The sequence below is a fragment of the Epinephelus lanceolatus genome, chromosome 21, assembly GCF_041903045.1.
Source record: "Epinephelus lanceolatus isolate andai-2023 chromosome 21, ASM4190304v1, whole genome shotgun sequence".
NCBI lineage: Eukaryota > Metazoa > Chordata > Actinopteri > Perciformes > Serranidae > Epinephelus > Epinephelus lanceolatus.
Window position 1 is genome coordinate 28,575,969 of NC_135754.1, and position 71,875 is coordinate 28,647,843.

Below are 71,875 nucleotides of genomic sequence, written 5' to 3' on the forward strand. Positions count from 1 at the left end.
GAGAGAGAGAGAGAGCGAGACAATCATTTAAAAAAAGGCAACTTGGAATTTGGCTTTGGAATAAAAATGGAGAATGAGGTAATAAAAGTAGAAACACACGATGGGTAACGAATGATCGTCCGTAGATCGGGGGTTGATTGGTGGAGTCGGAGAGCAGAGCTGTTAAAGCGCTTTGTGGGGCAGGAAGTGCTCTGTCTCACCGAGAATTTATATCCTCCTGACGCCAGCCTCAGGAGGAAGTTACATCATCACTTGACCAGTCTATGTCTCATGATGCTATTTTGTTTTTACAGAGACGCTGCATCTGAGAACAACCTCTGAGCCTCTTCAGTTAAAGGTGAGCAATGCTGAGGCTGAAAGCGGCCTCGTGTTGCTCTCGCTGACTGAAATGCTAACGGACAACAACAAAGAGAGGCTGAAGGTTGTTTTCAGACCAGCAGGTAATTTCAGTCACATTAGCTTTGCCTTTTTTTTTATCAAAAAAAAAAAAAAAAAAATCACTTTGATCTTAAATTTCAATGGAATCGTTTACATTTATTTTCCAGCCAGGCTGTGCAGTAGGCAGTCAGGCGTGCCACGTGACTAAGGGTCGTCGGCGTCCAGGAACTCCTTCTTGGGCGATGAGACGCCGCGGTACCAGGAGCAGGAGCCATCTGCCCTCTTGATGCAGGCATAGTGGTTGGCCTGGCGTCCGTGCACCTGCTTCTCTATCATCAGGTCCGTCCACAGACACTCCTCAGGAGCAGAGATCTCGCAGGGCAAAGAGGGACAGCGCACAATCTGCGGAGACAAACAGAACAACCTCCCTGTGAGAGTCCGGTAAAGTCAAGTTATGACATCATCCATCCGTCCATTATCTGTACGAGCCCCGACAAACCAAGCTGACGGTCGACTGTTGGTCAATATTGGGCCATCGGTGAGCATCTGTTGCCCTAGTTTTTACAGTGTTTACTGCACTGCTGGCGCTAGTTGGCAGTTGTTTTTTTGTGCTGTAGCTCTGATTGAGGGTGAGAGGCTGTCAGTAAATAGTTTGTTGGGCACAGGGAAACAGAGATCTGTGTGGGTACATGAGACCCTAAAAAAGAGGGTGGATCATGGGGAGTACCACCAGTTGGTCCAGGAGCTTCTCCTCCATGATGGCTGTTTGCAGGCATATTTTAGGATGACTCAGGGGCAGTTTGACAACCTGCTGTCTATCGTCGGGCCGTATAGCTCTGGGTATCCAGCAACCGCTACCACCAGTTTCTCCTCTAGGGTTGGGTCGGTATGAGGAAAAAAAAAAAAAAGGTCCGGTTTTTGTAAAAAAAACCACATGAAGTCGGTAATACCGCAATTGACTCATTTAAAATAAAAAACAACCTTAGGACAACAGAGGGACAGTAACAAGTTGTTTCTTTTATTCCTTACAAATAAATTTTGCAGCTTGCTCAATCAGTGCAAACAAGGGTTGCCTCCTTCGTCTGGCTCAAAGCCAAAGTGTTGCCATATTGGCGCATTCCTTGATTTCGTCGAGACTAAATTGTCTGCCATTATCGACTCCCCGTCACTATTAAACAAACTCCAGGCTACAGTAGAGGCGCATGCGCACTCGCACCTCCTAGCTCAGTCCCCGCCCCGCCCCCCTCTCTCTCCTGCTTGCTGTGCGCTTGGTGAAGAGGCAGACACAGGTGCTCACAGACTCGGGCTTACTATAAGCGAAGCGGACTACGTGTAAAAATGTCCATGAAAAATCCCCGCGATGTGAAAAATACATGCCGAACAGTCTTTTGTGTGATACTGGTGCGCGGAGCGAAGTCTGTGCGGTCGTGCTTTGCGCGCACAGGGCTTGCGGACGTCCACTTTTACCGGGCGGACCTCCGCGGCGTCCGCTCCGCGTACGTTCTGCCCGAGTATGCGGTCCAGTTGGTCTCAAAAAATAAAACCCGGTCCAAGACGGAGTACCGGACCGAATTGGTATTACCGAGAACCGACCCAACCCTATTCTCCTCCATTGTTTACCAACTGTAAACTTGTTGTCATGACCACCACAGAGGGCCCGCCTCTCAAAATCATGCGATCACCAAAATGACAAAAAAAAAAGAGATGAAATTGGGCATTTGTCCACTCTAAGTTGAAGTTTTTTCAACTCGAGGAGTTCGGAGCGCTCTGGCCCCTTAGAGGATCACAACGCAAAAACTACAGGCAAAAAGCTTAATTCTCATTAAAAACAAATACAAAAAGGTGCCTCCAGCTGCTAAAACGCTCTCTGTGTGATCAGGGCCTTACTCAGTTCACAAGAAGAGAAACAAGGTATGTAAACAAACAACTAAATTCAAGAGGGTATGAGGGCGGGGCACTCACTACCTCAGGCACAAAGGCTGTGTCCTCGCCGCAGCAGCTGTGGGAGCGATTCCAACCTATGGCCCTTTGCTGCATGTCATCCCCCCTTTTTATCTTAGTTGTATGTACAGTACGTTTCTATGATGTTTGGGTTTTTTTTGCACCAGAATTGCCCTCTGGGGACATTAATTCATTCATTTTCTGTAACCGCTTATCCTGTTGGGGGTCACGGGGGGCTGGAGCCTATCCCAGCTGACAGAGGCAGGGTACACCCCGGACTATCACAGGGCTGACACATGGAGACAGACAACCATTCACACTCACATTCACACCTACGGACAATTTACAGTCACCAATTAACCTGCATGTCTTTGGACTGTGGGAGGAAGCTGGAGCACCTGGAGAAAACCCACGCACCACCGTGCCCCCTTTTATAAACTCTCAAGCGTTAATTGTTGTGCAGTAACTTTGTCAAGACAAAACACGGTCTGAAACTGGCATGATAATGATTGTCTTATTGTAGTAATGTTTTAAAAAGTATGCTTATTTGCTCTCTTGCCGAGAGGTCAATAAGAAGATGTATACTATTCTTGTGTGTTAACTAAATAAGAGACTGTTAGCTTAGCTTAGCATAAAGCCTGGAATCAGGAGGAAGCAGCTCGCCTGGCTCCATAGAAAGGTAATAAATCCATCTACCAGCACCTCTAAAGCTCATTGTTTATGGCATTATATTGTGTTTGTTCAAACTGTACAAAAAATCTAAATGTTAAAAGAACATTTAATGAGAGAAAACAGCAAATCCTCTCAGATCAGAAGCAAAAACCAACAAAAAAATCTTTATCAAAGTTTATTTTCTGTCAAATCAACTAATCCATGTTGTGGCTCATCTTGTTTGGACTGTTATGTCTGGTTTTGTACTCGGGGAGGAGGGCGGGGGCAGAGTTTATACTTAGGGAGATAAAACCATACATACACAGACTGTCCTTCACCGCCTTACCTTGCATTCACAGCCCATCTGGTAGCGCTGGCTAAGGCCCTTCTTCTGGGTGTTGCTCAAGGTGTCCCAGGGCATGATGTAATCACACAGGGTCACATGCATGCGCCCACCAGCCTCGGCCTTGCCTGCAAAAGAATGAGACGGTGATAAAAGCGCCACAGTGACAGCAAACTCAGACATGAGATCATGCATCAGTATAAAAGCTCTCAGTGGACAAAAGGTCACAAACTGTGAGCATTAGACAACACACTCACAGGTGATAAAATCTGTTAATTTTCAGACGGGTGGCTGCAGTCATCAATACACACCACATGTCCTCTGTGTGAAAAGCTGCTGTTTATGTTTCACGCACGAGTGGCACCAGTCAAAACACAAGATATTTCAACTGGAGTTTGCAGATCTGCTCCTCACCTCACCGCTATCTGTCTGCAGAGCAGCTCTGGACATGTTGGAGTCTTTACAGCCCGTCCTCGCAGACGAGGCTGACTCACGTTTCACTGAAACCCTTTCAACTGTTAACCCTTCGAACCCTGGAGGGAGGATGAATCATTTCAAAAGATGCCCCGGTCGGCAGAAAGTTAACCGTCGCTCCCACTGCTTGAGTCGTGCAGTCTGAGAGAGAGGAAACGCTGGCTTCAGCAGTTCCTCCTCTTACAACTCTCTGTAATTAGGGCCGAGTGTTTGCGGGTGCATCTCTGTCTGCGATGAGGAAACCAGAGCATGCATGACATCATGATCCTCTCTGTCTCCCCTACTCGCTGTACTATGTCTCATTCTGCTGCTTTCAGTCACAATAACAGACAGATTTAGCAAACAAAACATTAAAGGTCCAGTGTGTAGGATTTAGGAGGATATACTGGCAGAAATGGAATATAAAAACTGTGTTTTCTTTAGTGTATTATCACCTGAAAATAAGAATGGTTGTGTTTTCGTTACCACCTAGAATGAACTGTTTATATCTACATAGAGAGCAGGTCCTTCTACGGAGATTGCAATGTTAAACCGCCATGTTTCTACAGTAGCCCAGAATTGACAAACCAAACACTGGCTCTAGATAGGGACAAAGTGGTTAGCAGCCCCTCCACGCCAAAAGTGGCAGAAAAACCCATTTAAAACCCATTTAAATCTCCTGGTTTGTTAGTTTTGGAGCGGAAGAGACCTCCGCTGATAACTTGGCTCCAGGTAAAAACCTCCTGAACATCTGGATCTTGAGTTATCAGATTATAAAGGTGAGCACACATTAGCAGGTGCTAGGCTTGCAGTCCGTTTGTGACGTGACAAACAGTGCAATTTCTAAGGTGAAACAGCTTTATTCAGTGTTTTTATCAGTGTTAATCTCCTGGTCTGTTTGTTTTGGAGAGGAGGAGATCTCTACAGATATTTCGGCTTCCGGTAAAAACCTTGTGAACAATGAAAACTGAAGGACTGGGAGAAGTTTTAATCTGCAATCCTCACCTCTATACACCACTAAATCTTACACACCAGACCTTTAGAGGAATAGTTGGACATTTTTGAAAATATGTTTATTCAGAGTTAGATGAGAAGAGTGATACGACTCTCATATCGGTTTGTGAAATCTGAAGCTACAGCCAGCAGTCGTTCATCTTAGCTTAGCTTAGCACAAAGACTGAGGACGGGGAAACAGCTAGTCTGGCTCCATCCAAAGGTAACAAAATCCACCTACCAGCACCTTTAACTCTTTAATTAACACACAAGTTAATCTGAACAAAACTGAAGAGTAAAAACAAATATTTAACTTTTATGAGGAGGTTATATGCTAAACTATTTTTCAGCCAGTCACAGTAAGTAGTCAGGCACTTAACCCCCCATAAAACAGTAACACTGTCATTTTTACACTTCAGTTTTGTGCAGATAACAAAAAACGAGATAATATGTGTTAATGAGTGAGCTTTAGCAGTGCTGGGAGGAAGTTTTTGCTACCTTCAGACAAAGCAGAGCGGCTGTTTCTAGTCTTTATGCTAAGCTAAGCTAACTGGCTATAGCTTCATATTCAGCAAAAAGATATGAGAGTGGTATGGTATCAATAGTCCCATCTAAAATTCCCACTTTTTGGGTTATATTTAAGATCAACATTTCTTACTCAATTTCTTTGTATTCTTATATAAAAATCCACCATGTTTTCTTCCTGCAAACCAAAATATGATGTGTTCTTAGGTAAGCTAGAGCCAGCTTATTTCTACCAATAAAAGCATCCAGCACAAGGCTAAGATTAAGTTAGCTAGCTAGCAACAGCATGCTATGTCAGTGTGTCCCCGTTTGCCGAGAAATACTGTGCTTATAGGCCCTCTGTTCACTTTAAGGAAAGTTATATATGTGACAGCTCCAGATTATACGCAAGGCATTTTACAGTGGACGGCTTCAGCAACAACTTTTCCACTGACCAAATCAAATTCCTCCGAACTTTATATCCTGCTAGCCTATCCTGTTTCACTCAGATACACATCATAATGCTGAAGCTAGATACTCTCAAAATGCAGTTTCATCTGACTTTAAATTTGTAAAAGCAAATTTTTTGGCCACTTGGGGGCAGTAGAAACAAGCTGTAAACAACACTGTCATATTATCATCACTTCATGGTAAAAAACTGCCTATTTACTCGGAATGTACCGATCTGATCTCAAAGGTCGGGATCGGGGGTGTTTTCAAGTTGTTTTTTCACTGATAACGATCGACTATATTGAGCTAATAAGAGGATGGGATCCTTTATTTTACATCAGCTGGTGTTTTTCTACTCGCAAAGCTTGAGTGCAATGAGTGCAGCCGTCAGCTCTCCACTGCTCCTCTCCCTCTGCGCAACGCCCACAGCGAAACATTACACACCATAAATGAAAGCGAAATTCAGATTGAGACTGTTTGTTTATGTTATTTACAGGAGTTATGACACATCTATGGCACATGGTGTTTCACCGCCCTGCTCGAGGGAGAGACAGTGTAGGGCCGACGACAACCACACTCTCAAAACTCAACAAAAGCCCTGCAAGCAAAAAGCCAACAAGAGTAATAAGACTAATTTCTCAATCCGCACAGAGTAAGTCCAGATGTCGAAGGCAAACACTCAGCAGAACAAAGCTGATTCAGTTGGCAGAGGCTGCACTGAAGCAACAAACACTGGACTATACTCTATAAAAGGGACAGAGACATTGCCTCGAGACAGACACAAGGCCAAAACGATTCAAGGAAGGGTTTGTTTTGTACTGCTGTATTATCTAGGAAAAACAGAAGGATCAGGTTGGGATTTGGCATTGACAGATTCTCAACATTTAATGATTTGGATCTGGATCTGGGGCATTCCTACACTGCCATTCATTTGGAGTCGTGTTTCTGTCCACCTAATGAATCTAAATCCACTATTCACCCTCTTTTATCTCTGTTTTTGGTCTCTACCAACTCCTGAGGAAGATATCTGTCTCTTTAGCTGCTCCACTACGTCCACCAGCTTGTGTCTTACTGGGTCTGATTGGTGTTTGGTAATGAGCAGGTACAGTACAGTGAATTGTTTGGAGCTTTTTGGCTGGGAGCAGCTGCCTGCTGAAACTAAAATCCCCGCGATGAGAGTGAGGCAAAACAAAAATTGTGGCTCAGAAAACCAAAACAATGACCTGAAATTTGTTGTAAAACTCCACGGGACTGAGTCAGGTGAAAACACACTGCTGATCCATCACTTTGAGCGACCCCTCTCACATAGATGCAAAGAAAAAAAAAGATTTTAGCTGTTTTAAGATTTAGAAAATGACAAAAATGGCTTACGTAACTAAACACACTTCAGTGGATGCAGATGTAAAACGGCAGCCTTGTTGTTTAAGACTGCATCTGTGAAATTTGAACACAAGGTCATGGACACTCACCATGTCCCAACACATCCAGCCAGCTAGACAATGCTCCCTTCAGGCTTTTATCTTGTAGAGTGATATATTTTCTTTTAATCTCACGGTCATCATCACCTCGAGCAGCATGAACAAGACACACATACATTTACAACTCTGTGCTACAGCACGACAGACAAGGTCACTCCCCGTCTCCACAGGGTTTAGTCAGCAGCGTATAATTACCCATAATAACATAAACAGTTACTCCTTCTACACACAAAATGGCCCGTTAGTCTTTATCCAATGTGATGATTGTCCGCCCGGCTGTTTACACCTGGAGGTTGATATCTGATTATCTGTCTCTTTCCTGACCGTCTTGTTTTATTTTTTGTCTGTAGCTTTTATCTTAGTTTATTCATTTGTTATTATGTCTAAAAGACACATATTTTCAAGAACCATAAACTGAGAAAAGCAGAGCAAATTAACAAATATTTGGTATTTTTACTAGACAAATTACTTAAACATGTAATGCCAAGTTACTGGCAGTAGGACACAAAGGAAGAGTTCAAAACTTTGGAAAATACAGTTATTGGGGAGGAGATTGATGCCATTCTCGGGATGCTTCCAGACCTAGAGTTGTCTTGCTTTGGTCTGAATCAGGGACTAATTTTGTCACAAAGTTGTATAATTGCCTAGAGTTGGTTTGTGTTCTCACGGCAGCATTTACAAGCGGACCAGATCAACTTCCTTGTGCAAGAAAGCTGCTCTTGATTGGTCAGAATTTCCATGTGGGAAAAATCCAGGAAGCAAACAAAACCTTGAAGAAGAGTACACTTGCAAGATAAATGTGACACTTTCTAATGTCACAATGGAGGGACAACTACGCAGGTTGATTTTAGCGCTGCTCATCGTGGACTATATTGCTGTCATTGTTCATTTTAGTCAAACCATACAGTTTGAAAACGAGGCGCGGCTCCAACTAGAAAACAATGTTTTGATGCATTGGATGTGCTGAATGTGCATATTAAGGCAGTACAGGAGGAGGTGCACATTAATAATCCTCCAGGACTGTAACATGCTCATGTTTAACCCAAACAATGTGTCATGTGACTGCAGTTGGTTCACATCCAGGTCGCAACACGTTCTCACCACAAACGAACCACACCAGAGTTCGTTTGTAACCGGACTGAGACCACCTCTTCAAGAAGGTCTCAGTCTGGTTGTTTTGGTGCACACCTGAGTGTGATTGAACTTCGGGGGCAAACGAACTTGAGTTTGATTGAACTAAACTAAACAGGGCAGGTGTGAAAGCACCCTACTGTACGCTGTTTGGAGCTACAGCCAGTAAAGCCGGTTAGCTTAGCATAAAGAATGGAAACAGGGGGAGACAGTTAGCCTGGCTATGTCTAAAGGTAATCCACCTTCCAGAGTCTCTAAAGCTCTTCAGTTAACACATTATATCCTACCAGTTCCACAACATGTCCTTTTTTCACACTTCTGTTTTCGCATGGATTAAAGAAATGCACAAAAATCCACAAAACAAACCATGCGTAAAATCCCGTAACACACACCTGAGATCAAGTACTCCTTCTTGCCGTTGGCATCCAGGGTAACGCCACAGACAGCGGACACAGGAGCAGTGAAGACAGCCTCGATGTCCTCGTTAGGACCCTTGAACATCTGGAACAAAACCACAGAGAGGGGGGTCAGAGGTCAAAGTCTGAGCAACAATAGGTAGGCATGAGGGCTGAAAAACTTTTGGTTGATTGGTCGATTGGTTGGTCGTAATGTTCTTGTTCAACCAAAGCCTCACTGGTTGGACAGTCGCCGTGTTACTTTAATAAGACTGTGTTTAATAAAGCGTTTCTTTTCCTAGCTGGAAACAGTGTTTGTTATTGTTCAATCTGTTTTTGTTCAGGTACAATTTCAGGAAACCAAGATTGTCTTTGGTTGAATACAGCCCTAACAGGGACTATTCAGCTGTCACTTTTGGCCGTGTCAATTTGTGCTTCTGTTATCAGTTCAGACGCGCGGTGCCAAGCCAAGCTGCTACTGCTTCTCTGGAGTAGGTCCAAAAGCCGGGCCGCCCGCCCACCTTCAAGCAGGTAGTGGTGGCGTCTCTCCGACTGCAGCCAACCCCCGACCACCTCATTTATCCCACTCAAACAAGTCATTTGTGTTGTGAGATTCTCCTCACCTCTGTCTGCAGGAGACCAGAGAGAAAGGCGTTTTTCAAAGTCTCTGTGTGTTCAGCTCTCAGTACTTTTGTAGCTTCCAACTGAATCTCTGGGGATTGGAGTTTAGTTTCTCTACTGTGTTTCTGTTTTTACTTTACATATCTGCTTCATTTTACTGTTTCATGTTCCCTATCAGTGGTATCAGAAGCTGTGTGAAGTTGCTGTTTGAAAACTCAACATTTCCGTATTTTGCTGCTTCACAATAAAAGTTTTTACATAACAAAATAACAGGGAACTTTTATTGTGAAGAATCTACAGGAAATTAAATGTGTTTATCACTGAATTACCAACCAAGCCCATGACTGTCACAAAAAAGGGGTAGTAGGCATCTGGTGGATACTCTGTCAAGCTGAGGATTGAAAGTTGATCAGTCGTCCTCTTACCTTGATCTGTTTGACCTCATACTGGATCCTCTTGATTGGGTTCCCATAGATATCATTCCCAGAATCCACCTCTCTCTCTCCCACCACCTTTGCTCGAATCACTGTTGGGGAAACAGAACGTGGCGTCAGATCATATGGTGTTACATAATCCTACCATCAAAAGAGATGCAAATACAACCCAGTCTCATTCCAAAGTCGTCCAAATCTGGCATTTCGGCATGATACGTGGCCGGTTGCTGTTATAGTTTAACGGCACACGGCATCAGGGGAAAATGCGGTGGGACAAGGACGAAAGTTAAGGCAGCGAAAGTCCCAAGTAGGGCAGGGGGTGGAGGATGGGTCCAACAAACACTGACTTTCACCCAGGAGAGCAGCGTTCCTGTCCAGTAAGATTCCAAAGCCAAACCCTGTTCTTTTTTTCCTAAACCCAACCATGTGCTTTTGTTGTTCAATTCGTGGTGTTGTACTGACGTAGTGAGTTTATTTTGAAAGAGACTGTATGTAAACGTTAAATTTCCTGTGAAAACAGAAGTGTATTTTGAAAGAAGATAATGCATGTAACAAGCAGAACTTGACACACCGTCCCAGAACGTCAACAACCAACACACCCAGGGTGCCTTACATGCCATATGTAGATGTGAGAGTCCATGACCAAACGTCAATATGTGACATGGACGGAGTGAGAATGTGTTGGCAAACAACACAAAACCATTTCCAATAAAAGGATGCAGAGAGACTGCTGCTGTAAGCAAACAGATATGTGAACAAGGTATTCTTGTACTGTGGACCAAGGCTGTTGATGTGAAAAGACTAAAGCCTGAATGATATTAGCTCACTGCAGATACATTGATACCAGCATATATGTAAGTTCAGAAATGACAAGTACAGATATGCCAAAGATATGTTTTGAAACACTGACAGCAGTTTATATTTTATTGGTAATCTCATCAGAATAATGTCTGTTAACTGTCCCATGATCAAAGCTGGTAGATAAGGGAGATGGTGCCTTTGCGGTAGCTCTCAATCAAATGCTCCCCCTCTACTGACACCTTTTAATATGTTTTTAATATGTTTAGTATGCTAATATTTTCCAATCTTTTTACGTATGTAATTGTTCTGGTTTATATTTGTGTACATGCAGGGTTTTCCCTGCCTATCTATGACAAAGGTGGGCCAGTACCTGACAGTAATATTCTCAGCTGTCAGGATGTGCCTGCTTTAAAGGGTACATATAATCAGAGGGCTGAAAATCACAGGACATGTCTGTTCTGATTATAAAAGTCAGCAGTGTAAAGCTCAAGCATGTGGGGGCCTCCTTTTATATTCAGTGTTTCCCATACATTGATGAGACTATGGTGGCCCGCCATAGTCTAATTTGCCATAGTGTCCAAAAATCGGCCAGATATAAAATGCCTCTGGTAAATGAACGTCACCCTGTAGCGCACCGGCTGGAGCGCCTACTATGAATTCTTGAGCATGGCCCCTACCTCCCATAGTCACCAAAAATCTAGTCTGGCCACCAGACAATCAGAGATCTCCACCTTCTGATAGTCTGAGGACACTTCTTTCTAAAGTGTGTTTAACACACCGGCAAAAACGGCCGGCAACAAAGCAACGCCTCTTGCATTTTTGAAAAGGACAGATCCTCCTGGAAATGTGCGCTCCCCCTTTTCTCGTCCGCAAGGAAACAAACACACAGAGAGCTTGAAAATAGATGCCCAGAGATTTAACTCCGTTTTATCAAACGTGTGCTCAGTCCACAAGAAATGTGGAAATGAAGGACTTACAGTGACTTTGTTTAAAACTTTTAACGCAGTCGGACTATGTTTACGAGCACAAGAGTTCAGCGAGCCACCGAAGGACCACCCTGCGGATTTACTATTGGTTCTGCAACGAAGGGAGTTTTTTTAAACTCTGAAATTGTATCCGCCCATCTAAACACAAAATCAGGGAGAAAGACATCAGTCTTTAGTTAAGCAAAGCGTCTAAAGACTGACTTGTGAGTCTACCAAAAATCCTGTGGGGAAACACTGATATTTAATAGAGGGGGGACCGTATCTAAAAGTACAGCTGTCAAGATGCCCCCCGCCACAGGCCTTTGCCACCTTGGTCTTGAAAAACCCCTGGGAAAACCCTGACATGTTAGAGGCCGTACACATGCAGCGTTTTTGTGCTCTCAAATTCTTTGTTTTCAATGTAGATGTGTGGCAGGTGCACTCAAACACCAAGTGATTATGGATTATAATGTAAAATGATCAAAATGTAAAACAACTGTTGACTATATTTTAGAGTATAATGTATCTAATTATCAATTAATTTATTTCCTTTCTTGGTACAGTTGATATTCTGGGGTATCATTGAGTTGATAAAGGATCAGCAAAAATAAGCCTGAGGCTTTAATCTGTTCCTTTTCCGGTTACTGACTGTGAAAAAATCTGTGTGAAATAATAATTTGTTTTTCCAGATGTATGTAACCGAAATAAAATTATTCATTTATTCATAATAAACTAAATAATAATAAAAACAAAACTAGCGTCTTTAATCTTCACCTGAAGTCTTCTTACAACTCATTTTTGTTTTTAAGCATTCATTTAAACAACAGATAAAAAATATAAAATGATAAGATATTTAGGGATGCATCAAATGATTTCAGACAAAATCGTTCGGGCCACAAAGTACAAGATAACAGTGAAAAAATGCATTTCACACATCCCACGGTGACGTCTTCAAACGCCTTGTTTTGTCTGACCAACAAAGACAGTTTACAGCGATATGAAATAGAGAAAAGCAGTAAATTCTCACGTTGGAGAAACTGATACCGCAGAATATTTGGCATTTTCTCCCTGAAAAATGAATGAACTGATGACATTCTTGTTCACCACATCTCAGGCCAATGCGAGGGCAGATGTATGAGAACCAAAACAACCTCCACAACCGCCCGAAGTCTCATGTGCACATACCACATTAAGATCGACAGCAGCCCAGTCAATGAAAACCCAACTAAGGGTTCCCATTAGGTCCAAAACTGCATGAGGGCCAGACACATAAACTGACTTGGCCTGCAGCACGGAGCTTCCTACTTCCAAACATGACCAGGAAACTGTCAAAGGAGCGGCGTTAAGGAATAGGAGTTCAACTTGAAAGCTGATATGCAGAGAGAGGGAGAGCGGGCCAGAGGCATGTTTCTCACCGTGTGTGTGTGTGTGTGTGTGTGTGTGTAAGTGTGTGTTTTAATAGCCTGACTGACTACATCAAGCTTCAGCTATGCTTAGGGCATTTATTCAGAATGGAAAATATGAGCAATAGAGAGAGAAAAAAAAACAAAAAAAAAAAAACATAAAATAAGCAGCAACAGCGGACACGTACACATAGATAAACACACACACACACACACACACACACACACACACACACACACACACAGACACACACACACACTCAGTTGACTGCTGTTGCTCTAACACCCTTGGGTTCAGTTTATGACTTGGAGCAGACACAAATATGGGGGTTCATGGCTCCTAGAGTTAATAACGTCTCTCACTCTTCTGCTCCATCTCTCGTTACTTCCTCTACCCCTTCTTCACCGCCCCCCCCCCCCCCCCCCTTTTGTCCAAGATGATTTTCTGCACATGTAACCACGACAGCCACCATTAATCATCTGCTCTATAAAATGTCAGAATAGTGAAAAATTTATCACGTTTTCCCAGAGCCAAAGGTGACGTCTTCAAATGGTTCGTTTTGTCCGCCAACAAACTAAAACCTAAAATCATTTCATCACACGATGGCGTGAAACAGAAAATCGCAGTAAATCCTCAGACTTGAGAGAAACACATCTAGTAAATGTTTGGGATTTGTGTTTCAAAGCTACTGTGAAAGTTGTTGATTATTTTCTGACGGGGGAGCATGGTGCCATCCTGTTGCACCGAGGTTCAGTATTATCAAGCTTTCTGTAGTAAACAGTTGTGTAGCAGAGGTGGTGAATCCATCCACATCCCGACACATCTCATCCTCTGATACTTTAAACCAGCAGACGACTGCCTCAAAGTTACCATTCATTAGTATGTGGCATTTGCTTCTGTTCTTTTTAGGTTTTAGGTTTTAATGTTAGTGGAGCTGGACGACATTTAAGATGAAACACTGCAGAAAAGTCTGAATTTGATGACATTTAAATGCAGTATTGTAACTGAAGTCTTAACTGAATCCACTGATGTCTATGGGGGATTTATACTTGTGGGGTGTTGCGTCTGTGTCACTCTGCAGTTACACCTCCAAAACACAGGCGGAGGTTTCTGTGAAGAGCTGTAAAGTTTAGTTGATTCAAAACACACATTAAACACACATTAAACATGGCTTAATAGAGACAATTTCAAACACAAGTACACAAATCAGAAGAACACTTGTCTTTATCTGGACACATTTCCCCCACAAATACAACATGCTAACATTATTAGCACAAGCCTATGGCATTTTACATTGTATAAATTAGCCTAGCGACAGGCAGAGATTTCCTCTTCTCATATTAGGGACAACAGCAACATTTAACAAAAGGTAATGTTACAAAATTCGGCTCCATCACAACTCACAAGGTTCACTGACAAAACAACTGTCTTATACTAAACATGTTTTCCAGACAAACAGAACGTGCTAACGTTATTAGCACAAGCCTATGGCATTTTACACTGTATAAATTAGCCTAGCCACCAGCAGAGATTTCCTCTGCTCATATGAAGCCAGGATAAATCATACACAAGACTTAAAATGCTATTTTTGTAGAGGCTTTATTGTCTTCACAATTTATTGTTTCTTATCTGTGAAATTAAAGAAAATGATAGTAATTTCTGAGGAGGTGCACGTCAGCCTACTGCATAAACACTTCAGCCCCTTTTTACACTGCCTGTTCAAGGCAATAATATCATGCCCTTATGCCGCCTCGCTGTGCTGTATATAAAGGTACGATCTCGGAGTGGTGGGACCGAGTTGTCTCGCCTTTAATCCTCCACAGGAAGTAGTAACAGCATCAAAACTGTGTCTATATAAACGTGACAGTCTGTGGGACAGGATCAGGTGTGACGTTTTGAGGACGTGTTACGCGTGTAACACACTGTGGGGGATTAAAGAAGTAGCTGTTATCAGTTAGGGGCTAACTCAATGAACGGAGATGATGTTTTGAATAAAATCCCGTGGCTTGAATATTGAGCAGACAAATCTGATATGGCTGACATAATTCCCAGGTACAGCCCTAGTATACTGTGTCTCCAGCGAAAATGGGGCATAATAAAAAAATGTGAGCAGAGTCTCTGCAGATAAATACACCACCACACACTTCTAGTGGGTTGTAAGTAATGACTGAGGGGGATTACTTTTTGTATGTCTATACAGTTCAGGAAAATCCTGCATCTTTAAGTAACAAATATTCAAAGTAACTTCATGTTTAAGTTGATATCTAAATAACAGGTTTTGCCAGACAGTTTACATATTCATAATTTGGATGAATGACTTCCGGAATGTTTGACTTGTTGCTAAAAAATAGGAAGGAGAAAGAGATTTGTTGATTGGGACATTAATCAACTTGGATTCGGGCTATCAGCACAGAAGTCATTCATTTCCAGAGAAACTAATACTTGTTTCTTCCCAAGCAAACTTCTGCATTTCAGTTCCACTCTGATGTTTATGCTAATATACAGCAGCAGCCAGAGTACACACGTAAACACACACACACACACACACACACACACACACACACAGCAGTATACCTGGCTGGCACTCTCTCCTGCATTCCTCTCAGTTTTTCCGCTCTCATTTCCTGACCTCATTCTGAGCCACAAACTAATGAGCAAAGAATCAGCAGCAGGACACAATAGTGAGGGGAAATTAACCCCCTTGTTCACAACACATTGCTGTTCTGGGAGCGAATCTGTCTACCTTGGTGTTGCAGACATGTTTACTTCTCAGTTTCCCCCCCTGCAATAAAGCCAGAGCACATCATCCTGTGCAGTCTAAACAGCATGTTGCGGAGGCGGCAGACTTCACAGCGTGATGCTAAAACAGCACGACTACCGGGAGGCCTGCAGGCGGCCGTGCTTCACCGCAGATTGATCCCAAAGTCACATGATCAGCAGCAGTCAATCAGCAGCCAGGAGCCCCCTCCATAAACCACCAACTGACCCACATTTTTACCGCTCCCCTACACCCCCCCGCGCCCCGACCAGGACCGCGTTTAATGACTTATACATGCGTATCAGTTGCACTACGCAATGTTTTCCATGCAAACCCTGTACGCCACATCCTAAGTGCCCCCCCATTCGATCCCACCGCATGACTATCCATTTCTTTTCTCATACTCCAGTGACCACCAAATCATCCCTGACTTTCCTGATGTGGTTTGTCCAGCTCCAGACGTATGTGGGCCTTCTGTTTGACCAGAGACGAACCGCCCTCAAACACATTTCAGACGACCTTGTGACCTCTGAACACAACTGAGCGAAGGCCTCTGCGGCAAAGATGAAAGCTCTGCTTCACTTTCTGCGGTGATACAGCATCAGGTCAACACATTAACAGGACAGCATCGAGGAATATTGGCTTCATGTGCTCCTGTGCACATCTGCTTCAGAGTTTTCTTTATTCAGACCCTAAAGCAGGATTTAGCCTATACTTTTGCATTGTTTGACACTGTACCTACGGTATAGATGCATACCCTACGCTGACGTGCACCTCCCTAGAAATGTAACTACATGTCAGGTGCACAGACCTCCTGTCTATTTCTGTAAGCTGAAACAATTTCCCTCAGTGGAAACAAAGCTTTTATTTACTTTAATTTCACAGATAAGAAACAATAAATTGTGAAGATTATAAAGCCCCAACACAATACTGTTGTAACTCGAGTGTGATTTATCCTGGCTTCATATGAGCAGAGGAAAGTCTGCTAGATGCTAGGCTAATTTATGTAATGTAAAATATCATAGGCTTATGCTATTAACGCTAGCAGGGTGTATTTGGGTGGAAAGCGTGACTAGCAAAAGACACTTGTTTTGTCTGTGAACCTTGTGAGTAGGGCTGGTCGATACGTTCTTATATTGCGTTATTTTCAGGCTATATCTGGATACACCATATATATCTCCATATTTTAAAATCTCATCAATGCTAGGACTGGAAGACAAAATCAAACATAACAACATTTCTGACCAAATACCGTCTCTGATGCGACAAGGTTGTAAGGATGACTATTTTATATTACCAAATTGAGATTTGTAATCAATAATCATCAATAATGTGAATATAACAGCTAAATGGGTTAAGGCAAGCGTTTACACAAATAGAATAGTCTGGTATGTTGTAGGGCTGAGTGATATGGACAAAAATTCTTATCTTGGTATTTACAGGCTGGCTGGCAATATACAATATACAGTACAGGCCAAAAGTTTGGACACACCTTCTCATTCAATGCGTTTTCTTTATTTTCATGACTATTTACATTGTAGATTCTCACTGAAGGCATCAAAACTATGAATGAACACATGTGGAGTTATGTACTTAACAAAAAAAGGTGAAATAACTGAAAACATGTTTTATATTCTAGTTTCTTCAAAATAGCCACCCTTTGCTCTGATTACTGCTTTGCACACTCTTGGCATTCTCTCCATGAGCTTCAAGAGGTAGTCACCTGAAATGGTTTCCACTTCACAGGTGTGCCTTATCAGGGTTAATTAGTGGAATTTCTTGCTTTATCAATGGGGTTGGGACCATCAGTTGTGTTGTGCAGAAGTCAGGTTAATACACAGCCGACAGCCCTATTGGACAACTGTTAAAATTCATATTATGGCAAGAACCAATCAGCTAACTAAAGAAAAACCAGTGGCCATCATTACTTTAAGAAATGAAGGTCAGTCAGTCCGGAAAATTGCAAAAACTTTAAATGTGTCCCCAAGTGGAGTCGCAAAAACCATCAAGCGCTACAACGAAACTGGCACACATGAGGACCGACCCAGGAAAGGAAGACCAAGAGTCACCTCTGCTTCTGAGGATAAGTTCATCCGAGTCACCAGCCTCAGAAATGGCAAGTTAACAGCAGCTCAGATCAGAGACCAGATGAATGCCACACAGAGTTCTAGCAGCAGACCCATCTCTAGAACAACTGTTAAGAGGAGACTGCGCCAATCAGGCCTTCATGGTCAAATAGCTGCTAGGAAACCACTGCTAAGGAGAGGCAACAAGCAGAAGAGATTTGTTTGGGCCAAGAAACACAAGGAATGGACATTAGACCAGTGGAAATCTGTGCTTTGGTCTGATGAGTCCAAATTTGAGATCTTTGGTTCCAACCGCCGTGTCTTTGTGAGACGCAGAAAAGGTGAACGGATGGATTCCACATGCCTGGTTCCCACTGTGAAGCATGGAGGAGGAGGTGTGATGGTGTGGGGGTGTTTTGCTGGTGACACTGTTGGGGATTTATTCAAAATTGAAGGCACACTGAACCAGCATGGCTACCACAGCATCCTGCAGCGACATGCCATCCCATCCGGTTTGCGTTTAGTTGGACAATCATTTATTTTTCAACAGGACAATGACCCCAAACACACCTCCAGGCTGTGTAAGGGCTATTTGACCAAGAAGGAGAGTGATGGAGTGCTGCGGCAGATGACCTGGCCTCCACAGTCACCGGACCTGAACCCAATCCAGATGGTTTGGGGTGAGCTGGACCGCAGAGTGAAGGCAAAGGGGCCAACAAGTGCTAAACACCTCTGGGAACTCCTTCAAGACTGTTGGGAAACCATTTTAGGTGACTACCTCTTGAAGCTCATGGAGAGAATGCCAAGAGTGTGCAAAGCAGTAATCAGAGCAAAGGGTGGCTATTTTGAAGAAACTAGAATATAAAACATGTTTTCAGTTATTTCACCTTTTTTTGTTAAGTACATAACTCCACATGTGTTCATTCATAGTTTTGATGCCTTCAGTGAGAATCTACAATGTAAATAGTCATGAAAATAAAGAAAACGCATTGAATGAGAAGGTGTGTCCAAACTTTTGGCCTGTACTGTATATCTCAGTATTTTCTATGAGGAGCGTAAACACACATTAAACACACATTAAACATGGCTTAATAGAGACAGTTTCAAACACAAGTACACAAATCAGCTTCACTATAACTCACAGCATTCACAGACAAACACTTGTCTTTATCTGGACACATTTTCCCCACAAATACAACATGCTAACATTATTAGCACAAGTCTATGGCATTTTACATTGTATAAATTAGCCTAGCAGCTAGCAGACTTTTCCTCTACTCATATAAAACCAGGGACAACAGCAACACTTAACAAAGGTAACGTTACAAAATTCGGCTCCATTACAACTCACAAGGTTCACTGACAAAACAACTGGCTTATACTAAACATGTTTTCCAAACAAATACAACATGCTAACAATATTAGCACAAGCCTATGGCATTTTACATTGTATAAATTAGCCTAGCGACGAGCGGAGATTTCCTCTGCTCATATGAAGCCAGGATGAATCACACACACAAGACTTAAAATGCTATTCTGTTACCGTGACATGTAGTTGCATTTCTGGGGAGGTGCATGTCAGGCTATGGCTCTAAAAAATGCTGGAGAACTTGTGAGTGAGTGAGTGGGGCGGAGCTGTGCGGAGAGTGTGAAAGAGGAGAGATGCACACTGGTGTGCGTCATGTAAAGCAACTTGACCCAATATCGACAGAAACAGTGTCTAAATTTCTATCTTGCTTTAAAATATATCAATATATTGCACATAATGGCCTTATCGCCCAGCCCTAATATGTTGATACATTTACAACACTTTACTGTAATACAGCCTTTAAAAAGACGAAAAAAACACTGTTTATGCCATATCACGATACAAGTATATCCAAAATCTAAGACGATATATAGTCTCATATCTCGATAACCATATAATAACTTCATATTGCCCAGCCCTGCCTGTGAGGTATAATGGAGCCAAATTGTGTTTGCTAATGTTGCTATTAAGTCCATGTTTAATGTGTGTTTAATGTGTGTTTTGAATCAACTAAACTTTACAGCACTTCACAGAAACTCCACCGCCAACTAGTGTTTTAGAGGTGTAACTGCAGAGTGACAGACACACCACTGCACACATTTAAATGCTCACAATGGTGTAGGTCACTTGCGTAGGCCATGGCAAACAGGCTCTGCGTAGAGCTGACGCACAATGATAAATTAGCCTGAACTTGTTTTGTCCAAAAACAGTCCAAAATACAAAAAATATTCAATCTGAAATTACATAAAATAGAGCTGCGTGATATGGAAAAAATCAAATATCACAATGTTCTAAACTAAATACCTTGATATTGATATTGTGACTATATTGTTGGGTCAGGGTTCAAAATTAGCACCAATCACAGGCCAAGTACTGGTGAAATATGAGGCTGATGTGTTTCACTCACCAGCCACAAAACAAAAGTGATCTACTGAGAGGTGGGTAAAATTTGAACATTCAGCAGCCATTTGGCCAAAAATGTTAATACAGCACCCTCCGTAGGGTCTACTGCTTTCACTAAATATTTACACAATGACATTTTTGATAAATAATCATCAGTAATGTGGATATAATGATGGAGTGGGGGCCTGTGGCATAGGTAGTATAGGCGAATGCTACGGGAGGTGTCATCCATCAGGAGCATGAAAAAGACCATGAAAATAATAACAACTCTGTGTTTAAATCAGCAGGAGGAGAGCCAGTAATAGTTGCCTCTAAGCAGCCAGTGGCCGCTACCAACATCTTGCAGAGGTTACATTGACTTACACTGTGATGCGTTCAAGCTCTATTCAGTAAAAATGAGTATTGGGCGAAGGTGAATTATAAAGTTCTCATGATGTGTTCAATGTAATCTTGTAAAATGTATCTTTTGTTGAGAAACTTGAATAAATCCAGCTGTTTGAGGGGGAAATCTGTTTTTGTTTTCACAGCACTATAAAATAGATATTAAAGAAGACATTATGATGTATCATATATAGCGAAAAGGCTTTTAGCTTATTTTCTAAAGATGTTTTACATGTGAAAGATGGTAATATTAAAGGTTGTTTCATAAATGTCTATTAGTTGAATTTGTGCTCATTCAAAGGTAGTGTAATGACGGACTGAATGACTTTAAAAGTGTTCATTTATTTTTTATAGTGATGATTTCTGTGATTCCCTAAAGCAAAAGAAAAACAAATAATAACAAGAAAACAACAATGACTCATCAAGGGCACCAAATGTGCTAGGGCTAGCACTGGTAAAAGCAAATAACAGAGCAGTGAGAACAATCTGGTAAATCCAGAAAACGATATCACTTTCCTGTGATCCAGCCTTTAAAACCAGGAGAACAGTCTGAGAAGATATGTAGTCAAATTATGATATCAATATAATATCAATATATCACCCAGCCTTAAAATAAAACAGAGAAAAGCAGTAAATCCTCACATTTGAGATGCTGGCAGTTTTGATCAGCCAATATAATACTTAAAGCAGCATGAATTTGATTTCTGGGGGGCAGCTGATTAAGATATAAACACAACAGACTTATCATCACCTCCAAAATGATATGGCGAAGAACTAGCATTATTATTCCTTTGATGTAGGGATGTGCCATGTCATCGCGTTCACGATAATGCCGGTTTATTTTTTAAAATCATATGAAAAAAATCATGTCATGATACTCTTAAATTAATATTCTTATTTATTTTTTTTACTAATTTGTCATATCGTCCAGAACATCGCTATCGCAAAAATACCCTGAAATATTATGATATTATTTTAGAGCCATATCGCCCACCCCTAGTTTTGCCGTCTTGATGAACATAATTTCAATATTCACTCTTTTGTGACTCTGTTTTTGGTCTCCACCAGCTCCTGGGGGAAATATCTGTCTCTCCAGCTGCTAAACGCTCCTCTATGTTCAGCAGGTTGTCTCTAACTGCGTCTGTCTGCTGTTTGGTGCTGAGCAGGTCGTGTGCAGTGAGTTTTTGGAGCGTTTTCCACTGACAACAGCTGCCTGCTGCTGGAAACAATGTTGATTGAGAGCAGTGAGACTGAACCAAAATGTGGGCCAGAAAACCAAAACAATGAGCTGAAACGTCAGTGAGTGCACTGTCATGTCTATTTTGTCTGCTGTCTCTAATGATTAACTTTAAAATACTTTTTGCCTCAGTGCAGATGTTTGTGATGACTTTGCGAACCATATTTGAGCCATACTTGTGTAGAAAAACGTGCACGGTAACACAATTCAAATTCAAACAATATCATCCAGTTGCTTCAGTTTTAAATAAGAGTTCAGCAGAGCAGCTTGTGGTGCCTGTTAATACCATTTCATGACTATATTTCTATAAAAGGAGACACACAGCGTCAGTGTGTTGTTGCATGTCCACTCCTGCAGACAGCAGGGTGACTCTGGTCTTCCACAACGCCCAGCCTCCGGACAGTCTGACTGGGCAGGGCTGCCGGGGAAGTTCCCCTTTGTGGGCAACAGATTTATATGAAAAGAGGATGTTTGTCTCTCTGCACATCTACGTGTGTGTGTGTGTGTGTGTGTGAGTGTGTGTGATTGTGCGGTAGGTGCATGACACTGCTACATTTTAATGGCTTGTGGTCTTAACATAGAGCATCATTTAGCATGAAAACAGAAGGTGACACACAAACACACACGCCGCTGATTGCTGCATGTACAGTATGTGTGTGAACACGCAACGAGTGGGATCCAGTTTCACCAAAACAAATATCAAATTGTCCGACCACAGAGTCACTCTGTTGTTGCCTACGTGCACATTCTGGGCAACCAGACAACCAACTCTATTCTGATTCCCTGCTCTTTGTGAGCCTGTGAAACCCATCCCACCCCTGCGTCTCCCCCAGCTGCAGGCCTGCCTGTGCAGAGTCTTATCTGGGTGTTTCTCCCAGCAGATTTTTTTCAGATGCACCAAAACCACGGTTTCATCCTCAGGTCCACCCTGAAACCACTGCCGGACAATAACATCGGCCATCGTGCCTCTAACACGCAGCCTCCCTCCTCTGACTTGACTCATCGACCCTTTAAAAACAACACGAGCACACAAAACACAAATACACCCCTGCTGTGAGACATCCTGTCTCTGAATCCTGCCAGCTCAGCGAGAGATTGAGTCACACCTGAAAATAGAGATGTCATTTTGCAATGAGGAATATCCACACACACACACACACACACACACCCATGCATGTGGAAATGTGTGTGGATAAGGAGTCGAGTGGAGGAAGAGCCAAAGTAGTGTGGTCTCAGAGTTCTCAGGGATACCAGGCATATTTTCACTTGGACTGTGACTTTTACAGCTTTTTTCTTCCTAAAACACCCTGAACTGACAGCCAGATGTCATCTGTAGTGTGTGTGTGCATGTGTGTGTGTGTGAGCGTCCACCATGCATGGCAGCAGGCCTGCAGTTGTGTATGTGTGTGTCCCTGTGTTACACCGGAGCAAAGTTGGGGAAAACCCCAGCAGCATTCCTGTAATTCCTCCCAGCACCACCCCTCGCAGGAAGAAACAGGGCCGGAATGGAAATTACAAAAAAAAATAAAAAGAAGAAGAGGAAAGCTCACCGTGTGACATATTCTGTGGTTTAGATTCAAACCCCCCCCACCGCCACCACCCACCCCCTTAAAAATATTTCTCCTCACATTCTCCATCCCTTGTCCTCCTCTCTGCTCTTTCCCTCCTTGTCTCTTTCCCTCTCTTGTGCCACGTTGCCCTGCAGAAGCTTTGTCCCGGAGCAGCCGAGGGGTGAAACTGCACTCTGCCCCGGACCTGAGACATTATGTAAGGTGATGGAGCCACAATCCTTCCTGTGTGTTACACTGACACACACAAACACACACAGCACCTACACCCTGACACACAACAATCTAGTGCTCTCAGAGTGTGTGTTGGAGTGACGTATTGAAATATCACAATGACATCAGAGCAGATAATCAAGATAAAGTTCATCATTGTATCAATAGCTGCACTTTGACTCATTACTGTGATGCTTAACTTCAAAATAAGCGTGTGTGTGTGTGTATGTGTGTGTGTGTGTGTGTGGGTGCGTGTGTCCCTTCATAACAAGCCTCCATGACACACAAACACTATATTTTATTAATCCTGTGCTTCCCAAATGGCCACTTTAATATCTTAGAGGTGTGTTGTTGTCAACATGACGTGATAAATGATGACACCGGGGATGTGCGTGTGTGCAGTCTGGATGCAGTGCACACAGTCGGGCCATGGCCTTGAGGACCCTCCACCTCCACCTCCAGCGGTTTCCAGCAGCTTCTGTGAGCCCATTCTGCGCGCACCAGAGCGGCTGAAGCTCCCGGTATGTGCGCAGGAGCCTGGTGCAACATGAGCTAGGTAAACAACAACAACAACAATACTAACAACAGTCCCCCCCCCCCCCCCCCCCCCTCCTCCTCCTCCTCCTCCTCCGCCCCGGTGCTGCACTCACCTACATCGGCGTTGCAGAACGCCTGTTGCGGATGTACCGGAGCGCAGCTGCAAGCTTCCGCGAGCTCCTCCGCCCGCCACAGGACCAGCAGCGCGAGCGTGCAAAGGATGCCGTTAACGGACAACGGCATTTTCATAAACAGTGATGCGACGGTTTTTCTTTCAGCCTCTTCGTGTGCTGCGCAGATGCGTCGCGGTGTAGATCCAGCGGCAGACAGCGGCGTCCCCCCTCCGCGTCCTTCTTCTCTAACCGACGGGTAAACAACACCGGGCGGTCTGCTCGTTCAGCTCCGGTATGACGGTGACGATAACGGTGGCTCCTGGAGGTGTCTCGTCTGGTGACTGCAGCTGTCTGTCTTTAGGGAGTGTTTTCGTTTCTAGGATCGAGGCGGTTTTATAAAGCAGCCCGTCCGGCTCCTCCCCCCTGCGGTAACTTTTGACCCAGCAGGGGGCGCTGACGCCTCCGGCCGGAACAACCAGACATGCTGCTGCTCCTCAAAGGTCTCTGATACTGAGATACATTAAATATACTACTGTTTCCATGTGGAAATGTTATTCTTTTATTTTACCACAGTCTCATATTTAAGCATTTATAAGCACTATAAAGAATAAAATAAATGACAACATTTCAATAGTCGAGTCAATATTTATCTTCTGTGTACTAATTATTTGATAGTAACCTACCTTTTTTCAGTCAAAATGTCACCACTTTCACTTGACTTTGACTGGGAGAGTGCAGTAATTAGAGTAAATGACAGCACAACCTGTTCCAGGCTAAGTCTGATACAATTTGAGGTTGTCCACCAGATATATCGCACCAACTCTAAACTCTCCAAAATCCTACTGCCATTGATGCTTGTAATAAACTAAGCACAAAAAGTAAGGAAATTTGTGTCTGGTAAACTATTTCGTTGTTGTAAGCATGTTGGCAATAACTCTTATACCTTTGGAAAGCCTGTTTATTTCCCTTTTAACTGGTGCCACATTTGTAAGGAACATGCGTTTGTGGGATGAGCAGCAGAGCTGAGTATGTGGGTTGCGCCCATGAAAAATTTGCCAAATCTTCTCTGCCAATGCCAAACAGCTTTTTTTTGCTGTTGCTACTGACTCTTGTTTTCAGCTTCGGGTACCGCCAGGTGCTGACAATCAGGTGCCTGACTGGCGAGATATCGAGATGAAATTCTGCAACCAGTGGCAATGCCATATCGCCACAGTCTGGGACCCAACTCTGTCCTCCAAGATGACACACTCCAACACTCGCCCCCACAGAGCAGGGTTTATCAGAGACTACCTCCAGAATTTGGGAGTGGAGAGGATGGAATGGCCTGCTAGCACTCCTGACCTTAACCCCATTGAACACTTGTGGGATCAGCTTGGCCGTGCTGTTCGTGCCAGAGTGACCAACACAGCCATGTTGGCTGACTTGCGACAAATGCTGGTTGGGATGCCAGAATGGGACGTCATCACACAGCAGTGTGTGACCAGGCTGGTGACCAGCATGAGGAGGAGGTGCCAGGCTGTTGTGGCTGTGTATGGTTCTTCCACACGCTACTGAGGCTCCTGTTTGTTAAATGAATAAATTGTTAAATTGCCAGTATGTCTTGTTTCCTCAGACTTCAATATCCAATCCACCAAACAAGAGTCAACAGTAAAAAAAAGCTGTGGCATTGACAGAGAAGATTTGGCAATTTTTTTATGCGCACAACCCACATACTCAGCTCTGCTGCTCATCCCACAAATGCATTTCCCTTATAAATGTGGCACCATTCAAAAGGCAAATAAACAGGCTTTCCAACGGTATAAGATTCATTGCCAAAAAGCATTGTTACAAGAAAGAAATTATCTACCAAACACAAATGTCCTTACTTTTTGTGCTTAGTTTAGATGTCACGTCACCAGCAAATATGACACACATGTTTTGGTCTTGTTCCCGCCTTCAAGGGTACTGGACAGCTATTTTTAAACACCTTTCTGAGGCATTCAGCATAGTGTTGACACCGTGTGCAGACATAGTCATTTTCGGAGTAATTCCATGCCCTCAAATAATTAGGAAAACAACAAAAGACAGCGTTGCCTTTGCATCTCTACAAGAGCATGGAGAAAATTAAGTATAGTCTGATGGGGTCATCTGGAAAATTTGAGCTTGTCCAGGGCCCTATGACTACATAAGCAAATTTAGGACATTTCAGAATAAATGAAATATTTACTGATGGTGCACACATTGTTACTGAGATACATAAAATATACTACTGTTGAGAGCTTTCAGCACAAGGACTAGAACCAAATTTTCTACTTTGGCAAAGAGTGGGCATAACTAGAGTTTATAACCTCTTTTACAATGGGAAATTTAAAACATCTATAATATATTCAATAAAGATTTCTACTACTACTTACAGGTCAGACATTTTCAAATGACTTTCACCTGCTAGAGAAGTCTTTTTCTGGATCACAAGGGGCAAAAGCACTTTATATCAATTTTTTTTCTCTGAGATATTAAATTTGAAGCTGGACAAGCTTGCATGGTTGAAGACATCTTGGTGCAACTTGCTCTCATCCAGAATTTCAATTTGCAGTAGATATAAAGAGTTACAATACGATATCCTACATTATCCTACATAGCATTTACATATCACCACATATTTATAATACTGTATAAAACTGGAAGTTCACCAACTTTCAGGCACTATAGGTTACATTGCCTGTAAGAATGCAACTAAATTGAGTTATTCTAGAGGGCAGTATGCACGAACATCAGTACAGCAACAGGTCAACAGGTGTCAGCAAATCCACTTTTATGTCTGCTTGGACACATCCCTGACTCTTTAACAACATAAGTAAGTAGTTCAATCACTTTTTATGCTTGCAAGGAATCAATCATGGTGAATTGGTTCGGAGACGATCCTCCCTCTGTTTCTATGTGGGAATCTTTGGTCTCTGATGTTGTTGTGACTCTGGAAAAAATAGGACATTACACTGATGGATGGACTTGTCTTTTTCTGCAGAGGTGGAAGAACAGGTGGAATCACTTGGACATAAAATATAACATGGACTTACATGGATAAAAATTAGATAAATGTCCGTATTGGGGACAGCGGATATTAATCTGATCGATGCACACAATAATTACTTAACCTTACATCATTGTGCCTCTTTTTTTCCTGTCTTCTGGACCAGTAATGTTACAGTTTGTAAATCGGAAAAATTTGAATTAAAAATATATTTATCTATACTACTGTTGTCCATGTGGGAAGGTTCTTTGTATTCTTTTATTCTACTCCCAGCATTAAAAGCACAATAAAGAATCAAAATAAATGACTAATATTTCAATGTGTGTAAAGAAATATAAAGAAAATAATGTTAATGTTGGAAAATTACTTCCTCAAAATCAAAATAATAAGCTTTATTTCACATGTTTAATGTGTTTAATGTATGCACCAAACCCCAAAGTGAATTCCTTGTGCGTGGAAATCTACTCTGTAATAAATCTGATTCTGATTATCCATCAGAATTGTGTCTGTAATACACATATCAGTCACAGGGACAATTTTAATGCATAATGTGTCATTTTTACTTTTGATATTATAAGTGCATTTTGCTGATAATACTTTAAAATACTTACATTTGCTCCTACCTTTCAGATAGGGGTTTCTGTGTGTCTCTTTCAGCCCTGGAACTGCTGCTCTTCCCCGTGGTGTACCCCAAGGCGCCGTCTTAGGTCCTGTATTATTTAATTCATACATACTTCCACTTAGTCAAATTATTAGCCAATACTCAGGTATATCATATCACTGTTATGCTGATAACATTCAACTGTATGTCTCTTTAAAGACAAACTTGCTGTCCTTCAGAACTGTTTGATTGCCATCAAGGCCTGGACTGTCAAACAACTACTTACAATTTAACACAAGACAAGATGGAGGTCAACCCACATCACTCCCATTTTACTTTCTTTACACTGGCTTCCCATCAGGTTCAGGATTCAATTCAAGACATGCGTTCTCTCATATGGAGCCCTCCACGGTCAGGCACCTGAATACATCAGTGATCTCCTCCATCCATGTATTGTCAGTAGGTCCCTTAGGTCTTCTGACCAGGACCTACTGGTTGTCCCCCGCTCCAGACTTGAACAAAAGGTGATGTGCCTTTTAAGTAGTGGCTCTCTTCCATTAGGTTTATAGTCTGCAGTCTCCTTAGAAAATTAAAAAAAAAAAAAAAAAACAACTTAAGACCCTGCTTTTCATAATGGTCTTTGTACCACCCTACATTGTCCAGTGCTTGTTTCCTGGTGTGTTTCTCTTTGAGGCCTCAGTAGCCTGTATTTGCTCTTTTTTTTAACTTTCTTTTTGTTGCCTTGTTTTATTTGTTATGTCTGTTTTTATAGATTACATGTCCCATTGTTTGATTTCTTGATTGTAGTTTGCAAAGCACTTTGTGAATTTCATTCCTGTTAAAAGGTGCTGTATAAAATATATGTTACTATTATTACTCTTACTCAGGTAAATGCATTACTTCTACTTGAGATGGAGTGATTTTACACCATGGTAGTGGCACTTTTAATAAAGTAAAGGATCTGGGTATTTCTTCCACCACTGTGTGTCTGGGTGCTGCTGAGACGACACAAAAAAAACCCAACACTTCTTCAAATATTTGTGTGGTTTTATTCCAGCTTATACTGAGGATTGTGGCACAGGTCTGAGTTTACACACAGCGACATGATCCAACGGGTAAACCTTTCAGATAAATCATGCAACCAGGTCATACATATACCTCCACTGTGGCAGAAGAGGGCAGTGTACTCCACTTTAATCACACAAACTTCCACATACACACACACATACAAATACACACACATACATACACACACACACACACACACACACACACACTGATGACCGTTTCAGAGTTTTAACCCATGCATAGAAGTATTTCTCTGGTATCTCAGTGAAGCCAATACTGGTTTAAAGAAAGTCAAATCCAGCAGCGTTATTGCTCCTGTCGCTTTGTAGAAGGCACAGATTGTAAGAGAGCAGGAGCCGACACTGATTAAGAACACTGAAACACAAACAAATGGCGAATGAAAACAGCTACAGACAAGCCAGATCCTGACGGACAGACTAAGAAGAGGTTTAATCTGGCAAAGTGATGTGCTGTTCCTGAGAGGAGATCATTTGGTGTCTCTACAGGAGAACACAGTGCCCCTTGTACCTGTTTAAAGTAAGACAGAAATAATTTGAAATAAAGAAACAGATAACAAAAAAAAGAGACGTGACGGATCAAAAATCACCCCACTGATAAGCACCGATTTGATGACGTAGAAGAGAAGAGCATTTCATGGTGACTAATAATTAGAAAACGTATGACATAAACACACATGTATTCGGTCTTGTGTGGTGAAATGTCAATCAGCCCTCTGAGCCTCAGAGGCCTTTGTTGAAGTAGACACATTGTACAGCGTCTCCATACTGAGACCTAATGGAGTCTCTCAGCTCGGGCTCCAGCTTCGACACGGCCATGGAGCTGATACAGACGGACAGAGGGAGGTTTTCGGAGGAAGGAGGGAAAAGAGAAAAAGAAACATGGTGAGTTAGTTTGATTGAACAAGCTAATACTGGTTTGTTTCTCTGAAAAATCACTAATGACAACACTAATGAATTATTATTAACGTGCACCTCCTCCTGTACTGCCTTAATATGCACATTCAGCACATCCAATGCATCAAAACATTGTTTTCTAGTTGGAGCCGCGCCTCGTTTTCAAACTGTATGGTTTGACTAAAATGAACAATGACAGCAATATAGTCCACGATGAGCAGCGCTAAAATCAACCTGCGTAGTTGTCCCTCCATTGTGACATTAGAAAGTGTCACATTTATCTTGCAAGTGTACTCTTCTTCAAGGTTTTGTTTGCTTCCTGGATTTTTCCTGCATGGGGTTTCTGACCAATCAAGAGCAGCTTTCTCACACAAGGCATTTGATCTGGTCCGCTTGTAAATGCTGCCATGAGAACACGAACCAACTCTAGGCAATTATACAACTTTGTGACAAAATTAGTCCTTGATTCAGACCAAAGCAAGACAACTCTAGGTCTGAAAGCACCCTCATTGTGTGACTTGTCAAAAAAATTCTGTCTTTCCTGTTCATTCTGTTTCTATGGTTCATGTCCTGCTGCTGTGACTTGGATGGATAAATAAATAAATAAAGTAAATGAGTATTAATTATTTTTAACATAGTACACTTTCTACAACCCTTCGTAAAACTGTCATTTTGTTATATTTTCAAACCAAATTCTGGCACCCCATCGGCTCATTTTCTCCATATGCATTACTGTCAGTACATATTAAGAGAACTGTCAGTGGTCAGGTTGCATTGTGGGTAATGTAGGCTCCAGATTTTGATAAAAAATAAGGATGTGTGGAATAAAAACAGACAATATCTTTGGTTCTGCTGCATAAATTCTGATCATTCGTTAACTGTCCGACACTAACGACGTTCCCATCAATTTATTTTTATGCACATTTTGAAGTTAACGTTACTAAAGCTGTACAGAAACTGCAAAATTCAATAAAAGTCAATTGCGCTTGAAGTAGTTTTTTGAATTGTCGAAAAAGAGTTGATGCAAGAAATGGGATATGGAAACGCACTGACTGAGCATTTGAGTGACATCAGCGCGCTCGGGGTCCAGGCTACGTTCAGCCCGACAAAACAGTTGAGTGAGTTGAGCACCCTGTTGTGTTACGCAAGTGCACTGCCCTTTAATACAGGGCTTTACTGGCATGGGAAACATACGTTTACATTGCCAGCGCAAGTGTGAAATAAAGACAAACACTGTATTTACGGACTGCAGTGTTCACAGCTCCACCTTTTAGTACCAGATCTGTGTGCTAGGTACCCCAACAGAGGGGGGACCAAAAATGGGGACAACTTTTTGACTCGGTGGAAATGGGGCTTAAATCAGTGGACTACTCTTAAAGCTACATGTGTCAGCAGGTGAGAGTACAGAAAACAGGTTTGTTACCATCGCTGAGGGAACAGGGAGCAGGCAGCAGGAACCATGAAGATCAAACTGAAAAGGAAAAAAGTTATTTTTTACCACGACAAAAACCCTCCTGAGAACATTAACATTTCTGTGACCCCTCTCTACTTACAACCCTCCCACCAACATCACTTGAATTGGTCCGTGGAGATACGTGATTCTCTGTGAAAAGACAAACAGAGTTCGATGAGTGATGCTCACTTAAGCAGAAGGAAGAGGAGGAGGAGGAGGAGGAGGTGATGAAGGTCTAACCTGCATGAACTTGTATTTTTCCAGCCGCTGCATGATGATGGGGAGGATGACTGACAGACAGAGGAGACGAAAGGTTCAGAGAGGAAGAGGATAACTTGAGGAACTCAATATAATATTTATAAGATGAAACTTGTGTGCATACTCATTCCTGGCGCAGCCATGGTGATCCGAGAGATGACCACCTGAGTGATGCCTTTCACCGCTGCTCTCTACAGATGTAGAAAAAAACAAGATTCAAAGACCCTTAATGAATGAGAAAGGAAAACTACTGTGCTTTTATTTTGAAATAAACCAATCCCAAAGCGTCTGGAGTACTGACCGTAGAGTGGCCCAGTTTGTTGCCATTTTCATCTGAGACAGCGATGCCACTCAGAATTTCCCTGGAAAGACACAGAGACAAAATGAAGATGAAGTGAAATGAAAGAGAAACAAAATGGGAAACTTTGTGGTTTCTGATCAAACACTCCGCGCTGCGACACATGTCAGTTGTAAACAGTCTGTAAAACCACAAAGAGGCATCTTAAGTGAACCCTAAGTGTTTACAAGAAAACTAAAACGGGGATGTTTAAAGGAAAGACTAAGTTAATGTAAAAGGTACGTTACTAAAACAAAAAAAAGGGCAATTCCTGAAGTAGTGTTACAGAGAACATACAACAGTATTTAATCCACACTACAGGTTGCTTTAAGGCAGATTTGAATTGATTTAAATGTATCTGAATGATTCATCTCTTCAACAGCAGAAAACAAACACATGAATGAAGAGAAACAGTATTTCAGCGTCCATGGAGTCTTTGTTCTTCTTCAATACTTCAGGTAAAGCAGCAATGTCCTTTGTATATTATGTTATAGTATAGTTTTCTGGACTGAGCTAGATGCCACTACTGGGTGCTGGACAGAAGAACAAATACAAAAACACAAAAATAGGTCAGTACACCAGAAACTGCTCCTTTTGGAAGTTTTAACCCAATCACCACATGTGACGTCTTGGGCACCAGCCCTTCATCACACCTCTATATATACAACCGATGATGGTTGCTCAACAGATCATGTGATAACATGTGTAGCTATACAGAAACACACTGCAAAACCAGTACAAAATTACACCATGGGAATACATTTACAAAAATATATTTACAAAAAATATGTTTATAACAAATATGTTTACATCTGCAAAAAATATATTTACAAAAAGGCCAGCAGTGTACGACTCTACTACTCTAGGCACTGCTGGCCTTTTTGTAAATATATTTTTTGTAAATGTATTTTTGTAAACATATTTTTAAAAATGTATTTCTTATAAATATATTTTTGTAAATGTATTTTTTGTCAATATATTTTCTGCAAATGTATTTTTTGTAATATACTTTTTGTAAATTTATTTTCTTAAATGTATTTTTTTGTTAATGTATTTCTTGTAAAAAAAATTGTTTTGTAAATATATTGTGTAAATGTATATTTTTGTAAATATATTATTTGTAAACATATCTTTTATAAAGACATTTTTTGTAAATATATTTTCTGCAAATGTATTTTTTGTAAATATACTTTTTGTAAATGTATTTTTTGTAAATATATTTTTGTAAATGTATTGTATTCCAGTGATGCAATCTTGTACTGGTTTTGCAGTGTGTTGTACTTACTAAGTTTCTGTATAGCTACATGTGTTATCACATGATGTGTTGGGCGACCACCATTGGTTGTATATATAGAGGTGTGTCTCCTTATCTTGTTCATGTCTGATAAAGGGCTGCTGCCCGAAACGTCACATGTGGTGATATGATTAACATTTCCAAAAGGAGCAGTTTCTGGTGTGCTGACCTGTTTTTGTATTTATGATATTGGATAGCTAAAAAAGCTGTATTAATGATGTCATATTGCTGAACACTTCTCTGTTTAGCTGTGAGAGTATAATAGGTGGACAGCAGCAGCCTGTGCTGTACAGGGTGGTAGGAAATACTTAGGAAAAGTCAGAAATTAGGATTCATCCTCTGGGAACCATGAATGTCTGTGAGACAGTGAAACAGCTCATTCTGACCCAAAAACAACCTATATTGACCTCTAACTTCATTTTATCCTTTTTTGAGACGTTCTATAAACTGTAAAAAAAAATGCTGTAAAAAAAAAGAAGGACAAAATACTGTCTTGTTATGAAACGTCTTACCCATATTAGGATCTTAACACAGAAAATGTAAAAGAGATTGATTGCAGTGCATGATGAGAATATCTGATCTGATCCCCCCCCCCCCCCACCTCCACATGTATTTTGTAAGCAGTAACACAGTAGGACTTACTGTTGCCTCATCATAGGAATGTTAACGCAGTTAGCTGCAGCCACCGCTGCAAAAGGGACCCAGCGCGCTACAAGAGGAGGAGCTCTCTGCAGGAGAGAGTGAAGACAAGGAAAGGTCAGGTGTTACATCACTATGATTTTTACTTTATGATCATCAGCTTTATTTTCTTATTTTACAGAAAGCAGACACTTTCTTGTGTTGGTTTTCTAACCAGCAGTTATCAAAACCCAGAATAAGTATTTATTAAAGTTTCCAGGTTGAAAGTCAGCTTTTACTCCAATAAAAGTATTTAACAGGAAAGGTATTTTTATGTGAAAAAAAAATGCCTTCCAGTATTTTATACATCTCAGACTAAAACTAGGCAACACCCCATTTTAAAAGTGTTCTCCTCCTGCTGCTGCTAACATGAGACAGGAAACACATCTGACTGAACCGTTGTTTCACATTATCCAGATGAGGCTGGTGACAAATTATACATGAAGAATAACTCATTGAGCACACAAATCTCTCTGTCACTCAGTGCTGTATAATAATAATAATAATAATAATAATAATAATTGTGTCTGTGTGTGTTTGTACCTTTGTGTAGAGGTTGAGTCCGACTGCTGTGGCTAATGCTGTGCTAGTTGCTGTGAAGTAGGCGACTCCAATCTGCCTGAGAGAGACAACAAAAGCCTTTTTAAGACATGGAATACATAACACTACCAGATTCATCCATCTGTTACACTGATGGCTTTTTGTCATTCTGATGGAGGTGATGGCGCCTGATGTTGTACTACTAGTGATGGATTTAAACACTTATTTTCCAGTGGAGCCTTAAATAATGACGCTTGATGCTTCTATTAAAACTTAATCCACTGGTACATTTTCTCAAATTTCAACACAGTGCACAAGTTTTGAATGACAAGACGCTAACTTCGGAAGACACAAGTCAAGTCGCTAAGCCCCGCCCCTTTGTGATGGCCAAACATGCTGTAGCAGTAAGCATGGAGCCCACACTGTCACTAACTGCACTCCCTAAGGAAATGTTATCATATTTTTGGAGAAATGAAAGAGTGATTCCCATGAGAAGCAGACAGAGGGGTCTACAGTCTGTGTTTGAAGGATATATCCAGGATGTCAAACTGACTCAGCAGCAACAACAGGTTAAGAAGACAAAGATAGTTAGAAGCTAAAGCCGAACTATAGGCTACAGATCACAATGTAAAAGTGAACCACCACATCACTGCTGATCGCCACACAAGACAATGAATATATGTGTGGCATCACAGTGTGTGCAGATGAACAGTGTTTGGTTTCACCCCCGTGCTGCTGCCAGCACCCAGATGGGCAGGGATCTCCAGGGGAAGTCAAACGACATTCATGTGATGACACACAGCTGGTTGAATATCAGCAAAGTTTCCCTGCTTCCCTTCACTGGTTCCTGTACAGCAGGGTCGGCCTTTGTTTCACTGTTATAATCATTACAAAGCAAAAGCAGCATGTGTATACATTCAGTAGGCTATATCTTCAGTAGCTAGCTAGCTAACCCTACACTTTTCAGGGTTTGATTTTGGTTTTGGAACAGGGAAGAAACTTATATCTTTTTCCAACCTCTCCAGGTAACGAGTATCATTAATACACGACGTGCCCCAGGCACAACATTTAGCTCCAAATCCACACAACCAGCCTAAAAATGAAGGAAATCTGAAACAACTGCATTAGAGTCAATGGAGCACAGCTGGACCCTGGTCTGAGCCGGCCTGATGCTGCGTTATGATTGCCCAGTCTGCGTCTGGGGGCGGGACTTAGCAAAGGGTCAATTACATTCCTGCAGAAAACATGAATGGAGTACTGGTCTGATTATAATTGTGGTTGTATGGAGAACATACCAGAAGTTGTACGTTCTTCTGTTACGCATTTTATGCTATTTGACTCCCAGGTCAAAGCCTGGGATGCAAACTGTGGAGCATGCTCAGAGCGCCTTGGCCAGTTTGGGTCCGATTGACCGTATACATGCAGGAGGAATTCAACTCTCAATCGTATTATCTTGGTGTGTCAGTCCAACTTTGAGAAATTTGATTGAGTACGATTTCAGTTGGACTAAGGTGTTTATATATATTTTAAAGGTTGGGTTTTAGTCGCACTAACATTAATAAATCCATTTTCTCTAATGTCATGTAAACGTATTGAATGACTGAACACCAAGATGGCCGACATGACAGCTCCCCAAAAGTGATGCCAAAACATCTCAATTGCCCCCTGGTGGCTGGCTGCAGTATCATAAACCCCCTCCATGTTATCGGATGGGACATGGGCCAAACTAAGATATCAAAGTACACGTCAAAGAAATTTTAGGTACATCTTAGGTAGCTCTTATCACACTGATGTTTGTTAAAGTGTTTGGTTTTCAGATTAGTTTGATTTGAATTAGTTATCTGATGCCATAAAAAGGAGGTTTCACGTCATGACTGACAGCTGCGTGAGCCAATCAGAGTGCTCAAGAGCTATTGTGCTGCTCTTGATTGGTTGGATGAGAGTATGGGTGGAAATGCTGCTGTGCAGACTCTGGCTCCAAATGATGTCACCAGCAAAAGATGGCTGCGCCTGTATGGGGGATATTTTGGCTTCATTTTTGTACAGTCATAATTTAACCTTGCGCTGCTGTTGCCTTTATGTTAATGTGGCAGCGTTAAATTCAGACTTGTTGGAAGATATGTGGAAATGTTATTATGTCCGACCCAAGAAGATTGCTGTTCTAACGTTCAAGTGAAGTGAATTGGAAACTTCTTCAGCGTGTCAAATTGCCATCAGATTTACAAGATCTAGAAGAGTTTGGAGACACAACACATCGGTTCCTTTAAACAGTCCACTGATAGCTCACAGTGAATTCTTACTTGGGAGTGATGGTGGAGGCAGCGTTACGGTTTGTGTAGTTGACTAGAGCGTTGAAGGACTGATTGACCCACTGCCAGAACACCACCGCAGGAACTGTCCTAGAAAACAGACAGTTATGAAACTCTAAAGCTGTCCTCTGTGAAACTGTAGTCATGTAGTAAGAAGCAGCTCATCCTGGTTGCTCTCCCGCACCTGTAGAACTGCAGCATGGCGCCGGTGATGGCCATGCCCCCAGGGACCTGGAAGGACATGCGGCCGATAAGGTTCATGCGGTCTCCAGTGTCTGGGTGGAAGGCCGAGTCGTACAGCTTCTTAGCATAGTAGAGCTGCTCCTGTGTGGTGCCGGGAGGGATGGATCCTGCCCTGCAGAGGGCCACAAACACACCGACACGTTTTCACACCGTCAACTAGATTCTTCTTGTTGAAACTTGCAGATGGTGGTTAAAAAGCAGACACCAGGGAATGAGCCATCAGGGGAATATACCCCACCCAAAAATGGATTTCACAAGCCGTGTGTCTTATCTGTGTCTTATCTGCTGCCTGATATATGACACTTCATTTAAACTCATTTAATCTTTAAAAATCTGGACTGAATTAAAAAGTTTTGGATACGGTTTATTCATGCAGATAATATATGTATAAATCAAAATATAGACTTATTTAAAGGTATAGTTTGGATGTTTTAAGTGGGGTTGTCCGTTGTCTTACCTGCAGCTCTCTACTAAAGCTTTGGCCTCGTCCAAGCGTGCGTCAGATAAGAGCGCCGTCGTGCAGTCTGTGATGTTGAAGAAGTGCTTCAATCGGCCCATGAACGTAGACTGATCCCATCGTGGGGCGTCGATGTCGAATGAGCTCAGAGCCATTGCGGTTGCTAAAAAGCGGTTCCAATTTAATGCATTAAAAAGTTAAAGTCTGTGGAGAAGCTCCGTTTACGCTGCAGGAGGTTCCTCAGCAGCTGCAGTCACAACCTGCAGATAGAGAGAGGATAAAAATGTAATTATATAAATGTGCTGTTGAGAATAAAGAAAGTATAGGAGACTGACCAGGCTGGAACTGCAGTAACTCATTCATAGTTAATGAATGAATTACATACATGTCTCTAGTCTGTTTAACACAATGGGTTCTTTTTTAAAGTCAAACCAGACAGACCTGGTTTAAGCTGATGTAACATTAACAGGTTTTTAGCTCAGTGGGTCAGAGAAGGACAGACGACCTTTGAACTCACATTGAGAGAAAATGAATTGGCAACTTTTTAAACAATTGATAAATAACTCTTATCAATTCTCAAGCAAAAATATTACTTATTATCTAGTCCCAGCTTCTCCAAACCGATGATCTGATTTTTTCTTATGCTGAGGAAAGCCCAGGGCTGAAATGTGTCTGTTTCCTTCTGCTGCTGACATGTAAAAGTGTTTGGTACTTTTTTGTGAGTGACTGATGACTTAATTTGCTAATTTTTTCACTTTTCTTCATCAAGTTTGACTGCACCCTGAATATCTTTGGGTTTTAGTTTGTTGAAAAATTAAAGATTAAAGAAGCTACTTTGAAGACCCCTCCTTGTGCTGTGGAAAATTAGAAAATGCATTTTTCATTATTTTCTGACATTTAATAGACAAAAAAATTTACTGTTGATTTTTTTCCTGACACTGATGGCACAGTAGTATGGAGGCAAATAAGAGACTTAGGCCTTGTTTACATGAATACCGATACAAATAAAAACAGAATTTTATTCATCCTGTATAAAAAAATTCCGGGTTAACACGATCAGTTGCGAAAACGATATCCCTGTTTACATGAAGACGCAAAAACGGCAGCTTTTTGCTGTAATTAGCATGCCAGGCCAGTAGGTGGCGATATGCCATATGTCAAACACCATAGAAGAACGTTCTGCGCAAGCACAGTGATTTGTTTTCCTCTTGGCGCTAGTGATAAAAACAATGATAAACTACATTTTAACCTTATGTAGCAGCTGCTATGCACTTACTAAAATTGGGCACAGCAGACGTCTTTGTTCGCCGATGTAGCGGTGATGTTGATGCAGCAGTGGTAAGTTCATTTGTAAGCTCGTAAGTAGTCCCAAAAGTGCTAACAAAACGTAAACAACCTGTCTCCACAGAAACGGATATTTTTTAAAAAACTTTCACTTTGGAAGCCGTTTTTGAAAATCTCAGTTTTTGCCAAGAAAAACTCTGGTTACGTTTAAATGATAGGAGCAAACCGAAAGATAAATACCCAGAAATATACGGAACCGTATAAACAGGCCCTTAAGTATTTTTATTTTATCAGCGACCGAATACTCAAAATAAAAATCTAAACACCACTGAATTTATAGCATTGAAATACTTTTAGTTGAAAATCATGTATCTTTTTTTCATGATTAACATAAAATTTCTTAATTTGAACTTCCAAAAGTTTCAAAAGCTTTGATTTATTTTTTTAATGTTCAAAAATTCAGATCCAAAAATTCAAGTTTCAAAATTTAAATAAAATAAAAAACCAAAAAAACCAAAATATCGATCAGTCAAATTCAGATGTAACATTTCAAGCTGAAAAAATTCCAGAAGATCAGGTTTTGACCACATTTTCTAATTTTTATTTTTCTGAAGTTTTGAAACACTGAAATTCATTGAACAACATTTTGAACAATGAAAAAATAAATCAAATTCAGCTTTTGATATTACAAATTAAGAAATTTCATGCTTTCAAAATAGTAAATTCAGGACAAATAAATTCAGATATATGTTTTTTTTAAAGTAAAACATTTCAATGCTTTTAATTTGGTGGTGTTTAAATGTCAAAATGATGTATTCAGTGGCCGTTAAAAGTCAAATACTTGTGTCTCCTATTTGCCTCTATAGAGTTTTCTAGAGCTGCAGCAATTTGTCATTTACTTCGGAAAAAAAAATCACCAACTATTTTGATAATTGATTAATTATCTCAGGTATTTTTGTCTTATATGATAGTCAATGAAAAACTTTTTATTTTATTTATTTATTTATTTTTTTTTTTACATTTTTTAGACTAAGTGACGGCAGATTAAACAATAATGAAAATAGCTGTGACCCTAAATTATCCATGTTGGTACTGAACCTCAGTGAGTCTGCAGTACTAACCCACTCTCGACCCTGTGAGAGTGATCTTTGAGATATTGTGTGCACTTCACTGAGCTGTAGTTTTTTGGCTCTCCCCTCCCAGGCTGTTGGACTTGCTGCCAACATGTGCCCTTGGGATCAAACCCCAAACAACCCTGAACAAACACAAACTCTTGTTTCTCCCTAAAAAATTCTCATGGGCCTAACTTCCACTAGAAATCATTGACCACCTCCTGGTAAATGGTTCCATGGGTTGTAATTTTGGTTTTTTGCAGCTGCAGCATTCTGCCTCTTATTACACAACCAGAGGAACCAGAACCTGCTGATCTCAGCTCAAACTATCCAAACACCCCGCTGTGCATCTTCACATTACATTACTAATCATTTACTGTAGGTGCTCAGTGAAATCTCACAACAGAAACCTGCCGTATGTGGTTTAATCTTTGGTAGATAAAGGGCATATGAGGAGAGGAGTGTATCAGCGCTGTCTGAAGGCTCAGCCTGGCTGGAACTGGATCGTCTCTGCTGCTGTTTGTTTAGAAAGTAGGGTAAAGGCCCGCAGAACGTTGTGGGGGACAATGAACATGAGCCAATGTCAACGTGGCCCTACATCCCTTGACATAATAAGAGTATTAAAACAAAGACCTGAACTCACAGAATGGGCCTGCAACTAATAATTATTTTCAGTATTGATTAATCTGCCCATTATTTTCTCCATTAATTGAATAATAATTTGTCAATAAAATAATGAAACATGCCCGCTGTAATTCCCCAGAACCCAAGGTAACGTCTTGAAATGGCATGTTTTATCCAACCGACAGTCCAAAAGTCCAAAGATATTCAGTTTATTATCATGTATGACAAAGAAAAGCATCAAGTTTTCACATTTAAGAAGCATAAAACCAGCAAATGTTTGCCTTTTATTGGGTTAAAAAAAATCAATTATTCGATTACTAAAATAGTTGCCAATCAATTTTCTGTCAATCAACTAACCAATTAATCAACTAAGCGTTGTAGCTCCAAGTTATTTTCATGATCAGCTCACCTATGACTAATCGCACCATAACGATTAGTCGTTTAATTGTCAACTATTGAATTAATCTCCAATTAATTTAACTGATTCATCAGTCTTTTAACCAATTCAGTCAAGAAAATCAAGTAAAAATTCTCTAATTTTTGCTGTTTAATTAGAATATCTTCTGGTTTCTTTGCTCCTCTATGACAGTAAACTGGATATTTTTTGGGGTGTGGACAAAACAAGACATTGAGGACGACATGCGGGATTTGGGAAACAGAGATCTTTTGACATTTTATAGACCAAACAAGTAATTGATTATTTGAGAAAATAAACGACGATGAAAATAATTATTAATTGCAGCCCTGATAATTAATTGTTTACCCTATAAAAAGTTTGTAAGGAATAATGGAACGTCTGTTGCTCAGAAGTAGAGTGGGTCGTCCACTAATCGGAAGATCAGCGGTTCGATCCCTGGCTACTCCAGTCTGCGTGTCGAAGTATTCTTGGGCAACATACTACGATGATGAATGAAAATGAATGATTACTGAGTAGCAGGTGGCACCTTGTATTGTAGCCTCGGCCACCAGTGTGTGAATGTGTGTGTGAATGGGTGAATGAGACGTAGTGCAAAAGTGCTTTAGTGGCCAGAAGACTAGAAAGGCGCTATACAATTACAGTCCATTCACCCTTTACCATAATTTTCCGGAGCCCAAAACTGCAGCTGCACAGTTGCTTGTTTTGTCCAACGGTCGAAAACCAAAAGATATATTACATTAATAATTACATAAAAACAGAGAAAAGCTTTAAACGTTTCACATTTTAAAAGCCGGAACCGCTGAATGTTTGATAAATGACTTTAGAGAAGAATCACCTGTCATAAAATTTATAGCCGATTCATTTTTTGGACTGTTGACTAGGTGTTTCAGCACGAAAACATATCCAGAAAATAAAACTAACTGAATAAACCTTAAGCATTTTCACTGATATAGTTGTACAGTTTGCGACACTTTGTTGTCCACAGATCAAGAAACTTGTGTAGCCTATGCATAATAAACCATTTTCAATCAATTTATAAACACACAAACACCTTAAATGTGAATATTTGCTAGATTTTTTCATCTTCTTTAATAATAAATAGAATTTCTGAATGAATAACAACTACAGCTGCGACGATTCGTCAATCTACAGAAAATCTGCAACTATTTTGATGATAAATTCATCATTTCAAGTCATTTTTTAAGCAGAAATACCAAACATTCTCTGGTTTTCACTTCTTAAACATGAGGATTTCGTATTTTAATTCAACATATATGACAGTCATATTAACATCTTAATGTTCTGGATTGTTGGTCAGACAAAACAAGCAAACCGAGGGGAAATACTTGTTAGATGCAGCCCTCGTAATATCAGAATATTTGGCTTTTGGAAACAGCAATGGACAGCTTTCATTACTCTGTGATATTATTACATATTCTTGACAAACCCCTGAAGATATTTTTATTGTAATTTTTCAACTCTGTTTCTTTTATATGTAAATAAACTGGTTTCTGGTGTTATAGATCAAATGATTAATCGATCCTGAGCCTAGAGAAAACCTTGAAGTCGCTGCTAAAGACCCACCTCTTCTTGCTGGCATACATTTGAGCTTGATATCTTAATTGACTCCACCTTCTCTGTTGTGCTGTTTGTTCTCTACTAACCTTATTGTTTTCTATTGTTCTGATTGTGGTTTGCTTCTGTGTTCATCTGTTTTGGTAGTCTGTGTTCTACAAATAAAGTTTGGCTTGACTTGAGGAGAATGGCAGTAATTGCAGGCAGGAGATTGTAAATCTAGGACATGAACAGGGCTTGCAGTCTGACAATGAAGTCTGAGATCAGTCTTGAGAAACTGGATCTGCAGGCCAGAGCACAGCCAGCAGCTGAATACATCTGGATAACTATCTACCTAAAACACAACAGTATGGGCAGGTTAAAGCTCGTGCATGCACCACGTGTTAAAACACACATACAGCTCCTCTGACAGAGGCATAACCCTGGTGTGTGTACAGAAAGGTTAGTCTTGTGACATGTCTACTGACCAAACTGCTGTGAAAAGAGTAATGACATGTCAGTTGGAGCTCAGAGTGATGCAACTCATAACTCAAGTTACCAGCTGACCTCTGCAGGAAGCAACATAACCCAACAACACAACGAGCCGTAACATCGACACACGAGCTGCAATCTTTAGAGGCAAAACCAGAAAACATACCTTAATGAAATCCCTCCTGGGCCGCCTTTCAGAGCAACCTGACAGGTAATCAAATGTGCTCGTGTGGCATAGTAAAGACATGTGCACGTGGCATGCCCTCCTCCAATCACGGGTCGGGGCAGCTCCCTACGTGAAAACCGGCGAACGCCAAGCTATGGTGTTAGCTGAGTTTACAGCGGCTTTTCAACTGTTGTGCTAACTAGCTAGCTAATTACGTTACCTTTTTTTTAAAACAATAAATAAAAATGACGTGTTGTTCAGCGTCTCGTGCAAAAATGAAACGCATTAACACGAAGTTATTTATTTTAACGTCTGTAAGCAAAACCCGTCAACAGAATAAAACATTGGGAACTATTCCTGGTCTGTATTTGACATATTTAGCTGTTAGCAGCTAAGTTAGCTAGCCACTCGCCCGCCATGTTTGGGGCTGTCCTCGAGCTGCGTACGTAACTGTGCGTCTGACGTCACCCCCCTTAGTAACCCTCTGCGGCGTCTCCAGGAGAGAAGGCAACAAGATGGTGAGTTTAATTTGTCGTATAATAATTAGCTGTTAACCGCTAACATCACGTAAACATGTGAACATATTCGCATTAAGTAGCGCTAGCTTTAGTATATTTGAGATATAATGGCCGTCGCTGTTAGCGACTCGCCGAGAAAAACATTCAACTGCAAAAGCTGCCTTGTTGCTTCGTTCAGTTATCAGGGGAGATTAGCTTAGCACGTTAGCTACACTTAGCTCCCGTTTGCGTGCCGTTAACTAGCCTTGCGCTCAAACAACAAGCCCGCAAGGCACAGAAAAATAAACAAAGAAGATGATGTGACGAGCTGCTAACGGGACGTGTCGTTGTCCTCACACACCGGTACCGTTAGATGGGTGTTTGCCCATCTCAAACAGCCACAATGGGGACTAGAGTTGCACTTGCACGGCCTGTAAAAAGAGATGCATCTGTACAATGGTGGTCAGCTGCCACAGTGCTCCCCCTGTCCCCCTGGCAAAGTAACATCACATGGCTGCTTTTCACTGATTGTTGCAGGGATTGCTGTCCATCCTGCGCAAGCTAAAGAGCACACCAGACCAGGAGGTGAGGATACTGCTGCTGGGTCTGGACAACGGCGGGAAGACCACCTTGCTCAAACAGCTGGCATCTGAGGACATCAGCCACATCACCCCCACACAGGTATGGACGGAGGTCTCATAGGTGCACCACCTGTTATTGGAGTAAACAGACACAATACAACAAGGATGTGTGAATTTTTAGGGTCAGGAATTACATGTGTTTCCCTTTTTTTTTAACCCACTTCATGTTTTCTGTTCTCTGCAGGGATTCAACATCAAGAGCGTCCAGTCTCAGGGTTTTAAACTGAATGTTTGGGACATTGGGGGTCAGAGGAAGATCAGGCCATACTGGAGAAACTATTTTGAAAACACTGACGTGCTGGTGAGTGGATTTTTCTTTAAAAAAAAGTTTACATTCCTGTTTTGATCCGTTCATCCTTGGTGTCATCACACATGCACCGAGGACCTGCTGCACATGCTCACAAGGAACACTTCCCTTTGTTTCAGATTTATGTCATTGACAGCGCTGACAGAAAGAGATTCGAGGAGACGGGACAGGTATGTACACTGCGTGTTAGTTTGTGTCTGTGTGGACTGTGCCTTTACTGCGATACTTTACGGTTACACCTAATGATTATTTTCATTTTCTATTCATCTGGAGATTGTTTTCTTAATAAATTTCATTAATCATTCTATCTACACAGTGTTGCTAAATAGACAAAAAATCTCCATCACATTTCCTTGGAGCTTTATTTTGTCCAACTAACCCAAAAACATTGATTTCATTCAGCATTTACTATCATAGGAGGCAAAGAAAACCAGAAAACAGCTGCTATTGATAAGTTAAAACCAATGGCATCTCTGGACTTGTTAAATAAATAAATAACTTAAAGGTCCAGTGTGTAGAATTTAGAGACCTCTATTGGCAAAAACGGAATATAATATTCATAACAATGTTTTCAGTAGTTTATAAATCCCTGAAAATAAGAATTGTTGTGTTTTTGTTACTTGATAATGAGCGGTTTATATCCACATACGGAGCCGATCCACTTCACAGAGTCCGGCATACTGTTTTCTACAGTAACCCAGAAGGGACAAATCAAAGACCTAGACCTTTAAACAGTTAGTTGAATTTCAGAATTGTTGCAGACTATTTTTGTCCTTAAACCAATTGTTTAAGTTTGAATACAATGTTTTACAAGTCTTAAGTCTTCATAAGCAAATTGGACGTGACGTTCAAGTCCCCAATTGCTGACGACGAAATGAGATGGACGACATTTGAACATTTTCCCTGAAAGACAGTGTTAATGGGGATTTAATGTTTTTAAAATGAGACCAAGTCCTTTTGATGCAGGAGCCGGCCACTGTCTTTGTTGGGTTTTAACACAACAAATAAGAGATGGACAGTGCAGTGGTTAGCACTGGGCCTCACAGAAAGAGGGTCCCTGGTTCAAACCCAGGGTGGGGAAGCTCCTCTGCGGAGTTTGCATGTTCTCCCTGTGTCAGCGTGGGTTTTACTCCAGTACTCCAGCTTCCTCCCACAGTCCAAAGACATGCAGGTTAATTGGTGACTCTAAATTGTCCGTAGGTGTGAATGTGAGTGTGAATGGTTGTCTGTCTCTATGTGTCAGCCCTGTGATAGTCTGGTGACCTGTCCAGGGTGTGCCCCGCCTCTCACCTAATGTCAGCTGGGATAGGATCCAGCCCCCCTGTGACCCCAACAGGATAAGTGGTTAAAAAATGGATGGATGTTTGTAAACACACTCACCAGTTAAAGTGAAATTAAAGGCCAACCACAGATTCACTCTAGTTTGGTGTTTCACCTTCTTATATTTGCATTTTTTTTTCCATTTCAGTGTTTTTTGGATGTGTGCTGCTTACAGTCAAGCACCTGGTTGCTACCTTTTTATAACCTCACCTGAGCACTGTGGGGTTACACGCTCAGAAATGTCCCGAACACAGAAAATAAGGGTGCTTCCAGACCTAGAGTTGTCTTGCTTTGGTCTGAATCAGGGACTAATTTTGTTTCAAAGTTGCATTATTGCTTAGAGTTGGTTCGTGTTCTCACTGCAGCATTTACAAGCGGACCAGATCACATGCCTTGTGTGAGAAAGCTGCTCTTGATTGGTCAGAATTTCCAGGTGGGAAAAATCCAGGAAGTAAAGCAAACGTTGAAGAAGAGTACACTTGCAAGATAAATGTGACACTTTCTAATGTCACAATGGAGGGACAACTACGCAGGTTGATTTTAGCGCTGCTCATCATGGACTATATTGCTGTCATTGTTCATTTTAGTCAAACCATACAGTTTGAAAACGAGGCGTGGCTCCAACTAGAAAACAATGTTTTGATGCATTGGATGTGCTGAATGTGCATATTAAGGCAGTACAGGAGGAGGTGCACATTAATAATCCTCCAGGACTGTAACATGTTCATGTTTAACCCAAACAATGTGTCATGTGACTGCAGTTGGTTCACATCCAGGTCGCAACACATTTGTTTGTAACCGGACTGAGACCACCTCTTCAAGAAGGTCTCGGTCTGGTTGTTGCGCACCCAAGTGTGATCGCTGTGTTCACACCTGCCCAAATGAACCACACTGAAGGAGCAAACAATATATCCCTAGAGTCCAAGTTTCAAGTCTCAAGTCTACAACTTGAACACAAAGCTCTTGAGTCTCATATTTTTTGTGTCACAGTATTTGTGTGCGTGTTTATGTGTAACTGACAGATGTTTGTGTGTGTTGCAGGAACTGGCTGAGTTATTGGATGAAGAGAAGTTGAGCGGCGTTCCGGTGCTGATCTTTGCAAACAAGCAGGACCTGCTGACGGCCGCCCCGGCCTCCGAGATCGCGGAGGGTCTCAATCTGCACACCATCCGGGATCGCATGTGGCAGATCCAGTCTTGCTCCGCCCTCACTGGTGAGGGGATTCAGGTGAGCGCTCTAGCTGAGCTTTTACTTCTTTCTTTATTTGCATTCATCTTCATTCTTCTTCTCACCACTGCTGTTTCTCTTCCTTTCAGGAGGGCATGAATTGGGTCTGCAAGAGCGTCAACTCCAAGAAAAAATAGCTCCGCTTCTAGTCTTCTGCTTCTCAGGAGGAACAGCAGCAGCAACACATACACTGACACACATCGCAGCCTCCTGAGCCTTAGTACGATGGGATATACCTGTGAATGTAAACACACTACTAATCCAACATGGACCTGGAGTTTTTAACCCCCGCATTCCTGTATCGCTGATGTCTACTAACCTCGACACATCTTCCCACAAAGAGAGAGGGGGGGCGGTTTGACTTGAAAGGAAACAACATGTCAGGAAATCAACCTCCTCCGCCCAGACTACCCACGTCACCGCCACCGTCCCAGCCAATCCGCAGCTGCCATCCACAGCCTGTCACAACCTCAAACATTCCCATTAAAACTGCTGTCTTTCATTGGAATTCCAGCTTGTTCTTTAAACTCTTTCACACACTGTCCTGGAAACCAGCCCCCCCGCCCCCCTTCAAACCTCTCCTCCATCTTTCCCTCCATCTTATTCTCACAGGTTGATATGTGTTGTTGTTTTTTATCATTCCACGATGGCTGTACGCTCTTTTTCTTGCTATGGCTCTGTTTGAAGTGAGGTATATTTTTGTAATTGTTTTATTTATGGTGAAGTAGAGAGTAGAGTGCTTTCAAACAACAACCGGCGTGATGTGTGTGTGATTCAAAGGATGTTGGAGAAACGGTTTCCAGCTCTCCCCACTAAAGAAGATTACTGTACATGTTAATATGTATAAAAAAAGAAAGATGAAATGGTGAAGAGGAACTACAATTTTTGGATCCAGTGTAAATAGCTCGGCCCTGCGGTCACACGTTATGTCCTGCACATGTTATAGAGTACACGTTACCCTGCTGTAGCCTATAACGTCTGCGTATCTAACGTGTGTAGATTTTTATCAGAGGTATACGTACTGTACATCCCAATGCATTTCTCTGTGCTTGTTGGGTTTGTGAGGGAATTCACTCTTTTGGCATTTCCTTTTGATATTCTTGAATGTAATCTGTCCAGAATTGAAGGTACTGTATGTGAATAAAAAAAGATGAGAAATTCAGAAATCACAGAGTCGTTATTATGGAATTGAAATTGCTTCTCGGGCTCACTTAGATCTCACCAGGCTCTGGTGGTCACACACCAGCAGCAGGTGGAGTCAGCTGTTGGTGACAGTGTGGAGATGCCTCTGTGGGAGACAGCAGCAGGACACTGGATTAAACAGAGCACTGAAGTCAGTATTAAAATGTACAGGGAGGGATAAATACAAGTGTACACGTCCACAGAAAGTCGCATCAAGATTCTGCTTCTCACCTTTAAGGCCCGTCATAATCAAGCCCCTTACAACCTATTTGAACTCACTTCTTCTTTCTTCTTCTTCGTCTGCAGGTCTTAAAAAAAGTCTCAAACTGTCTTAAATTTCATAAATATTCAGCCTTGAAGCTTCAGTGTGCAGGATTTAGGGGGATAGTGAACAGTGATGGAATTTCAAATAATAAATATGTTTTCATTATTTCATAATCACTGGAAAATAAGCATTGTTGTGCTTCTCTTACCTTAGAATGAACTGTTTACATCTACATAGGGAGCGGGTCCTCGCCATGTTCCGACGCCATGATTCTTCAGTAGCCCGGAAAGAACAAACCAAACATTACCAAGCACAAACTGGAGATGGACTCACTGAGCAGACTCCCAGACTCAGATGAAAGTTCAGGGTTTTTAGTCAGGCAAAGGTTGGTATGCAGGGTAGTCAGTCACACAGGCAAGAGTATCCAAAAACGACAGGCAGAAAGGGTGGTCACGAGCAAAAACGGTCAAACACACACACAGAGGTAACACTAGGGAAACGCTAGGACTCTTACTTAAGGGCAAAGATAATCTGGCAACAAACAGGGGAAAACAAGGACTTCAACTAAGACATGGGAGACATGAGACACAGGTGAAACACATTAGGGCGGGGCAAGGAATCACAAAGGACAGGATGTGGAATCTGAAACAAGATGAGACAGCGGTTACCAAAATAAAACAGGCAACACAGGGATGACAAATGAACATGAATCTAGGTAACTTGATGACAAACACTGGCTTTTGATAGAGCCACTGGTGTTTTGCACCAGCCACCATCGTTAGAGGGCCCTCCACAACGAGCAGCATCTTTAAAAAAAAAGATTTTTTTAAACACGAAACTGCTTTATTCTCTGGCACCTTATTTACACTCAAAGTAATAAAATATCCCAGTGTGAAGTAATTTAAATTCTACTATGAATTGGAAAATGGTTGGCGGGCCACCTGGCACCCTATTTGGCCCACAGGGCTTTTTACTTGCACTTACCTGTCGGTTAAATTAACTCAGTGGTACCTACCTTTATACTTATCTGCAATACTTAAATAGGAAAAAGATCCATCCATTCATTTTCATCAACTTATTCTGGGCCAGGTCGCGGGGGCAGCGGGCTGAGTAAAGCACCCCAGACATCCCTCTCCCCAGCAACACTTTCCAGCTCCTCCTGGGGGACCCCAAGGTGTTCCCAGGCCAGATGAGATATGTAATCCCTCCAGTGTGTTCTGGGTCTGCCCCGGGGCCTCCTACCAGTGGGACATGCATAAAACACCTCCAGCAGGAGGCACCCAGGAGGCATCCTGATCAGATGCCCGAACCACCTCAACTGACCCCATTCAACATGAAGAAGCAGTGGCTCTACTCCGAGCTCCCTCCGGATGTCCGAGCTCCTTACCCTATCTCTAAGGCTGAGCCCAGCCACCCCATGGAGGAAACTCATTTCAGCCGCTTGTATCTGCGATCTCTTTCTTCCGGTCACTACCCAGAGCTCATGACCATAGGTGAGGGTTGGGATGTAGATGGACCAGCAAATCAAAAGCCGCCCCAAACTGCAGATCCATGATGTAAGAGATGTAAGAAAAATAGGAATTGTTTAAAAATCAGTCTTAAAGTTGGTTAAATATGATTTTGAAAAGGTCTTAAATACATTAAATTCAAGTGACTGATACCTGTAGACACCCTGAAAACTGTTCATGTCATCAGCTGGAAATACCAATATGGCATCACAATAAATTCATAATGGTCTTATTAACAAATGTAAAGGTTCATTTAGGACTTTTTGCCCGTATAAATTCCATATATATTTACATGTACCAGTGGTCTTCACATTTGAATCTAAGATGATTTCGAGGTTGTAAATAAGACAAACTTGCTGCTCACATTTTATTTTTCTGACTTCTAATTTTTGCCTTTTTCTTTAGAGTTATATACAGCAGGTGGACCTTTATCTAAGAACTTCACTACTTCCGAGGGCAACAATGAACCTTCAAACTCAACATACTGTAGTACAGTTTTCTCTCTTCAGGCACCTAAAATTATTCTATTAAACACTCTCAGACACGCTGCCTGTGCAATTAAAAAGTTTGACTTCATACTGAGTTAACAGACGTATTCAAACATTTACCAGCCTCATGAACATAATGAATAACTTACATTTAACTGTTGTGCAGTCGTCTGTTGTGTCAGAATGAGGGCTGCAGTAAACTAAACATGAAGCAAAATGAGTTTCAGGCAGGTGGTGCTGTATCCACCTGGTTGTGTTGATGTCTCGTGGCCTGGGGCTGAGCAGGAGAGGCTGTGCAGCTTGTATCTTCTCCTACAGCCCAACTGACAGCCATCTGCAGCGCACAAGCCTAATCCAGCTCCGAGGCAGAGACGGCTGCAGGTAGGACACATGAGAGCACCTGAACACCTGTGTTGCCTGCATGTTAGAGAGGAAGATTGTAACTACCACTGACGGTAACTAACATAACTAAAGTCCTGTACTTGAGTACAAATTTCAGGACTTGTAATCAAAGGAAAATGAATTAACTGATTAAATTGTCGCCCCCAGGTTTATTACTGACTCCAGCTCATGAATAATTGTCCAGACGAGGACATTTGGAGGTGTTGTATGTCTCACAGTGTGTTCCTGCTGCAGGGACAATATACTGTGTGTTTTATTTTGTGTAACATTGTATGTGACTGATTCAAAAGGCCCCAGAGACTTGCAAACAGCCTCTTCTTCTCCTCTCACAAAGATTCTCATTGTCCAGTCTTCCTCTCATCTCACACGGACAGAATGCACCAGAATTGTTCCTCATTCGCGGCTCTTTACTCCCATTTGCATTAAATTCTCACAGAGCACTATGGGAAATACGATGTGATGCACTCTGGGAGTTAGAAACATAACGGCATTTAAAGGTACACTCTCATGTCTGCACATTAACTATGACGGTCCAGCTGGCAGCCAGTTAGCTTAGCTTAGCATAAAGACTGGAAACAGGGGGAAACAGCTAGCCAGCCTGCCTACAAGCAACTCCAAATCTCAGTAACTTACATATCACCAGCTCACCCTTTTTTCTCCTTTAAAAAAGTGGCCTTGTGGGTAACCTGTGAGTGTGTGACGTGTGCTTCATGCATGGTGGGAAGCAGCTGGTGGTGAAGATGGCATGTGGCAATAGTGACGATAGCCAGTAGAATTAAGTGTCTAGATAAGCTCAGGGCTACTCCTCATGAGAAGGCCACGTTCATTGTTCAGTGGTGAAGACTGCAATAAAGCCATTGTTGGTGCCTCACTATCCTGCCTTCAGCGAGCTGGTCTGGACCGCTAGACACTAGGCACCAGCTGATAACAAGCCAAGACAGTTAATGCTAATAAGCCAGAATGTTCCCAACTACGGTTCAAAGCCGGTGAGCCATCATTGAGTTACACGTGTTATCGCTTGTTAATCTGTACAAAAACCAGCATTTAAAAACAACAATTGGCCATTTTGTACAGGGCCGGACTGGTTCTTGGCTGGCACCAGTTGCCAGGCAGCCAGTGGATGCTTGAGGCCTGTTCTTACATGGCATTTAACATGTGTCTTGGGTGAGCTGATCACAAGTTCTGAATGTAAATACGTAGACGTGTAGACGACCACAAAGAGACATTGTGATCTGACCACTGAAACCACTCAATCAGATGCTTCTGACCACTTATCTTTTGTAGTGTTAACGCCAGGGCTACGTCATCAACGCAGGATGCCTTTAAGGCCCCGATCACACAGAAAGCTTTTTGTAATTGTTTTTTATGAAAATGAAGCTTGCTGTCATGGCGTTGCTACGTGCCTCGCCTTTCTGCAACTAGCAGCGCCCCTTGTAATCTTGTTTTTTCCCCCATTGTCCAATCCAATGATTTGAGAGGCGGGCCTTCTGTGGTCGTCACAACAACAAGTTTACAGCTGGTAAACAATGGAGGACAAACTGGTAGTAGCGGTTGCTGGATACCTAGTCTGAGTGGGCGGAAGTTCGCTGCATAGATCAGCCTCTCATTGGGCGGAACGAGCCACCCGCTGAAGTCCCACCCTACCACCTCCGGTTGTGTAGCAGTTTTCAACATGTCCTTTACTAACTTTTGCGGTGTTTGATCTTGCGGGGATGTAGCCATTTTTCTGCCATGGTTCGCGTCCTGTAGGCGATATTTTTGTGGGCGTGTTACACCAAAACCTGTTTCCCCCCGGCAATATTTTTGCAAGCGGATGTGTAGATGTTTGGAGCAGTACTGGAGATCTATCTTGGACATTGTTAAAGGAATTGTGGGGGTGGAAATCCCGGCCAATCCACGGCTGACACTATTGGGGGACCTGTCGATTTTACCAATTAATATGAGAGTCAACACTCGTTTTATCAGATTAGCCTTAATTGCGGCTAACAAATGTATAGCTATCAACTGGAAAAGCGAGGACCCCCCTGGTGTTTCTTTGTGGCTTAAAGAGCTCTCGTCATACTTGCCATCAGAAAAGATCATGTTTAATCTCAGGAAAAAACCATTAGTCTTTAATAAGTGTTGGGGAGGATTTGTAACCTTTTTACATAATGGAGCTGCTCCTATGGGTGATGTACATGGTCGGAATTGAAATAGGGCTTGATTCTGGAATTCACTCAATGTTTGGGTAAATAGCCCAAAAGGTTAGGTGTAATGTAACATTATGTGTGAGAATGATATAACCTTATCCAAGCCTCCTGCTGTTATTTCTATTTCCTGTACCAACCTCTGTATGTCTTGTTTTGTTTTACCTCTGTAATGCACTTTCTACCGATGTGAGTATGGGTTATTACTGTTGTTGTAACTTAATTTGTTTTAGTGTTGTTTTATTTTTGTTTATTTATTTATTTTTCCTCATCTTTATTGTTTTATTTTATCTTAGTATTATTTTCGTTGTTGTTACCATTTTTATTATTATAATTATTACTATTATCTTTTTCACCCCATTTAATACCTAATGTTAATGGTATTGACTCTGAAATATTGTACTTTGTTTGAAAAATTTCAATAAATAAATTGTTAAAAAAATATATATATATATATATTTTTGCAAGCGCACCGTTGCTGTGGCACCGCCCAGAACGACTGTGATTGATTGAAAGGTATACAAGCAGCCGGGGCGTTTTTCTTCTCCAATTTTAAAGTAAGAGTGGGCCCAGCCAAACCTTTCTTTTCTTGAGAAAGGTCTGGTGAGCGAGACTACTGGATACCCAGAGCTATACGCCCTGATGATAGACAGCAGATTGTCAAACTGCCCCTGAGTCATCCTAAAATATGCCTGGAAACATCCATCATGGAGGAGAAGCTCCTGGACCAACTGGTGGTATTCCCCATGATCCACCCTCTTTTTTAGGGTCTCATGTACCCACACAGATCTCTGTTTCCCTGTGCCCAACAAACTATTTACTGACTGCCTCTCACCCTCAACCAGAGCTACAGCAAGTGCCCTCTGCCTCAACATGTCAGGAACTAAATACTAATTACTGTGAAATAACTAAAATAAATAAATGGTAGATTGATTACATGGGGAGGTTAGAATACGAGGGTGAGTCTGGGGTTGCCTGGCAACAATAAAAAGGCGCAGCAAGTGTTTTATTTCACTAGTGGCATTTAATAATAATAATAAAAAAAGGCAGTATCTCCAGCTGTACAACACAACCGCTAACATGACTAGCCAGAATGCTAGTGAGCAGCTAGTGAGAGTGCGGACATAATAACCATGTGCAGGGCCCTTTGACCTTCTAGTGTAAGTGACATCGGGCGGTAACAAAATCTGAACACAAGTGTTGCATGACAGGCGTGAAGGGCCACATGTCTCGGCTCTTCACCTCTGTTCAGATAAACCAAAACACATGCTAGCATTCTTGGGCCAGTAACACAGCTGCTAAAACACCTTCTGTGTGATCAGGGCCTAAAATGGCAAATTGTAGTTTTTTAAACTTTTTAAACGTTTTTGAACAAATTAAGATATCATGTTCAATATTCACCTGATAGATTTTGTTACCTTTGGACAGAGCCGGGTTGGTTCCCCCCAGTTTCCAGTCTTTATGCTAAGCTAAGCTAAGCTAAGCCAAGCTAATGAGCTGCCGGGGCCTCAGTGTGTGCAGTAAAAAAAAAAAAAAAATCAGTCAATTTTCTTTTTTTTAACAGTCTTTGTGGTGTTTTATCTTGTGTTTTTAAATCCTCTAAATGAGAGAAGGAAAACTTCTGTGGCTGTTTTATCAGCGAATAAAAGCTTTATCCTCAGAGTGTGTGTGTGTGAGTGTGTGTGTGAGAGATTCATATCAAAGACGTAGGCGACCGGATTACTGCCTTTCTCCTCATGGATCAGACAGCTGTGCAGCAGCTGTGTGCGCAAGTGTGAGAAAATGTGTCTGTCAGGAGAGTGAGAGGGGGAGTGTTTGTTGAAGTGTGTGTGTGTGTGTGTGTGTGTGTCAGAGAGTGAAAGATAGAAAAGCAGTGCTGTAATTTATGCTGCACCTTCGACCCCACAGTTCTTGGCTGCCTGTGTCTCTGCTGAGGTTTGCTGACATGAGAGAAAAAAAAGAAGTGCAGCTCATCAGACCACGAGACGGGAAGGAGGTGGGAGGAAGACGAGGGTGGAGCGAGAAGAAGCTTTATGATTAAAATGTTTGTTTTTACGTGTACATTAACCACTGATTGACGTGAGCAGGAAAGAAATGGCGTTAAGAAACTCAAAGTGACATTTTTGAATGAATGTTCAGCTCTTGAAAGTTTATTTTTGACTTTGGAAACTGACAGTGATAAAAAAACCAACCTCATTTAGCATTTAGCTGTTTTAGAGTTTTCAGCTGTATCACATGGGAGAGCTTTGCGTCCATGTTAGCTTTAAGGTGTAACTTTTATTTTTCTCAACCTGGACTCTATTTTCATTGATAGTTTTCACAATCTTTGTTTCTACCATTTTTGAAACTGGTCCAGTATTGAGTGACATGGAACTGCCAAACAGGCTGCAGCCTCACCACTCGGGGCAGTTATGCACCCTCAATGTACGTCCACTAAAACTGCTTGTTTTTGCCACTGACAGGCTCAGATTGTTATTTCAGGTGTCGCACAACATTATGGAAAGGATCCATACAGAGATAGACAATTTTGTAAGAACCTGTTTGTTTAACCAGAAACAGCCCACCAGACCCTATTTAAATAATCAGTAATTTTAGCGTGTATAGAGTCAGCATGTTTTCACATCTAACTGGGTGAATTAAAGGTTTATTTCAGCCAAACCAGAGCTGGTGATTGTTGAGACAGTGTAAAGATGAACCAAGACGGTTTTTGAGAGTTTTATTTTGTTTCTGTCAGTGATGAATGAAGTGTGTTTTACAATGATAAAATTACTGTTTATTTAAATGGAGTCTGGTGGGTTTGGCGAAGGTGATTTCGGGGCGGTTTGAGAATTTAAAAAACAAGGATCTTACTCTTTAGCAAAGAGGTCTATCTCTGTCGGGATCCTTTCCATAATGTTGTCAGACACTTACGCCTTGTTTCCACTTACGTATGTGCACGGAGACAAAGCAACCAGAATTCCGTTCACTCCTCTGAGAATGTCAGTGATATCCGATGTGCCTGTGAAACTCCTCCCCTCCGTAATATTTTTTAGTCCGGAATTCCCCATGAAAAAAAACTGAACTTTTGCAGTGAATTTTGGAGAGACCGTATGACAGTGTGCTGCTAGCTTAGCTAACAGGTTGCTAACTGGCTAACAGACTATTTTCTTCAATTTAGTTGCCTGTTGATAATCAAGTGAGTTTGTATGATTAAAAAGAATTTCTTTATCTAGTTGTAAGACATTGTGAAGCTTAATGTTATTCTGTTAAAATACAACTATACATTATATACAGTCAGATCGTCACTATAACTCGTTCAGCTGTTCATACGTCTTTTTAATTGAATATTTCACAAAACATGCCTCATATCTGACAGGTCCTGTTTCTGTCCCAGTAATGTTCTAAGTGCATTTTCCAAACTACAGGATGGTGAAAAACGGACTAAATGAACTTCTCTCCCACGGCTACAGGTAGTTTCCATCAGGTTCCTATCCATCAGTAAAGAAATGCACTTCCTTGCGTTGGACACTAGAGGTATCATTCATATATTTACGAATCTATGGACACCAGTCACATATGCAAGTGGAAACTAGGCATTAGGGTGCTTTCACGCCTACCCTGTTTGGTTCGGTTTACATCAACTCAGGTCCGTTTGTGTGGTTAGTATGGTTCGTTTGGGCTGGAGTGAAAGCTGTCAACTGAACCACTTATTTCTCTTTGAGGTCTTTGTGAAACCAAAGAACATAAATATAAACACTTACGAAGCATTAAAGTGCTGCTGCATAAACTTCTGTCAGTCACTGGGATTTGATTCCCCACATGGGCTCTGATGATGCAGGATGACAAACGCCAAAACTGTCCTATCAACAAGTTACCTGTCAGTTGGTAGAACTTGATGTTTACTCCTCTTGGTTCATTTTTTGAAAAGTCAGTGTGAACAGGAAATGAACCAAAGTTAAGGGTGCTTTCACACCTGCCCTGTTTGGTTCGGTTCAATCGAACTCAAGTTCGTTTGCCCCTTAAGTACGGTTCGTTTGGGCAGGTGTGAACACAGCAATCACACTCAGATGCGCACCAAAACAACCGGACCAAGACCTTCTTGAAGAGGTGGTCTTGGTCCGGTTACAAACGAACTCTGGTGCTCTAATATGCACATTCAGCACATCCAATGCATCAAAACATTGTTTTCTAGTTGGAGCCGCCCCTCGTTTTCAAACTGTATGGTTTGACTAAAATGAACGATGACAGCAATATAGTCCATGATGAGCAGCGCTAAAATCAACCTGCGTAGTTGTCCCTCCATTGTGACATTAGCAAGTGTCACATTTATCTTGCAAGTGTACTCTTCTTCAACGTTTGCTTTACTTCCTGGATTTTTCCCGCATTGAAATTCTGACCAATCAAGAGCAGCTTTCTCACACAAGGCATTTGATCTGGTCCGCTTGTAAATGCTGCCGTGAGAACACGAACCAACTCTAGGCAATTATACAACTTTGTAACAAAATGAGTCCCTGATTCAGACCAAAGCAACACAACTCTAGGTCTGAGAGCACCCTAACAACTTGAGCCTGTCAGTGATAAAACAAAAGGGCTTTTAGTGGATGAATTGCAGTCTGTCTGTTGCTCCCATTAGTCACATAAAAACCACCAAAGTTACCCTATAAGTTTGAGATTGAAACGTTCTCACCTTGAAACCAGTAAGTAAAAAAAAAATCTTTCCAAAAGTGCCAGGTTAATACAAGGCTACAGCAAGTTAGCTTAGCTTAGCATAAAGGCTGGAAGCAGAAGGAAACAGCTAGTTCAGCTCTGTCCAGAGGTGACATCATCTGTTATGTCTTGTGTGTTAATTCTGTCCAAAAGCTGGACTGTAAAAATGACACATAGGTGGATTTTGTTGCCTTTCGACAGAGGCAGGCTTTTTGTTTCCTCGTTTCCAGTCCTCGTGCTAAGCTAAGCTAACTAGCTGTTGGCTGCAACACACAGACACAAAGGTGGGCTCAAACTTCTGACTCTCAGCAACAAAGTCGACAATCTTCATACAAAATCTAAATGAACTAAATCATTTTTACTCTCCTTAAATATTTCTTTAAAATTTTCCACTCCCTGTTTGTTCACTCAAAACACATTAGCACAAGTGGGTCGTCCCTCCTGTGTGAACGGGGCTCAAAGTGCTGTTCGGTGGGGAAACATTAACGCAACATCTTAATCAGGCTGAGGGGAACAAACACCGACTGACTGCTCATCTCAAGACTTTTTCTCTCCATCCTGTTTTCTCTCTGCAGGCCTCCACCCACACATGCTCATGAGCCCTGTTTGTACAGCGCAGACACAGAGATATTTAAAGTTTTGTTTAAACGTCCATCTGTTAACGTGTCTTTTAAGTAAAATAAACACACTAATAGCCTGGTGGATGAGTCGCATGTTTAAGAAAGAACAGCAGAGGTTGGGCGGTTGTTCGGGTAGAAGTGGAGGATGTCGTTTGTTTTACAAGTCATATGAAGAGTAAGCAGATGACTGTGTAGGGATGACTGTATGACCTGGAAAAAGAAACATTCAGCACGAAACGAACACTGAGATTCTGTGATTGGAGACGTTAGAAATATTAGACTGGTGATACTCTGTACAATCCCATGAAAAGACAGAAACCAAGTGATAAGTTAAATCCATGGTTGTTCAACAGGACCAAAAGTCTCTGAGGTTGTGTTAATAAATGCGTTAACAATATAAAACGATATGAATTTAAATTAAGCTCATTTACAGTAATGAATGTACTTTGGTGGAAGTTTGTTTGGTTTCAAAGAACAACTAACAGTTCTCGAAACGTCAGAGTCTCCCAATTATTAGGAGTTTGATGGTGACGTGAGTGCCAGTTATAAGTCAGAAATTACAATAACTCCAGTAAGACTTGAATGCAGCATTATCATGTGGTCATTTATTACTGTCCTACAAAATGGCCCCTCACTGTGCCCCGAAAAAGACGTCATGTCATGTGACTACAGCAAATGCCGATAGCTCAAAATCACAGATTATTTTGTTGTCTCGAGAAAACAAAATGCTGTTTCCTCTTATTACTTATGTTTGTCAAAATTAAGGAGAAATGGGAGTTGGTCAACTTCTCATTTCTGGTTACTATAAAACAAGATTGCCTGCTTGAATGACGCAACTGCAGCAAACAAAATGAAACATGTAAGGCGGAATTTATACTTCTGCGTTGAATCGACCTCCCCAGAAATGTAACCACAAATCGCGGCGACGCAGACCTCCTGTCTATTTGTGTTAGCTCAAACCATTTCCCTCAGTGGAAACAAAGCTTTTATTTACTTTAATTTCACAGATAAGAAACAATAAATTGTGAAGACAGTAAAGCCTCCACAAAAATAGCATTTTAAGTCTTGTGCGTGATTTATCCTGGCTTCATATGAGCAGAGGAAATCTCTGCTCATCGCTAGGCTAATTTATACACTGTAAAATGCCATAGGCTTGTGCTAATAACGTTAGCATGTTGTATTTGTTTGGAAAACGTGTTTAGTATAAGACAGTTGTTTTGTCAGTGAACCTTGTGAGTTGTAATGGAGCCAAATTTTGTAACGTTACCTTTGTTAAATGTTGCTGTTGTCCCTGGCTTCATATGAGAAGAGGTAAGTTTGCTAGGTGCAAGGCTAATTTATACAATGTAAAATGCCATAGGCTTGTGCTAATAACGTTAGCATGTTGTATTTGTGGGGAAAATGTGTCCAGATAAAGACAAGTGTTTGTCTGTGGATGCTGCGAGTTATAGATAAGATTACTGTAACAATTAATTCTACTACAAGCAACAAAATTCCATCAGTTTTCTGAAGCTGTTAATGATTTTTACTAATTCCAGGCGAGGAAAATGAGACTTTTCCAGGTTTTCCATGACCCTGACATTGAGGCAAAGGAGCCTGTTGGTGGCACTGAAGACCTCACAATTAAAACTATTAATGACTTTTACATCTTAATATTTATAAAATGGAATTTAGGACATTTTAAGACTTTTAAGGACCTGCAGACACCCTGTAATAAAGAACTAAAAATAACCAGGAAACATGCTGCAATAATAACTTCTCTATTCCCAAACAGTGCAGGAGTGTTTCTATCGTCAAACCTGAACCTTCTTCAGATCGAAGCGAAACAGGAAGCACAACGTAACAAACGCATAGAGTATCGCCACCCTTATCCTTCAGACGAACATGAGAAAAAGGGGTTTGCAGATACAGAGTTGACAGCAGAGACTGGTTTAAATTTGTTCGTTTATTTGGAACCCTCCTCCAAATCACGTCTGTAATTTTTCCATTTCACAAAATATTTACAAAAAAAGATACTTTTATGTTGTTGTTTTTTTCTCCTCTTTATGTTGACTGTTGTAACAGCTCCTTTTTAGGATGATAACAATTGCTTACATCTCGCAGTCCAGAGTCTTGTTCTTTTAGAAAAAGTTCATGAAAAAAATTCCTCCCACCCTCCTTTTCTTCCATACACTCATTTTAAAACTGCATACGTTTTGTTCCCCCCATTGTTCTTCTTTTGAGTGCTTTAAAAAACTCTTCCTTGCATGCTTTCAGCTGCAAACAGGAAGCCAAGAGCTCGTGTGCTTATTGAGAGGAAGTGACATCTTTGCCCTGCAGGAAGTACAATTACAGCATCGTCAGATCCTCCAGATGCTTGATTGGTTTGGTCTGTCCAGTCTTGCCTTTTTCTCTACGATCACAGAGTCTCTCTAGACAAGCGTGAAACCTACAGATGTACCAAATAACACAAAGTCATAGTAATTACTAAATGGAAACAGTCTTTGTCAGAAGTTTTTCTGTCCTGTGGGAAGCCTGATAGCAGGAAGGGAGTGCTAAGAATAATCCCCAAAACTCTTTAGGCCGGGGTCGACCGGCCCTTCGGATACCGCTCTAGTGTCTCTCTGCGGGTCGGCATCTGTAGTCCAGGCATAACAAGGCGTCCACAAGAGCATTGTGGGTGTTCCATGGAAGAGCGTTTTGTGTTCAAGCCGTACGATCCATCCCTGAACTCAGCAAAGAAAGGAAGAAGTGCCATGACGATGAAAATCAAGAGACACAAAGGGACTGTGGACCCTCTTTAAAGGATCGACCAGACAAAGTGAGCTGGGCAGAGAAAAATATGATGCTAATAACATAAGGCAACTGACCTCAGTACAACTAGAGGGGTGATTATATCAGAGAAACATGAGGCGCTAAACTGGAAAGCTCAACACTGCACGGTTTTAATCTCTTTTCCCTTTAGCGTCAGTGAGAAGCCGCGGAGAGGCGTTTTCTAGTAAAAGTTCGTCCCCTATCAATCCACCTCCTGATCTATAAATAAAAAAGATGCATGTCACGCTCTCCTCTGAGGCCTCTCTTGTCTCTGGTTTATGTGTACGATGCTGAGCTAAGTTGTGCCAGAGTGAGCGCGTTGGCTTGTTTATGCGTTTTACGTATAATACACTACATGAAACACTGACTGAAAATAAAGGAAAGAAGAAAATAAAAACACAAAGAGATCAACCCTGCCCCCGAATGTGTGTACGTATTCTAGATCTGTGTGTGTGTGTGGATATAAATCTGAATATTTTAAGGTGTGTATAGTATAACTGTGTTTTTTCCGGTTAATAAGACGGTAAAAGTGTGCTATTTTGGTGCCTGTCTTTATATCCAAGTGTGTGTGTGTGTGTGTGTGTGTGTGTGTGTGTGTCTACTCTGTTAACTGGTGACGTAGTGCTTTGTAGAAGGCTGCCCGTACAGCCCGTAAAAATCTGCATGTCTGTGTGTCTGCGAGGCGTCTATCCAGTCCCTCACTGCCAAGCCCTGCATGGATGGACCTCCAGAGGCCAGGCCGGGAGGAGGGGGGTAGTCTTGGGCGCTGACCCAGGGGAAAGAGCCAGAGCGCGGGTACGGGGGATGGCTGCGGTGGCCCGACACCGAGGGCACTCCGGAGCAGTAGCAGTTATCCATTGTGCACACCAGGATCTTACGGCCACCGTATTGAGGCAGCACAGCCTGCTGGGAGGAGTGCGAGGAGCTGCTGCCTCCAGGAGGAAAGTGCGAGGAGCCGAACACGGAGCCTGAATGGTGGTTGGTCAGAGAGCCGCTTCCGCTTCCCGTCCCGCCGCTCTCGCTGATGTGAGGCGGGCCGCAGGGGCCGAGAGGCTGCTGATTGGTGGACTGACCTTCTCCGGAGGCAGAGCTGGAGCCCAGGTAGGGCTGCTTGGCTAGCGATGAGGAAGAAGACGAGGAAGAGGAGGAGGAGGAGTCCTTGAAACCAGGAGCGGCGTTTTTTCCGACGTTCCCGTTTCCCTCTGGGAAGGCAGTGGAATGTTTCCGTTTCTCTGCTCCAGAGCCGGAGCTCTGACCGCTGGGATACGCAGGGACAGACTGCAGGAAGGTCGATGGAGGGGTGAGGGGAGCTGAGGGGAGAGAAGGTGTGTGAAATAAGGGATGAGTGGAAGTTCAAATAAAAATACATCCATGACAATGATTAAAACCTGATAAACGTGTTTGAGATTCTACCTTCCAGCGTTCTCTTCAAGCTCTTCTCTCTTTTTGAGATTTCTGAGAGGAACAGTTTAGAGTTTAAATTCCCCACTTTGTAAGGAGGGAGACTGCTGCCCACACATGCCTGAGACCTGCATGAAGTGCCAAAAGACATGCAAAATTCAAGATAAGATGTCAGCTTGGAAACATCTCCGGCATATTATAAACCCACAGGCAATTGTTAAAACATCCACTTTTAAAAAAATCCATCGTTTCTCTCACCTGTCTGTGAGGATTTTAACCGGCTTGGTGTTTTTCATGAAGCTCAGCTCCTCCGCCTTACTGAAGGCCGTGTGGATGGAGCTCAGCAGCTTCTGGGCCTCGTGGCGCTGCTCGCCCAGAGCTAGAACCTGGGCAGCGTTCTCCTGGCAGAACCGAGCCTGAGCCCGGTCCAGAGCCTCCAGTGTCCGACCGAGATCCTCCTCCAGGAGCTGGTGCATGCGCTGGTACTGCAGACGCACCTCCTCTTTCAGCTCACACACCCTGTCCTGCAGAGGAACACACACACACACACACACACACAAGCATCACTCCACTCTTTGTGTTACGCAACGGTGTGTGGAATCTCTGACAATGTGTGTAGTTTACGCCCACAGATTCAGGGTGTGAAAACATACCTCCACCACACACTTGTCAGAGTCGAGTTTGCAGAGCTGTTCTTCGATCTCCTGCACTCGCTCCTCCACGCGCTCCTGCTGTCGTAACAGGCTTTGCTGTGAGGTGAGGGGGAAGAAAGAAAAAAGGGTTTTAAGCTTTGGGAAGTTGTGACCTCAGCTAGCCACTAGCATCCCCTCCCCATGCCGGAGATATTAGAATCCGGGAGCCGGCTAATTTAGTCTCCAACCAACACACAATCCCTGTGGGGGAGGAGGGAGGGTGTGCTGTCATAGCAACCAACAGCTATTTTGTGTTTGCATTAGTGAGGGAGGACTAATGTTGGGGGAGCTGGGGGCAGCAAGCAGAGATAGATAAATGGGCATAGAGAGGCAGAAAAAGCTCCAGCAGCTCTCCCCTCAGTGCACCTCCTCTCCGTACTTTAAAAGATGTATTCACACAGAAGAAGCTGCTCGGAGAGCTGCAGCAATGTTGTGGCAACAACACTTGTTATTTCTAGGACGATGATGGCATGCGAACAACAGCAGACGCCTGCTCGGGCAAAACTGAGATGCCCATCCGGCTCAGCTTGAGGCCAACATAAATTAAGAAAAACATAATTAATGGCTCCGTATGAGAGCAGCAATCCTTTATGTCGCGCTTCCTACGTTGTATAAGTCTCAGAGTAGGAATGTCATTGACACAGATTTGCTAATCCTTCATGTTATTAATATTTAATGTGAGATATGAATAATCCTCACCCAACATTTAATGACTGAGAGGCATGCTGATGAGATGGTACAGAGCAACATAATGTGCTTCTAACGTGATCCAGATTCAAATAAACAAGACGAACAGTGTTGGTGAGAATGTCAGCATGGTAGCATGCACAATGACAATGCTAATGTGCTTATGCTAAATAGGTATAATGTTCACCATGTTAGTATAGTGTTAGCATGCTAACGTTTGCTAATTAGCACTAAAAATATCATGTGTTTTGCAAGTATTTCCTCATGAACCAAAGTCAAGCTGCAGCTAACATTTATTTTTATTAGAGGTTAATCTGATTGCTACACTGATGACTACTAATCGATAAATGGTTAAAATTAAATTTAAAAAATAATATATATTCAGTTTACTATTATGTAAGACAAAGCAAAGCATAATATCCTACAGCTGGAATCTGGAAAATGATGTCATTGTCTAGAAATTATTAACTAAAACAATAATCCCGTGTACATTTGCCTATCTACAATATTGAAAAGAGGAGACTTCTTAGCTTTCAAATTTCAATTATAGCGATTAAACATTTTTGCAACCAAAAATAACCCTTCCATTTTCATTCCTTTAAGAGTCATTGTGACTGATAATACTAATATATATTCTGTTTTCTGAGATAGTTACTGTACCGTGAAAATCTCACACCATTGTAACCCTAGTTTAGTCTCAAGTTATTAGTCTAAAAAAGCCCCTTGTAATCTTATAAATGCTTGTTTTAAACAACCAACAGTCCAAAACCTAAACATGTTGAATTAACTATGACATACCATAAACAACAGAAGCAAATCATTACATTTGAGAAGCTGGGTCCAGTAAATTTTGTAATTTCTGCTTGAAAAAGGCCTGAAACTAATTAACTGATTATCATAATATTTGCTTTTTCTTTCTTTAGCACGACTAATCAATGATCATTGTTGCAGTTCTGTGCTAGATGAGGCAAAATAAAAATTCAGAGAGGACCTATTCTGCTCATTTTCAGGTTCATACTTGTATTTTGGGTTCCTACTGGAACATGTTTACACGTTTTAATGTTCATAAACACTTTAATGTCCTCATACTGTCTGTGCTGGGACACAGTATTCAACCCCCCTTTAAAAAAGACCTGTCTACTCTGATTGGTCAGCGTTTCCGGGTCTTACATATCTCGGCGTCTCTGTGCCATCATTGCAGACGGGAAATGACTGTAACAGAGAACACTGGAATTTCCTCTTGTAAAAGAAAAACAAACAAACAAACAAACAAAAAAAAAACATTGATAAAATCTTCTAAACACCGAACACGTTCTAGCAAGAATACGATCTGAAATCATGGAGGAATTAACATCTGCAACCAAGCTTCCACGATGTTAGCATTAGGGAAGCACGCGATTAGTCATCTAAGCGATTAAACGTCCGCCCCCTCACTAATTGGCACCATAAATATTGGTGGTTATCGGTTAAACCAATTAGTGTTTTATTCATGTACGAGGCCGTTTGACTGTCATGCAGCCGCCCACCACTAGTGGGTGCTACAGAGCCGTCAGACAGCAGTCCCCCTCCCCGCGGTAATGCGCGAGTAGACTGGAGTTTAATTATAATTTAGATGTTTTTTATTAACTTGAAGTGACTTGCTGTCATTTCTGTCAGATAAACTGCAAGGTTCAATGTGCCCCACTTTTGACTCAGTTTACGTCATGTTCACTTTCATTACACACGGCGCAAAGTGTCTCGTACTTCAGCAGCATTTAAAATCCGACATGGTTGTTGAAGATTGTGATTAAAGTCTTCAAAGGGCTCTTAATGCACACAATGTTTTTTGGGACAATGTTTCAAATACTTAATTGTTCTAAATTTTGACTAGTCAAATAGTCTAGGTTAAAAATTTCATTCAGTCGATAGGGAAATTAGTCGCCAGGAACATCCCTAGTTACCATGTAGCTACATGTAGCAGTGTATGTAATGTTAATATAGGAATCCGCCATCACAAGGTAGAAAACGCTGGACACAGAATTCATAAAGATTTGAAGCCTAAGGATATTACTCACAAGGAACTTTTACATGTGTTTACCTCATTATTTTAAACTTAAGCCACGTTAAACATGAACATCCGACATTATAACATTATACATGTATAAGTGACAGTAATTAAGGAAAAGCTTAACAGATCCTCTTTAAGGGGAACATGAATACAACATTTCATGCCGATAGCTGCTGAAATAAAGGGATTAAATCTCTCATTAATCCCACAACTCAATGAGCAGTTGTTTGTTTCAGACTGCAGGTCTGTCACAGTACCATCATCATCATCATCATCATCATCCAATCATTCCAACTACACAGCAGCTGATTTTATCATTAGTGATCAGCTGCTATAGAGCTCGATAGGAATGAAAACCTGCTTAGTCTTGGGCCTCAGTGGCACATGGTTGGAAACCACTGCCCTAGATATCTCTCTCTCACACACACACACACACACACACACACACAGTTGGCATGGTGAGATCCAGAACTGTGACCTGGTTGTGCTGATTGATTGAGTTAGGCTCAGAGCAGAAGCCAGGGGAAAAACAGGGTCGAAGGAGCCGAAGCTTCCCTGAGGGGGGGAGCAGCTAAATGTATGGGATACCTTTGGGGGAGGGAGGGAGAGACAGAGGGGGGGGTGTAAAGAGGGGAGGGCGCTCTTTAGCTGTCATTTCACCACAGCGTCTTTTCCATCAGAGCCACCAGAGCAGGAGAGCAGGGCCAGGGGGAAGGTCGGTCCTCGCCTCGAGTGGCTGGTGGATGGTGTGAGAGGGTGAGGTGAATTCAGTGGAAGGGGGTGGGCTGACGAAAGTGAAGAGCAGGGGGTGTAGAGTGGTGTGTGTGCTGAGGGGGCGGGGGGTCCACTCTACATTCCTCAATTGCATTCAACATGGAGGATGTTTTAGTAGTCGCTACCACGCAGGTTCATATGGCTAAAATCAATATCACAGTGTAATAAGGATCATTTTTCTGATATTCCCGAGGAAATCATTCAGCAGAGGTGGTAAAACAACAAGATCTTGTCTTGTGATTATTATAGTAAGTAGAAGAAGGGGCCGCACTCATTGAAGATGCAGTATTTGCTGCTCCTTTTTATCGGATAAATTTGTATTTATTTTTAATGACGTTAGTCGAGGTTAAAGCCCGACAGAAATGCCAAACATTTACGTCTCAAATGTCAAGATTTGATGTTTATCTTTGTAATTTTGGACTGTTGGTCAGTCGAGACATTTCAAGATGTCTCCTTGTCCCGAACGCCTTGTATTAGACAGGACAGACTTAACCCTCATTGGCACTTGTCGGCTTTTTGGCTAATTCGGCGTGCTGAATTGGCGTTGGAGATGGCGGTTCAGCCAAGCCCGTGAGCAGTGAAATAAAATGAGGAAAGTAAACAAATGGCTTAAGTCAAGAGGGGGTGAGATTGAAGCAAACTTGGTAACAGAAACAGTTTGCAATTGTTTATTTTATCATTCACTAGCACACGGTAAATATCATTTGTTCTTTCAACATTCGGTTGTACTGTTAATGTGCTAACAGGCTAACTAGCATCTTGAATCCATCCTATTTGCCTTCCCGTTTCCGTTTTTGAATGACGAATACAGACTACCACTGCCTGCTACTATGGAGATTTAATTCCTCTTACACAGGTGCAGAATGTACATGCTAGCTGGCCATCAGCTGTAGTCTTTGCTGTATTCTCAAGTGCAACTTTTTGGTTGAGACACAGGCAACGTGAGGCGATGCAACAGTTGGCTTCAGGTAGTTCGTTGATGTTGGTTTGGTGTGTCTGGGCTTTAAGATGGGAAACATTATCCCTGCTTAGCAAAAGCACATTAGCATTATCACTGCTGTTCCTAGCATGCTAACACACCACACTACAGGATGGTTAACAGTAAGCATTTGACCATTTCAACGTCAGCATGTTGGTATAACCACAGATCATTTTCACAGCAGACATTTTGACTTGTCACCGTAGCACGATCACAGGTGTATTTAGTAACACTGATGATGGCTGCATTCCACGTAGGGGAGGTCCTGGTATTGTGCATGCTGGCTCACAGGGACACTGAGTCGTCGTTAATGTTGTATATTTCACCTGTGTTTTCTCTACAATGACATGTCAAAATGTCTGCCGTAAAAAAGCTCCATTGTGAGCATGTTGGCATGCAGCCCTAATTAAATTGAGCTCTACTTATCACCCAGACTGATTAGAGATGATGTAGGACAAGCTGTAAATGTGCAGGATTTTACAGCTTTTAAATTCAGCGCAGGTCCCACCCGATGGCCCTTCCTGTGCCCCAGGCGCCCAATTAACTATACATAAAGCTGAGTCATAGCATTACCGACAGGAAATACACCCGAGCATGACACGGTCGACGCCTAAACAGGGTGTTGGGTGAACAACATGAGTCACTGTGGCCTTCATGGTTCTCCCTCTGGTTAAACTACCCCGCCACACACCCCTTTAAAAAGAAAGGTGGAGGAAAACTAACCCGACCTCTGCTCGAACCAACGACAGCAAGCACCAAACCCCCAGGAAGGGAAAAGGTTAATAAAAAGAGTCCAAGTAGACTGCAGAATCAAGTGACGAATCACTTTAATCCCCTGTCCCCTTGTCTCCACTCCTACCCCCCCCCCCCCTCACAACTGGCGATCCCTGAGCTAGGATGCACCTGTGCTGGGGAGATAAGGCCCTCTGAGGGCCCCTCATTGTTCCACCCTTGACTGCATTGTTTGTCATTCCAACAGATGAGAATGGAGGCTGGAGTGGATCGCAACTGAAATGCACAAGACTCTCACACGGCGCAAAAAAAAAAGCAGTCAAAATGCAATTGTGTCTTAAAATGGGAAATTCTGTTTTGATAGACTGAAGTGATTTGGTAAATACACGAACCGCTGAGAACTGTGTGCCCAAAATTCTCCAGTGTTTTTTATTTGGCTAAAAATGACATTTAACTATGCCCTTTGTTCTGCTGACATTTCCTTGACGACTACAAGTGGATAAGAAAATGACCTCACCGGCTTGTGTGAAGCTACATTTTGGTACTTGAGTGGGAACTTAGCCAGCACTTATTGATCACTGATGAACTGACAAATTCTTACAAGAAGCGGTGACAACTAATGGTTATCTTCTCACCCACAGAGCAGGGTGTAAACACACGAACTGATTACTTTCTCAATTGTCTATACAATGTCTAGGAGTGTCCCAGAGCCCACCGTGAGGTCTTAAAACATCTTGTATTGATTGACCAACAGTCCAAAACCCAAAAGGTATTCAGTTCACTATCACATTAGATATTATTCAGATTTGAGTAGCTGGAACCAGGGTGGAGAAAAATATCAATTCTCGGATACTGTGATTCTCTCTTGATAGATTATATCTCAATACAAAAAAAAGTCAAAAATTCTCGACACTGATAAGAGCTGCTAACATCCATGCCACTGTCTCCAGATTCAGGTTGGACGGTGCGTTTAAAACCCCCCACATATTTTAGCTTGATTTTCAGACGTCTGGGGGGGCAACATCTGTCCAGCTTTGTTTTTTATTGCACCTGACGTAAGTTGTGGTCAACTCGTGAAACGTTCACTTCACCTGTTTTTCCTCTCCTGTGCTCTACTCTGTGTGTGTGTGTGTGTGTGTGTGTGTGTGTGTGTGGATAGGTGATAGGTGTCTGTAAAACACACAGGAGAGAATCTACCTCGACCGTAAATGAGAGCAAAACACAGTACAGACTCTCGCACTGAGCTGAAATGAAACAAGCGTTCATAAATTAGTTAGATAACATTAATAAAATATTTTTCATTCTTTCAGAGGGAGTAAGGGCTCTCATTGGGGGGGGTTGTCCCCTCACCGATGAAGGGAAATGGTTGGGGAAACACTGCAATGAGGAAAAATAATGTATACAAATCCAAATTTTTGATGCATTAAGTTGCATCAATAATCGTTTTCAAATTGCATCGTAGCCATGAATCATGAGGTGCCTAGAAATTCCCATCCCTAGTTGGAACTGGTAAATTTTTGCATTAAAAGGGATGAAAATGATTGTCAAAATAATTGTTAATTTTCTATTGATTAACCAATCAGTCGTTTCAGTTCTACTTGCAAGGTGTCTGATGTCTGCGCCCCAGATGAGCCGGTGATGACGTCAAACCACCAGTTGTATTTCTTTTTCTGCCACAGTGTCAGAGTGGAACTACACCCTGAAGTGAATAACCAAGTACGTGTTCGTTTAATGTGTATGATGTATAATTCTTACTCTGATGTCGTTGCGTCGCAGCTCCACGTCAGTGACGGCGTGGCCGTGGCTGGGGTGGCAGCGGGCGAAGCAGCAGTACTGACATACCGCTGTCTGCTCGGCCTCGCAGTGGTACAGCCTGTACTCGTCGTGCTGCAGGCAGGTCCAGGCCTTCACTGCCTCCGCCTCCACCAACAGGTGCCCGAGGGCTGAGCAGGGCTGCTGCAGGTGTGTCTGGACGTGGGACTGGCAGCACGGGGCGTTGCAGCGCAGGCAGACCTTCACTGCAGGGAGTGGCGGGCCTCGGCGGCACAGGATGCACTGCAGCGCCGGCGTGGTGGCCTTCTCCACGCTCAGGGCGTTGTACTTCTCGACTATGTTGGACAGTTTGTGGTTCTTCTCCAGGCTGGGCTTCTGCGTGTAAGCATGATTGCACTCAGGGCAGCGGGCCAGTGAGGAGTCTTTGGCCCAGGCCTCGCTGATGCAGCCCCGGCAGAAGTTGTGCTTGCAGGGCAGCTGGATGGGATCTGAGAACACGTGCAGGCAGATGGGGCAGATGAGCTCCTCCTCAAAACAGTTCCTCCACGTCTCAGCCATGTCAGAGGCCATCATGGTGCGGGCAGGCATACACTAACTGTTTCCCACTTCTACCAGACCTCTCTGTCCTCGCAGGAAACCTGACACTCTTAAAGTCTTGAGAGAAAAAGCTAAAAACAGACCCGATGCCCTCCTGAAAGATCAGTCTGCGTGTTTCGACCCTTGTGACCAAACTAAAGGAGACTCCCTGACAGATGACGAGTATTGCTTATTGCTGCAGCATGAAGGCAAATTCCAGAAAACTGACTGGAGAAGGCTTCAGGCTAGGATGACAACACCTTGGTGATTTCAACACACACAGCAGGGGCTGACGTTATGCAGATTACAGTAAACGGTGCTTTCCTTTCCTCTAAATCACACACACACATACACTGGGCCTGCCTTTACAGCTCCTGTGTTTATAGGCCTACAGGAAGCTAAAAGCCTGTCAGCTACAGGTAAACCATGAAACGCAAACAAGGCACAGAGAACTGAATATCTACACAATTACCTACACGACCATGAGGTGAATCAATCTCTGTGTAGCACATGGAAAGACACTTGATCCCTTTTTCCTGCTGCCTGCTCAGGCCCCCTTACCTTGAGAGCTTCCTTCACTTCACCCTCGGATTATGATTGACTGTGGACCAATTCAGACCAGCAAACGAAGCATGAAAACCACAAGAAAGGACTGCTCCAGTCCACACCCTGATTACTATTCACACACAAAGAGCTTTAAAGGAAAAATAAAACCCTGAAACTGTTTTATCTGGACCTCAAGGACGCTTGAATCCGTCAATAATCACAACGCAGCGCAATGCTTTTGTCCGCTGAATCATAAATAAGTATCCGAGGAGCCTCCACCTGCAATTTAATTATACATACAACCAGCGACGGTTTGGCAGTGGACAAGAAATACTGTTTTACAAGTCAGATTACCAACACAGCCACCCCAAGCCCTTCACTTTAACAAATTTCTATTTGATGAATAACGCCTGCTATGTGGCACAGCTCGCATATCTGTACACAAGGCCTCGGCTTTTTCTACCAGGTTTCTGTCGACAACAAAGGCCTTA

At 42.1% G+C, this 71,875-nt stretch overlaps 4 protein-coding genes across 4 annotated transcripts in view; 1 reads left to right on the forward strand and 3 right to left on the reverse strand.

Annotated features, from left to right (window-relative positions):
- The window catches only part of timp2a (TIMP metallopeptidase inhibitor 2a), a 25,949-nt gene extending 1,314 nt beyond the window's left edge, over window positions 1-24,635 (reverse strand). The window contains exons 1-5 of the mRNA XM_033612191.2: window positions 24,247-24,635; window positions 9,764-9,864; window positions 8,715-8,823; window positions 3,317-3,441; window positions 1-780 (exon numbers count right to left, since the gene is read on the reverse strand). The exon at window positions 1-780 is cut by the window's left edge and continues 1,314 nt beyond it. Coding sequence (XP_033468082.2) covers window positions 583-780; window positions 3,317-3,441; window positions 8,715-8,823; window positions 9,764-9,864; window positions 24,247-24,382 — 669 coding nt within the window. The 5' untranslated portion in view covers window positions 24,383-24,635 and the 3' untranslated portion in view covers window positions 1-582. The remainder of the gene's footprint in view (window positions 781-3,316; window positions 3,442-8,714; window positions 8,824-9,763; window positions 9,865-24,246) is intronic.
- A 4,253-nt stretch (window positions 24,636-28,888) lies between these two features.
- sfxn2 (sideroflexin 2) lies at window positions 28,889-43,193 on the reverse strand. Its single transcript, XM_033611686.2, has 12 exons — window positions 43,056-43,193; window positions 37,406-37,665; window positions 36,890-37,060; window positions 36,697-36,795; window positions 34,400-34,475; window positions 33,821-33,906; window positions 31,849-31,909; window positions 31,672-31,738; window positions 31,530-31,579; window positions 31,390-31,439; window positions 31,260-31,307; window positions 28,889-29,762 (listed from the first exon to the last, which is right to left on the reverse strand). The coding sequence occupies exons 2-12, from the start codon at window positions 37,558-37,560 to the stop codon at window positions 29,663-29,665; spliced, it is 963 nt and encodes a 320-aa protein (XP_033467577.1). The 5' UTR covers window positions 37,561-37,665; window positions 43,056-43,193; the 3' UTR covers window positions 28,889-29,662.
- Window positions 43,194-43,460: 267 nt separating this feature from the next.
- On the forward strand, window positions 43,461-48,205 carry arl3b (ADP ribosylation factor like GTPase 3b). Its single transcript, XM_033611687.2, has 6 exons — window positions 43,461-43,573; window positions 44,090-44,233; window positions 44,378-44,494; window positions 44,620-44,670; window positions 46,862-47,047; window positions 47,137-48,205. Exons 1-6 carry the CDS (start codon window positions 43,571-43,573, stop codon window positions 47,182-47,184), a joined length of 549 nt encoding a protein of 182 aa, XP_033467578.1. The 5' UTR covers window positions 43,461-43,570; the 3' UTR covers window positions 47,185-48,205.
- Window positions 48,206-60,314: 12,109 nt separating this feature from the next.
- Window positions 60,315-71,875, reverse strand: part of trim8b (tripartite motif containing 8b) — a 12,144-nt gene continuing 583 nt past the window's right edge. Inside the window, exons 1-5 of the mRNA XM_033611172.2 lie at window positions 70,245-71,875; window positions 63,232-63,327; window positions 62,837-63,102; window positions 62,591-62,706; window positions 60,315-62,487 (exon numbers count right to left, since the gene is read on the reverse strand). The exon at window positions 70,245-71,875 is cut by the window's right edge and continues 583 nt beyond it. Of these exons, the coding sequence (XP_033467063.1) occupies window positions 61,784-62,487; window positions 62,591-62,706; window positions 62,837-63,102; window positions 63,232-63,327; window positions 70,245-70,850 (1,788 nt within the window). The 5' untranslated portion in view covers window positions 70,851-71,875 and the 3' untranslated portion in view covers window positions 60,315-61,783. The remainder of the gene's footprint in view (window positions 62,488-62,590; window positions 62,707-62,836; window positions 63,103-63,231; window positions 63,328-70,244) is intronic.

Excerpts from the sequence above, each read along its gene's own strand:
- sfxn2 (XM_033611686.2), bottom strand. The coding sequence starts at position 37,560 with ATGGCTCTGAGCTCATTCGACATCGACGCCCCACGATGGGATCAGTCT. Across the intron at positions 36,796-36,889 it reads GCCATGCTGCAGTTCTACAG|GACAGTTCCTGCGGTGGTGT; the intron begins GTGCGGGAGAGC and ends TCTGTTTTCTAG. Across the intron at positions 33,907-34,399 it reads GACTCAACCTCTACACAAAG|AGAGCTCCTCCTCTTGTAGC; the intron begins GTACAAACACAC and ends TCTCTCCTGCAG.
- arl3b (XM_033611687.2), top strand. Across the intron at positions 44,234-44,377 it reads GCCACATCACCCCCACACAG|GGATTCAACATCAAGAGCGT; the intron begins GTATGGACGGAG and ends TGTTCTCTGCAG. Across the intron at positions 44,495-44,619 it reads TTGAAAACACTGACGTGCTG|ATTTATGTCATTGACAGCGC; the intron begins GTGAGTGGATTT and ends CCTTTGTTTCAG.